We start from the raw sequence: 61,940 nt of genomic DNA on the forward strand, positions 1-61,940 counted from the left end.
GTGGACAGTTTCTCGGCACTCCTCCCTGTCATCTGGCTTATGTGGACTTTCAGCCCCCACTCCCAGGATGTTCCCTCAGCCTCGAAGGCGATGATGATGATAGAGATGTCGTATTTGAAGCTGAGCGCCCACCATCAGTGACTATTAACACTTTGACCAGCTGTGACTCTCTGCAAGTCACACCTTGCATGTGTGAGCCCTGATGAAGGCTGGGAGCGACACTAATCTATGGGCATAAATGGAAGTATTTAGAAGGCAGTTTGACAACCATCCATTTTAGCAAAACAACGGTAGTAGGTTCTGCCCTAGGGCCTGTGACCTCCCCAGCCACAGGCTCCTGACTGGATCTACAGAGCCAGGCATGAGGATTTGCACCACCAGGAATGAATTCATGCCTCTGGAGTGGTCTCATCTTCTGATAGTCCCTTGTCCATTGACAACACTTCCAGCATCTTCGTTCCTATACATTAAAGCCACGTGTGTGTGTTGCATACACTTCCTTGTAATTTCATGGCTGTTGGTCTTTCGTGTTCCACAGGCTGTAGTTAACATTGACTCTTGGTCATATGCCCTTGTTTCTTCATTTGTTTGTTTAGTTTGGTTGAAACATAACTTTAGGGCTCTTGCAGGACCTGCACTGAAATGGTTTCCCTTGGGTAGTACAGAGTATCACTAACTTAGTTTGTTTTGTCCGTGTGCATGCATGTTCATACATGTGCGGGTACACAGGTGTTTACGCGTGTTCTTTAGGAACACTACCCAACATATTTTTGACACAGTCTCTCATGGGCCGGCTGTTTGGCCAGCAAGCCATAGGGATCCACCTGTCTTTGTCTCCCTGTCACTGAAGTTACAGGCACGTTCGGCCACCCCTGGCGTCTTCACATGGGTGCCGGGCCCAAACTCAGGCCCTAGTAGTGCTTTACCCAAAGATCCAACTCCCCAGCCCTATTAATTTAGATTTTAAATTAACTCACTGTACTGGACTTTTTCAGACCACGGGAGTATTAACCTGGTTTCCTGAGTGCTCTCTTCACTCATGAGCATTAAAAAACATTCTTATCAGGCCAAGTGTGGTGGCATACACCTTTTATCTTAGCACTCAGGAGGCAGAGGTAAGTGGATCTCTGTGAGTCTGAGACCTGGGTATACGTCAAGGTTCCAGGTTAGCTGGGTCTACTCAGAGGATCCATCCCCACTAAAAGCTTCACTCTCAGAGTGCCCCCTTCAGTGGTTCTCAACCTTCTTTATGCTGTGACCCTTTAAGACAGTTCCTCATGTTAAGGTGACCCCCAGCCATAAAATTATTTTGTTGCTACTCCATAACTATACTTTTGCTACTGTTATGAACTGAAATGTAAATATCTGATTGGCAGGATGGTCTTAGGTGACACCCGTGAAAGGTAATTTGATCCCAAGGGATTGCAGCCCACAGGTTGAGGACCACTGACCCCTTCTTATTAAATCAGGCCTGTGTTTTATTGATTTGATTGATTGACTACTGAGACAGGTTGGCCTCAAACTTGAGCCTATGTTTTTGTTTGTTTGTTTATTTGGGGGGTTTTCTTTGTTTTGGGTTTTTGGAGACAGGGTTTCTCTCTGTAGCCTTGGCTGCCCTGGAACTCGGCTCTGTAAACCAAACTGGCCTTGAACTCAAAGAGATCTGCCTGCCTGTGCCTCACAAGTGCTGGAATTAAAGGTGTGTGCCACCAATTCCTGGCCAGCTCACGTTCTTTTTTTTTTTTCCTTTTTTTTTTTTTTTTTTTTGGTTTTTCGAGACAGGGTTTCTCTGCAGCTTTAGAGCCTGTCCTGGAGCTAGCTCTTGTAGACCAGGCTGGTCTCGAACTTCCAGAGATCCGCCTGCCTCTGCCTCCCGAGTGCTGGGATTAAAGGCGTGTGCCACCACCGCCCGGCTCCAGCTCACGTTCTTAAAAGGCTTCTTAAAAATTTTATTTTGGGGAAAATTGTTCATTTCTTTGTTTGTTTATTGTTATTGTTTCAGTTTGGTTTAGGGAGACTAGATCACATGTAGCCCACCCTCAGGGTCCCTATGAAACCAAGGATGACATTGAATTTCTGGTCTTCCAACCTCTACCTTCTGAGTGCCAGGACTGCAGGCATGTCCTATCACATCCAGGTTATGTGGTCCTAGGACTAGAGCTCTGGGCTCGCACATGCTGGGCAAGCACACTTCCAACTGAGCTACAGCCGCAGGCCTGCAAGTTCCTTTTGAACTCAAATAGTCTTTCCGGGACTAGAGAGACCCCTCAGTGGATGCAGCGAGTGCCCGTCACTCCAGCACACAGTGCATGCCTGCCAGTCACCGCCCCCCTCCACCTCAGCAGCGCCTGTAGCCCAATACAGCAGTGTGTGCCTGTCCTCCCAGCACTGGGAAGGCAGAGACAGGTAGATGCTCACTCAGAGCTTGCTGGCAGTCAGAGGACCTGAAACAGTGACCTCCAGGTTCAGTAAAAGACTTGGCTCAAAAAATAAGCTGGAGAAATAATGAGGAATGACATCCCCTCATCCCAAACCCTCACACATGTTTTGATTAAAAGTTTTCCTGTGTTCGCTGTGTTCAGTTTGATAAATTCTAGGCATCCTTTGAACATGCAGTATTTTTTTCTCCTAAAAGTTAATAACTGTAAGTGGTTTGTTTTGAAAGTTCTCTTTGTTTTCCTTTTATCATACTTGCTCCTGAGTTATCATTTCTCATTTGTAACTTCGAGCCTGCCCGTCAGGCAGGATTGACTGTAGTATAAGGTGATCTTTAGATTCTGTTTATTTTCAAGGGGAAGCCTCAATATTTAGAGATGTTATCTGTGGCCGGGACCATTGTATGATAGGCTTCCTTTATGAGGGGTTTGCAGATCTACGCATCTCAAGGTCTAGTTATAGGATCCTTCAGCTTCCTTAGAAAACAGAACAATTATAGCTGACTGCACAATTTCCAGAACTCAATGGAACACGAAGGTGGTGGGTCCCTTGTTCAAAAGTAGGGAAACATTCAGTTAAAAATACAAAAATTTAGCTGGGCAGGGGTGGCACACACCTTTAATGCCAGCACTTGGGAGGGGGATGCAGGCAGATTTCTGTGAGTTCGAGGCCAGCCTGATCTACAGAGAGTGCTAGGACAGGTTCAAAAGCTACAAAAAAACTAAAATGGATCTTTTAAAAACATCTTCTACTTATAATATATAATAGAGATAATGACACTGTTCATATAACAGCATAAACTTACAACTGAAGGAAATGATATCACATCATCATTTTATGTACTGCAGTAGGTTATTAAAACGTTTTAATAACATTTCTTTTTAATTTTATTTTAACTACCTGTGAAGCAGTTTTCCATATGAACATTATTTCTTTTTTACAGATTTATTTAATTTTTAATGATGTGTATGTGTTTGATCATGTGAGTGTAGGTGACCATGGAGGCCAGAAGAGGGCACCAGAGCGTCTGGAACGGGAGTTACAGGCTCTTGTGAGTTGCTAGTGCAGGTGCTGGGAATTGAACTGGAAGCGTAGCGAGTGCTCTTAACTGCTGAGCCACCTCTCCAGCCCCCTGAGCACTACTTCTTGATTCAGATTTTCTGGCTTTCTTCTCTGCAAGCTTACCTACTGGGTTATGAAATCTTATGTTCTTGGATTATTTGTTTCAAATATTCACAACTGAGAATGATGCCAGTTGTTCCTGGCAAATGCAAGATTTTAAATTTTAAAAATTAAAATTAAAAATGCAAGATTTTAAATTTTAAAAAAAACAAGAAAAAATTGAAGAAAAGAGAAACATGAACAAAAGCAATGAGATGGGCAGGGGGCATCATGAAGCAGGATGGCAAGCTAGCAAGATGACAGCAGGAGAAATCTTACAGGGCAAGCCCAAAATGGTGAGCCACACAGTGGCAAAATGTGGGATGGACAAGGCACAAACAGACGAGAAAGGGAACATCCAGATGTGGAGGGGTCCTCAGACAGCAGCTGTCTAAAACTCAGTCTGACTGAAGTAATCAGTAACTAGTGGAACCAAGAGGTATAAAAGATAAATGTAAGGAACAATGGTAGAGCAGGCACTGTGACCCAGTACTCCAGAGGCTGGGACAGAGGACCACAAGTTCAAAGTTAGCCTAGGCAACATAGTGAGACCCTGTCAGAAGGAAGAAGGGAAGGGGAAAGAAGGAGGAGGGAAGGGGAGGGGAGAGGAAGGAGAGGAGAAGGGAAGTGAAGGAAAGGAAGGGGAAGGGAAAGGGAAAGGGGAGGGGAGGGGAAAGAAGAGAAGGAAGTGGGAAGGAAAGGGAAGGGAAGGGGGAGCAAAGGGAAGGGAAGGAAAGGAAAGGAAGGGGAGGGAAGGGAATGGGAAGGCTGTATTGGGGGTGTGCAGTGAATCATGATAAACCTGAAGTCTCTAAAATAATAGAACCAAAATTCAGGAAGGAATAGGAGGTGAAAAGTAAAGGAGGCAAGTACAGAAATATTCTAAGGAGATAACGATATATAAAAATACTAGAAACCTACAGACAGAAAGGGAACAAGAGGCTGTAAACTAGGTCCTTCATTTACAGCTGAAGAAATTAAGGGCCACAAATCACAATCCCAGAGAACCTAGACAACAATGAGGATTGTAAGAGAGACATACATGGATCTAATCTACATGGGTAATAGAAAAAGACAAGATCTCCTGAGTAAATTGGGAGCATGGGGACCTTGGGAGAGGGTTGAAGGGGAGGGGAGAGGCAGGGAGGGGAGCAGAGAAAAATGTAGAGCTCAATAAAAATCAATAAAAATGTAATAGGAAGAGAAAGGAAGGAAGGAAGGAAGGAAGGAAGGAAGGAAGGAAGGAAGGAAGGAAGGAAATTAGGGGCCATGGAGACTAATAGATTTCCCCTTATGACCTGCCTAGCAACACGACTCAGGCAAAAACCTGTTCAGATTAAATGGTAATTCAGGAAGGATAAAAGATCAAGGGAAAACTTTCTGTTTCCAAAAAAAAGGACCTTTTTTTTTTTCATTTAAAACTCAGCTTCCTTCCTCTAGAATCCAAGGTTCTTGGTCTTGAAATTATTTTCAGGGTCTCTGATAGAGAACAAGGCAAATGGTGAATTGTTTGCCAGAGACATGCAGGTGTTGTAGGGCAAGGAAAAGAGGATTGTATTTGCCACATTGCTTTTTAATTCTTTAAGGAATTGTATACTCCTGGAGCCTAGGAGGCAGGAAGGGTTGCTCACCTTAAATTGAAAGGCATCACTATAATAACTTTGATAATACTCCACCCTGCTCCCTCCCAAAGACAACAAACATCAAGGTAACTATCCACCTACGGAAGTGGCCACGGCAGAGTAAAGACATTCATTAGGGGAAAATGTCACCCACTTACGGATAATTCTCAATGAGCTAGCAAACACCATTTTGCTAGGAGAGGCAGAGTTTCCCCTAGAGACACCCTAACGTTGCATATATAAAGCAGTCCTCACCCAGTAGGACATTCACCCTCGGAGCAACACTCCAGCGTAAGCACAATGTCCGTTCGCTTCTCCTCCGCATCCAGACGGCTGGGCTCCGTGAGGCTTTCCAGCACCGGAGCAGCCTTGGGGGCTGGAAATACATGCGGAGTGCCCGGCATCGGAAGTGGTTTCTCCTGCGCCTTTGGAGGCAGTTCCTCGGCAGGAGGGCTCAGTATGGGCAGTGCATCTTGTGGGGCCTTTACGACCAACGAGCATGGCCTCCTGTCGGGCAATGAGAAGGTGACCATGCAGAACCTCAACGACCGCCTGGCCTCCTACCTGGAGAATGTACAGGCACTAGAGGAGGCCAACGCTGACCTGGAGCAGAAGATCAAGGACTGGTATGAAAAATTTGGACCTGGTTCGTGCCGTGGTCTCGATAATGACTACAGTAGATACTTCCCGATCATTGATGACCTCAGATCCCAGGTAAGAAGTACAGGGACATGGGACATATAGACAAGAAAAATAGAAGAGGTCACAGCAGGACATGGAGCACAGTTTCTAGAACTTCATTGCTAATATTCCAAATAATTTCTGGGCTGGGGAGAGGGCTCGGCAGTTAAGAACACTGGCTGCTGCTCTTCCAGAAGACCCGGGGTTAATTCCCAGCATCTACATGGTGGCTCACAACCTAACTCTAGTTCCAGGGGATCTGAAGCCTTCTCTGCCTTCTCCCAGACTCTGAGGGCACCAGGCGTCCACATGGAGCACAAACATACATGCAGTCAAGACACCGATATACATAAAATAAGTGAATTTAAAAAAAAACAACAATAACCATTTATATTCCAATTATAATCTTTGAGCATGACCCACCCATCTGAAATCAGGCATGCAAGCATGTTTTTAGTAAAACGAAAATATAAAAAAAAAAAAAAAACGGCCCAGTGTCTCCAACTATATATTTATAAACGTAAGAGGAAAAATTTTAAAGGTGAAGTGGAAATTAAAATATAAAGTAAAACTGACCGTATCTCGAGTTCCCGTTTTCACAACACCTGATCATCAGCTCGAGGTGCGAGAAGCATTCCTGTGATTCCCACATGCTCCTGGGCTGCGAGGAAACGCGCGCGTTTTCTCTGCTGCCCTCACTCTCACCCATCTCTCCGTTCCTCAGATCATCTCCGCGACCGCAAACAACGCCAACATCGTCCTGCAAAACGACAATGCCAGACTGACGGCTGACGACTTCAGAATGAAGTGAGTAGAGCCAGAGGAAAGCGGACCAGAAGTTATCCCGGGACTTCCCTCTTTTCCTGGCCTTGTTGGGAGTCTTCTCTGCTCTGTCGTCTGTCCCTTTGTTCATTTTTAAAGCAGTAATTAACTCACCCAATTAACTTAGAGAATTCGGAGCTAACACGAGTGATTGTCAAGGTCAGAAGGGAAGAGAACTTTGACTATCCCCCATTATCTAGCTTCATTGAAGTGTGTCCATTCCCTCGTAGGTAATCTCGCTGAAGCTTGCTGTGCTAGGTTAAGTTTTAGGATGACCTGGAAAGTGGGGGAGACTCAAATCTGGTGGGAGAGAATGAACCCCTTCCAACCCATCTCTAAGGTACGAAAGTGAACTGGCCCTTCACCAGAGCGTGGATGCGGACATCAACGGCTTGCGCAGGGTCCTGGATGAGCTGACCCTGTGCAGAACTGACCTCGAGGTCCAGCTGGAAACACTCACAGAGGAGCTGGCGTACCTCAAGAAGAACCACGCGGAGGTAGGCTCTCAACCTTCCCTGTCTTCATAGCCTGCCTCCTTCCCGAAATAGCTTCATATCAAGACGGTTTTAATTTCCCCCTATGCCTTTGGAATGTTTCTGTTATTCCTTCTCAAATGAAACAAACCAGTCCAGGATGGTAGCTCACAGCTACCATCCCAGATCTCAGGCAGGAGGATGGCTGAGTTCAGGGCAGCCTGGGCTCCAGAGTAAGACTGTCTCAAACGAGAAAAAGCAACAAACTTCAGAAAAAGCTTTGAGCCGTGTGGATCCTGTCCACTTGGCTCCCTCACAAACAGTCAGAACCTGATGTGGCTGAAAACCGTTCCAGGAAATGCAGGCTCTGCAGTGCGCAGCGGGAGGCAACGTGAATGTGGAGATGAACGCGGCCCCGGGTGTGGACCTCACTGTGCTGCTGAACAACATGCGAGCTGAGTACGAGGCCCTGGCTGAGCAGAACCGCAGGGACGCCGAGGCCTGGTTCCAGGAAAAGGTAAAGGCAGGCTCACGGGCACACACCTGGCACCAGGCGTGGATGCCGCTGTCCCCACCCTGATACCATCTCCTGCCTTTGCAGAGTGCCACCCTGCAGCAGCAGATTTCAGATGATGCTGGAGCCACCACCTCAGCCCGGAACGAACTTACTGAGATGAAACGAACCCTCCAAACCCTGGAGATAGAGCTGCAGTCCCTCTTGGCCATGGTAAGTATGAAGGACCAGGCAGCTTTGCTTTGGAAGTTGAAAACAAAAAAAAGCTCCTAAGAATTTTCATCCTTGTAGTGTTACTCACTTGGGATTTTAGCCATTGATGACTATGTTAACATCTGCTTGAAAGTCATGCCTAGATGTCAGTAAGCCCTGGGAACCTGCAAATACAATTATTTTGACGTGCTCCGGAAGAAATTCATTTTACCTGTATCAAAAAATCTCTGCAGAGCAGAAATATCTTCCCTGGTTTCCCCACCGGGCCTTCCTGTTGGTCAGTTAATTAAGAGCACTTAAGTTCCTTTTAAGTGGCATAAATAAGAAGCAAAGTAGAGGTGTGAAGGTTGAGTCTAAAGCGAAACACGCCTAATGACAGTAATAATCACCCTTTTCATTAAGGGTTTGCCCAGTCGCTCACCCACAGGTTAGTCCGCAATGCCCCCTGAGGCATAGGCAGGCCGTCTTCACAGCTTACCTCAGTATCTCCTGAAGAAGAATCAGATTCAAAGAGGGGCAGTGACTCCCAGAGTTGCACAAATGGAGACAAATAATGGGACTTCCTCTCCCACTTGCCTAACCAGAGTCTGTACCTTTCCTCCTGTGGCTAGGAGACAGCCAGCGCTGACCCACAAAAGAATGCATGCGCTGTATGTAAATGTGTTAAAACCGGGGCTCATAGGAAAATACCTGGCTTCAAAAGGGTCAGTAAATACTGTCACCTCGCCAGGCATGGTGGCGCACACCTTTGATCCCAGCACTGGGGAAGCAGAAACAGTTGGATCTCTGTGAGTTCAAGGCCAATCCAGTCTAAATAACTTGTTCCAGGATTGCCAGGGCTATAGAGAGAGATCCTGCCTCAGAAAGAAAGAAAAGAAAAGAGAGAGAGAGACAGAGACAGAGAGAGACAGAGACAGAGAGAGACAGACAGAGACAGACACAGAGAGAGAGAGAGGAAAGATACTGAGATACTGCCGTCTCCATTTGTCAACAGGTTAAGGAGCTGGTGCTTTTCTTTGGATCATCCCTTATATACACTGTTTATAGAACTGGCTCTAGAAAAGCAATGACCGGCAGGAGACAGACTTCATGTGATTGACAATGAGGAAGCAAAATGTAGGGGGGCCTTCGTTACTGAGAACACTGGAAACTGCCACACCCCATAAGTGCAGCATACATGGGGGGTGTATATGGTAGGGATCTTTTGGCTGAACCCTAGAGAGAAACAGTTTCACCGTTCTGGATTGACAAGGACCATTTGCCACCATCTGTATCATTATCAAACAGACTAGTATGGCGTGCACCATGAATATTGAGCAAATGGAATCTTCTAGATGAAAATGGCTGTTGGTGTATATGTGCAGTGTGTGTTCATGTGTATGGTGCCCATGTGGGTATGAGTGTGTGCTCATCTGTAAGAAGGCCAGAGGTCAACCTCAGGTGCCATTCCTCTGGAGCTCTCCACAATGTTTTTTTGAGACAGGGTCTCTCACCTGTCTCAACCTGGGGCTCACAGGTTCAGCCAGGCTGGCTGATCATCAAGTCATAGAAATCCTACCTCCATTTCCCCAGCCCTGGGACTACAAGCACATAGCCGTACCTAACTTTTTGTGTAGGTGTTGGGGATAGCTCCCAGGTTCACATGCTTGCAGGGCAAGCACTTCCCCGACAGCTGTCTCCATGGGGATGACTCTCTCCTAAGAGGTTTCTTCTGAGTCGGGACAGTGATGTCTTCTAATACCATCTTTCCAAACCACAGAAACACTCGCTGGAGTGCTCCCTGACCGAGACCGAGGGCAACTACTGCTCTCAGCTGGCTCAGATCCAGGCTCAGATCAGCGCCCTGGAGGAGCAGCTGCACCAGGTCAGGACCGAGACTGAGGGCCAGAAGCTGGAATACGAGCAGCTGCTAAACGTCAAGGCTCACCTGGAGAAGGAGATCGAGACCTACTGCCGCCTCATAGACGGAGACGAGGGGTAGGCACTGTGCCTCTAAGGGCTCTCTTTAAGGTTTCTAAAAGTCACCTGAAGCTCCAGCAGGTCTCTGATTCCAGATCACGGGGGAATGGATGCGCAGTCCCCAGCATTATTTCAGCAGCCAGTAAACTCCTGTGAATCTCTGCTTCTCAGTTGCTTTAGCACAACACAGAGATGTAAATAATGAAAAAATCTATTTTTTTTACAGCTCTTGTGTTAAGTCAAAAGGCCAAGGAGGACCCGGAAATCAGATAAAGGGTAAATTAAAAGCTCTACAAAACCTTCAGTGGTTTCTTCTCTCCTCTCTTTGCTTCTTTCCCTCCTCCTCTATCCCTGGACCCTCTCTTCCTCTTGTGTGCATGTGTGCAGGTGCACCTGTAGGTGGACACCAGAGGACAAACTCAAGTAGTGCTCCTCATCCAAGGCCCATCTTTTTGTTTGAGACAGGGTCTCTTATGGACCTAAAGCTCGCCAAGTAGGTGAGGCTGACCAGTCAGTGGCACCCAAGGATCCTCCTGTCTCTACCTCCCCAGACCTAGGATTACACGTGACTTGCTTTATGTGGGGGTCTGGGGATGGAGCTCAGGTCCTCATCACTACAAAGCAAACACTTCATGGGTTGAGCCGTCTCTGAAGTCTTCTTTTCTCTTATTTTCTGTCTTTTTTGTTATATATGTTTCTTTTGTTTTGGGGGGCAGGGTTTTGTGTGTGTGTGTGTGTGTGTGTGTGTGTGTGTGTGTAGCACTGGCTATTCTGGAACTTTCTATGTACACTAAGCTGGCCTCGAACTCAGAGATCCACCTGCCTTGACTTCCTGAGTGCTGGGACCACCACCACCCAGCATAGTCTATATTTTTCAAACGCTGAATTATTTCCCATCTGTGAACTTCACAGAATGTTCATGGTTTGTCTGTGTCATTTCAGAGCCGTCTAAAACCGCCATTGTTAAAACTGTTGTTGAAGAAGTAGATCCCCGTGGCAAGGTTCTCTCCTCCAGAATTCACACCCTGGAAGAAAAGTCTACCAAAGTTAACAAGAACGAGCAAAGAAAGGATGCCTTCTTGAACTCCACTGCCTAAAATGAAGAGCCCTACTTTAAAATACCAAATCTAAACGGTTTTCCAAAATAGGGCCCTCTTATGTTTCTGCTTCTCTCCCAGTGAGTGAAGACAACCCTTTTAGACTAGTGACATTTCTTTGGCTTTCTCTCTGGTGGTGTTTCAATAAATGTCTTCCTGTTGCAAGCTATCCTGCCTGGTTCTGGTTCATCACTGCATTTGAAGTACACCCTCCCACTGAAGCTAAGCTCCGCCTTTAATTTCCTCTGTTCAGTCCATAGCTTTTTGCAAGTTAGGAACTTGTTGAATATGTAAGGGTTGTAGTCTTTTCGTGTGTCTACAAAATTTTATCTCCCAACCTTCCACACATACTGGGTGTATATATGTTGAGTGCTAGGCGGTGAAAATAAAACAGCTACTAAAAAATTAAAAATAAAAACCAGTTCCTGGAGCCTGAGAGATGACCCAGGTTCAGTTTCCAGCACCCACATGGAGACTCATAACACCCTGTATCTCCAGTTTCAGGGGATCCAACACCCCCTTCTGGGCCTCCTTGGGCACTGTACAAATACAGTAAACACATAAATAGGATGGCAAAACACTCATAAAATAATGATCTTGAGTATATATAGTAGACTCAGAGAAGTGAAAATAGAAAATTGAAGAGTCAAAAACATCCTAAGGAAAGATGATACATGTAGATTTTTTTAAGAGAAGAGAGAGAGAGATTGCATAAGGGGGAGGGTAAAGATTGCAAGAGCCAGAGGAAGTGGAAGAGTGCTGAAAACCAGTGTTTTCTGGACATGACCGGGCTGTAATATTCATGGCAGCTTTGACTCTGTGCACAAGACCCACACAATACCAAGCTAATCAATTTCCAGCATCAGTAGTCTGGAGAGTCTAACCAAGCATGCACAAAGTGCTTGTTTCTATTCCAGGACCACATAAGCCCTGGGTGTGGTGGCACACCCCTGTATCTGCACTCTGGGAGGTGCATGGAGGAGGACCAGAAGCTCAAGGTCATTCTTAGCTACAGACAGAAGGCAGCCTGGGCTACCTGAGACCTAGCCTCAAAAATACAACTAAGACAACCTACCCAGGTAGCCTAAGACAAACACGCTCACTTCACTTTCTGAAAAACTGACTTTTACATCCTCTACTTTTATATCAAAACAGGGGCAGAGAGGATCTCTTGCATATAGTTCTACAGTCAGAAATACTTAGCCACTGTGGAAGACAGTTCATTGGGCTCTTCCTTACAAAGCTAAACACTTTGTAACACTCTCTGACCCGTTGATACAGCAATTACTGGAAACCAGTGGATCCTTTACTCCTCTATCCAAAGGAGGTGACAACATCGCCACACAAAAACCTGCACAGGAGGGGCTGGAGAGATGGCTCTGTGGTTAAGAGCACTTGCTGCTCTTCCAGAGGACCAAATAAATGAAGACAGATCCATACGATGGGGCATTAGCCAGAGCTAGCATGCCATGAAGAGACAGAGAGAAAACTTTGATGTGCATTATTAAGTGAAAGAAGCCAATCTAGAAAGACTACATCATGTAGGAGGCCAACTCTTTGACATCCTGGGAAACACAAAACTGTGGAAACAGTAGCGTTGATCAGTGGTTGCCAAGGACTGAGAAGGGAGGATAAATGGGGAGTCAAGGGATTCATATAACAAGGAAAGTAGTCTATATACTACCATGATGGCAGGCATGGGTCAGCATACAATTGTCCAGCCAACAGTGTTCACCAAGAGTGAACTCTAACATGAACCATGGACTCTGGTGAGTATGGCATGTCTGTCTGTGATCTGCGGAACACAGGCACTGCTCCAGAGAGGGCTGCTCACATGGACCAGTGGGGAGGCAATGCATGATGGTGGGGAGTCTGTGGGAAACCTTTGCACCTTCCTCTGAATTTTGTTGTGAGTTAAAAACAACTCTCAGGGCTGGAGAGCTGGCTCAGTGGTTAAGAGCACTGACTGCTCTTCTGGAGGTACTGAGTTCAATTCCCAGCAACCACCTGATGGCTCACAGCCATCTGTAATGGGATCTAATGCCCTGATGACCTCTTCTGACGTGCAGGGATTCATGCAGATGGAGCATTCATTCCAAAAACAAACAACAAGAAAAATCATACAAAAAACAACTCTCAAAAAAATCTTTTTTGATGACTCAATAGTTAGCTCAGATTTCCTTCGCCGTTTTGGATGTCTGATCATCAAACCATCTAAACTAAGGGAATAAACTCTTTCTACTGGAACCAGGCTGAAAGGAGGATATAGTCTAGAAACCACTTGGTCCCCACAACCACCCTATAAGGTGGATGCTGTGGTCATCATCGTTTTACGAGTAAGGAAACTGAGTCAGAGAGCAGTGGAGTCATTTTCTCAGAATCACACAACTAATAACTGGAGGTGCTGGAGTTCAGACAGACTGACTCACGGTCTGTGCTAAGCCACAACCTAATGCCCTGTTGCTGAGAACCAGGAACTCTGTGGCCCCACCCTCCCCAGGATCTACGTACATGGTGGAAGGAAAAAACCGACACCTGGAAGTTATCCTGTGATCTTCACATGCATACTGCAGCATGCAGGCACTGTGTGTGTGTGTGTGTGTGTGTGTGTGTGTGTGTGTGTGTATACACACATATATATACATATATATATTTACATACATAAAAAGTTTTTTGAATAAAATGCTTTTGTAAAATACCCAAGAGAGATATAAAATACCCATCTTTACAGTTTTTACATTGTTTTTTTATTTATGTTGTGTGTGTGTAGATGTGGGCATGTAGACATAGCATGCCATGCACACATGTGAAAGTCAGAGGACTGTTTGCTTCCGTAAGTCCTCTCCTTCCACCACGTGGGTCCTGGAATCGAACTCAAGTCCTCAGGCTTGGCATCAAGTAAGACAGCAATGAAAAGCTTCAGGCTGAAGTGAGGCTCTAAAACATCATAAAAGTTAAAGTTCAATTCAGTTCAATTTCTTTGGATACCAGCAACATAGATAGAATGTGACACTTTAGTACCTTGTAGAGATTCTCGAGAAATGACGAAAGATACCACTGCACGCTGCTTTCTGACCATGAGTATATAACCTGAAGACGCAAAGACACTGATAGAAGCGACCTGGGGAATTTGCTCAAGTCATCTTCTACTTCCAGAAAACACTAAAGTATATTTATACTCTTAAAGTTTTAGTTCAGAGGGCTAGGGAGATGGCTCAGCAGTTAAGAGCACTGGCTCTAAAGGACCTGGGTTCAATTCCCAGAACCCACAGGGTGGATCACAACCATCTATATCTCCAGTTCCAGGGGACCCAACGCCCTCTTCTGACCTCCACCAGACCAGGCAAGCAAGTGGTACACAGACATACATGCAGACAAAACATTCATATATACACACAAAAAAATAAACTTTAAAAAAAAAAACTTTAGTTTACAGGAAATCTGTAAAGAGATGTAAAGAGACATCCTATGTGTAAACACCGGCTGTGTTTCCGGAAGTTAAGCATTGTACGGCCTGCTTTGACGGAGAAGTCTGTGATCTGTGTGGACATGTTATTTCCAGAGCCAGCTCATCTCCAAAATGGTTCTAATAATATATGCTTAACGTATTCTATAAGAGATAAGTTAATTAGTATTTATAAGCTACCTGGAGATAAATAGATTGGGTTAATAATACTCTGCAGTTTCATTAACACTCTTATCTAAAAAAAAAAAAAATCCAGTCTTACAAACTATTACTCTGCCAACACACTGTTTGGTTCTTTCATGCGTGGGAAACACTGGCAAAAATGTAAAAATTTGGCCAAGCCACAACAAAATCACTAATAATTCTCTGGATATAATTTAGAAATCTTATAGAACACTGGTATGGTCTGAATTACAGTTTTGTGTTAATTATTTTTAAACATTTGTGCTTTTCAAATGCAGACATTATAGTCCACTGAATAGCTCTTGTACTGTAGTGACAAACATCTGCTATTTCTCAAAATTCAGTATCTACAACACTGAAAAATCTCACTGGGGAAAGAATTCATGTTTTCAGAACTAAACCTGTTAGCAGTCGACCAATCGGTTTTTACCCATAGTAAGTGACAGCATCCCGGCCCTGTCTGATGTGTCCACCTTATTATAGTAATACAAATAATTAACATTTATAAAGTGTCTGTGTCCTTCAGACTGTCTTCTAGCCATTCATTATTGGAGCTGCTCATTGAAGCCTTTGACTGGCACCATCAGATGTGATTCTATTCATCTGTTCCTAGAGAAGCGAAGCAGGAAGAGACAGGCTCATTTCCCAAGGGCTCCATGGAAAAGCAGAAAGCATCTGTTCCCCCATGACAACCAGGCGCCTGGGTACCACATTGTGGATGTCCTAGGGAGTGATGGAAACAGCCTCCTCTTCCATGTATTTCATTCCCCACTGATCAACGTGAAACTCGTGTCTCAGAGTCACATACATAGATGAAAACTAGAGACCCATGAAGGCGTGGGGTGGTGCATGCCTGAAATCTCAGCATTTGGGGAGCCAGAGGCATCAGAGGATAAGACAAGTTCAAGGTCAGTTTGTTCTATATGGTGAGCTCCAGGCCAACCCAGGCTATATTGTGAGAATCTATCTCAAAATGTACTTTTTTGAGGATAAAAAGCAAACAATTTGGAGTCTCGGTAGCCAGTTGAACTGATTGCTCCTAGACCGAATAAACTCTCGCCAGGCTCAGCGGCATGTGTCTGCAATCCCAGCACTCAGATGGCTGAGAGAGGAAAACTGGATTCCAAAGCCTTGGCTACATGAGACCCATCCCGAAAGTAACTATAGAGCTTGTCACTCATTTTCAGCTTATTACAAACAAGCACAAGGGGCTGGAGAGAGAGCTCAGTAAATAAAGTGTTTGCCGTGCAAGCATGGACGACATGAGTTCGATCCCAAGGGACCGTGCAAAAAAACAGGGTCTTGGATTTCCGCTTACCGTCCCAACACTGGGGAGGCAGAGACATATGCAGATCCTGGGGCTTCCTGGCCAGCAAGCCTCACCTACATCACAAGTTACAAACCAATGAGACCCCCCCATCTCAAAAAAACAAGCAAGGTAAATGGCAGAACAGCAGCTGAGGTTGTCCTATGGTTGCCCCACCTGTGTGTACATACATGCACACACACACGTGCATCAGCACATGTAGATACCCACGAATATGCATATACGTGCATGTGCAAAAATAGATCAAGTCAAGAATTCTCATCGGCAAGAGATCGCTAAATATGGAGAGCTTCCGTCTCGGTAGGAAGGAGAATGCCCAGCCAAGTCAACTGAGATACTTGAGTGCATTTCTTCCTCACAGGGAGCAAGTATTTCTTTGTTCTTGGTGGGAAGCAGGGTCTCTGCTCTTTTCCAGGGGTCAAGAAGATGTAAGCTCTCATCTTTGTAACACAAATGATGGCTTCCTCGCTGCGATCTACGGGGCTATGATTTAGCCTTACTAAGACTGCGAGGCTATGAATTAGGATCATCGTACCTGGCACTTTCTTCATATATAAAAAATATCCTCGGGGCACTTTGCCACCTACTGGACACTATTAAAAATCACCCAATTATGAAAAATAGCAATTAGGATACGACTAATGTTTTATTACAGATCAGCATAGCAAAGATTGAATCCTATAAAAGCCAGTGGGGTTGTCACCCCGTGGAAGATAGACTTTGACTCTGCACCTCTCTCAGGAAGAAGGTCGCTGGGTTGTCCTGTCACCATGTCTTTTCGATTTTCTGGGGGTTCCAGGGTCTGTTCTCGAGCTGGGTCTGTCAGGCTGTCCAGGGGAGGGGCAGGCTTTGTGGCTGGAAATGTGTGTGTTGGTCCTGGAACAGAGAGCAGTTTTTCTTGCACCCTTGGGGGCATCTCTTCTGGAGGAAGCTTTGGCAATGGCAACGAGGTGTCAGGAAGAGCGAACAGCATTGGCTTCCTTAACAACGAGTCTGGGCTTCTCTCTGGGAATGAGAAGGTGACCATGCAGAACCTCAACGACCGCCTGGCATTGTACCTGAACCACGTGAGTGCCCTGGAGGAGTCCAACACTGACCTGGAGAAGAAGATCGAGGACTGGTATGAGAAATTTGGGCCCGGCAGTGGTCGTAGACTCGACTATGACTACAGCAAGTATTTCTCAGTCATCGAGGATCTGAAAAGACAGGTAAGAACGGCCGATTCCCATACTGTAGCTATAGGCAGGGGGCGGGCACAACTAAAAGCAAAGGAAACCTAGAAAGTATTTAGCAGTGGGGTGTGGTGGGTCACATCACCCATCCTAGCTACTGAAGAGGCTGTGACAGAGAACCACAAGGCTGAGGCTGGCCTGGGAACTCAGAGACCCTAGATCAATTTAAAAGAAAAAGCTAGAAATACAGTAGATATAATAGTAGAGCTTTTGCCCAGCATGCCTGTGACTCTCATCATAATCAAGCTTAATTCTTTCATTCATTACAAATGTGCTTACCAATTGTATGGGGTGTGGAATTTGCCCACTCTTTGTTCCCAGAGTTAAGGATGGTATTTAATAATTTTTCAAAAATGTAGAATCAAATAGTCAAAGAGAAATAGCTTCAACGTCAATATAATTGAACCAGGCCTGGAGATAAGGTCCTGAAATCCCAGACACCCTAGAGGATGAAGCAGAAGGATCACAAGTGTGAAGCTAGCCTGGGTAATTTAATGAGATCCTATCTCGAAATCAAAACTAAAACAAGAACTGGGGACATAGTCAGTAGCAGAGTGTTCGCCTAGCATGTAGAACCACAAGGATGCTGCATTAATTTTTTTAATTTTTGATATTTAATTCATACTTTTAGATGAGTAACAATGAAATTATCTGTGGGGCTCCTTATTATCTGAATTCTATCCAAAGTTTTTGTTATTGTTGCTGTCATCTAATACGCTAGGTAAGAGCTCTACCACTGAGTTACACCCCAAATCAAGTTTCTTTGAGTAGCCAAAGAAAGACACCAATAGAAATATCTGAGAGAGATTCACACTGATGTTGGAATGTCCTTTGATCTGTCCCATTCAGATTGCTTCTATGACCGCCTGTAACGCCAACCTTATTCTTCAAAATGACAATGCCAGGCTTACAGCTGATGACTTCAAGATGAAGTAGGTGAAAGAGGAGAGATTATTATTAATAATGGCTAAAGGACTACAGTCGCACTAGAGAGTGTATCTTTTGCTTTTAAAACCTGTTTTTTATGTGTTTTATTTTATGTATATGGGTGCTTTGCATGTATGTCTGCGCATGACTTGTGTGTCTGGTACCTTTGGAGGCCAGAAGGGAACATTGGATCCACTGAAATCAGAGTTACAGACAGTTGTTAGCGCCATATGGGTGCTGGGAGCCAGCTGTGGGTCCTCTGGAAAAGCAGTCAGTGCTCTTAACCACTGAGCCACCTCTCTAACCTCCCAAAAGGAACGATTTTAATGAAGCCATTCTAGATCAACAAAGAAGTAGAATTTAATGCATCCTTTTAAAGAGATCTATCATAATTTTTTTCAAAATCTGACATTATTTTATTCTGATATGTTATTGGACAACCAAGATCAACTGGAAAGAAGTAACACTTCTAAAATAATGTGGTTTTAGAGGCTGGGATGTGGGTAAAGGGTCTGCCACAAAATCGTGAGGGTCTACCTAAGTTCACATCCCCTAGCAGCCACATAAAAAGAAGGGAATAGCAACATGCATGTATAACTCCATGCTGGTGCAGTGGAGACAGGAGGGGCTTGAGGGCCAGTCAGTGTGGACAAACTGGTGAGCTCCAGGTTCACTGAGAGATCCCGTCTCACAAAAGAAGGTGGCAAGTTATTGAGAAAGACACCGATATTGACCTCTGACCTCCACATGCACAAGCATGTGCAAACACATTCACATACAAAAAAATGCACTTATAAACTAATAGGTATCTCAAACAATCTTAATAGTTTGACATGGCCCGAAGCCTCAGAAATACACACAGAATCAGAACACCTACCCCTCAGCATTCTAAGTGTCTTTATACGTGATACCCACTGGTAATCACAATCCTAAAACACCTTTGCACCCTTCAAGGTATGAAAATGAGCTTGCTCTACACCAGAGTGTTGAGGCCGACACCAACGGTCTTCGCAGAGTGTTGGACGAGCTGACGCTTTCTACGACCGATTTGGAAATCCAGTGTGAGGCTCTGAGCGAGGAGCTGACTTATCTCCAAAAGAACCACGAGGAGGTAAGGAAGCCTGCAGAACAGCCTCACACACCGGTTCCTTTTTCACGCCCACTATCCGGTCCATACCAGGGAGTGGGTGTCAATCAAAATCCTCCCCTGGGTATTAATGATTACCTCTTTCCAGGAAATGGGAGTCCTGCAAAATGCATCAGGGGGGACCATCAATGTGGAGATGAACGCGGCCCCCGGCGTGGATTTAACCGCCATGTTGAACAACATGAGGGCTGAATACGAAGATCTGGCTGAGCAGAACCGCAAAGATGCAGAGGCCTGCTTTAAAGAGAAGGTATATCCGCGGCCGGGACACGGAAGGGTCTCTTTGGGTAAACAGCCGAGCGGGTTACTAACCCTTGTGTCCATTCCTCTTCAGAGCGCGACGCTGCAGCGACAGATTTCAGATGATGCAGGAGCAACCACGGCGGCCAGAAATGAGCTGATGGAGCTGAAACGCAACCTGCAGACTCTGGAAATAGAACTTCAGTCCATCTCAGCGATAGTACGTAGGAACGGAACGGGAGCCGTCCATCTCCCGGCTTTCTACTGCCGCAGCAAAACACCCCAAGCAGGATATTTTGTTTAAAAAAAGGGGGGAGGTTAGGTTTGTTTACTCACGGTTTTGGAAGCTGCAAATCCAAGTAGCATGGCCCCGACTCCCCGACTGTGGCAAGGCCACATCACATCACATCATCGTGAGTGGCATCATTACAAAAGTTTGAGCATAAGACACAAAGCTAGAACTGTTTTTAAAATAACTCTCGCTGGAGAGCTAACTAGCTTCTGACTAGAACCAAACTTACTCCAAGAGCAGAGCCCTTAGTGATTTAACACCACCACCACCTCCTCCGCTAGCCCCACCTCTTAAAGGTCCCCACATAGCTTAATATCACCATACTGGGACCAAGTTTCGGATACATAAATTCTTAAGGGGCCATACTCAAACCACATCCAAAACCTAACATTTTATGTGCATAGGTAAGTAAATATATGTGTACGATGGATATTTTTAGTATTTTATTTTATGTCTATTAGTTTTGGCTGCGTGTATGTATGCATATTGTGTGTGTGCCTGGTGCCTGTGGGCTCAGAAGAGGATGTCAGATCCGCTGGAGCTGGAGTTACAGATGGTTGAGAGCCACCATGAAGGTGCTGGGAACACAAGTCGTCTGCAAGAGCAACAAGTATTCTTAACTGCTGAGCCATTTCTCCAGCCCCTATAAGACGAATGTTTAAAACATTAAATGTAATGTATATAAATGACCAGAATATGTCATATTAAGTAATATGAATCCCATAATTAAGTGACTACCATATATTAAGTGACAGGAATTGCATCCACAAGCATTACTTCTGACACACCAATCCCAGATGTCAACGTTCTTTTTCTACACGAATCCCGCCAGTTTTGACTTCCGGTTGAAAACACGTACACCTCGTACACATGCGGACATGTCGCCCTCTCCAGCACGTCATTCTGCTGTTCTTTCAGAAAGAGTCCTACGAGAGTTCATTGGCCGAGACCGAAGGGAATTACTATGCTCAACTCCACCAAATCCAGGAGCAGATAAGGGTGCGGGAGGAGCAGCTGCAGCAGATCCGAACAGAGACAGAGGGGCAGAAGCTGGAGCACGAGCAACTGCTGGGCATCAAAACGTGTTTAGAGAAGGAGATTGGCATGTACTGCAACTTACTAGACGGAGAGGAACGGTGAGTGCTGACGTGCAAAACAACCAAGTGCGAAGTAGGCTTTTGTATGCAATTATTATACATGTTACATATTGTCTAAGTGTATTATGTGCTTAATACAAAAGTATAGCATCTATTACACACTTAGTATATGTTCTGCTTATTTTATGATATATAGCATATTGCATCCCATAACTTCTTAAAATCATGTGTGTGTGTGTGTGTGTGTGTGTGTGTGTATACAATACTGTATTCAATGAAACAAAAACAGACAGAAATTTGAAATCAAAACTTACAGTGTTCTTTGGCTTGAGTGTTGTGGTTATTGTTGATGATGACTTTTAGAGACAGAGTCTCATTACGTAGTCCAGACCCCGAACTCTGTGATCTTCCTGCCTCAGCCTCCTGAGTACTAGGATTACAGGCATGGGGGGGCCACACACCTAGCCTAGAAATCAACAATCTGAGTATGGAAGCCATTTGCGTGCTTAAGTATATGAAGAACAATTAAATATAAAATCCTTGGTCATTCCAGTACTCTGGTCCAAGAAAAAATTGGCTTTCTTTTATGCTTGTGTTTACATACATTTTTTCATAACTCAACCTGTTGTGTTTCTTCACTAGTTACTACACCCACACACACATTCTGTCCTAGTTTAGAATGATTAAGAGGATTCCACTGCACTGGTGGTATTGTGGTGAGCACATTACCTCCTGAGATGGCACAGAGAGACATCAGAGTTTGTTAGCCAAGACCCCAAAAGCCCCAGAATCGCAGTCCTGGGTGTGGATCTCACCCTGGGTGAATCTGAACACATGGTTAAACCCCTTTGAAGCACAGTTACCTCTCTGGTAAAGCTGGAAATACAGGGAAACCGCTGTTCTCGGCGGCAGCACCTCACCGTGACGCTGCAGGGCCTTGAGACAGGCTGACTCTCAAATCCTACTCGGTCATCAGCGGCTGCTACTAAACGGTTGCCCATTTCACCCTGGATAAGCTGCCTTCTTTGCAGTCTCTGAGGTCGGGGTGAGGGGCCTTTTCAGACTATTCTTTGTTTGTTTGTTTTTTGTTGATGTTGGCCTTTATTTTCAATACATCCCAACCTCAGTTTCCCCTCCCTCTCCGCTGCTCCCAATACCCTGTAACCTTCCATCTCCCAAAGATCCACTCCTCCTCCTCTCCCTCCTCCTCCTCCATTTCCCTTCAGAAGAGAGCAGGCCGCTCAGAGATGTCCACCAAACACAGCATAACAAGATATAATAAGACAAGGCACAAACCCTCACGTCAGGGCTGGACAAGGAAACACAGTAGGTGTTGGTAGCATAGCAGTGACAGCTCTCCCTCTTCAGTGTTTGGAAACCATTCGGTCTTCACTTAACTTACAGTACCTTTTAAGCAATGTTAAAAACATAACTTTTTTGCCGGGCAGTGGTGGCGCACATCTTTAATCCCAGCCCTTGGGAGGCAGGGGCACACAGATATCTGAGTTTGAGGCCAGCCTGGTCTACAGAGTGAGTCACAGGACAGGTAAGGCTACACAAAGAAACCTTGTCTTGAAAAAAATAAAAATAAAGCATAACTTTTCACATGAATGTGTTGTCTTTCTAACATTAAATACTATTCTGGTTTTTTGTTTGTTTTGTTTTTTGGGTTTTCTTTTTTTTCTTTTTTTTTCTTTTTTTTTTTTTGCTTGTTGGTTTTGGTTTGGTTTTTGGTTTTTCAAGAAGGGTGTCTCTGTGTAACTAATTCCTGGCTTTCCTGACACTAGCTCTGTAGACCAGGCTGGCCTCAAACTCACAGAGCTCTTCTGCCTCTGCCTCCCAAGTGCTGGAGTTAAAGGCGTGCACCACTGTGCCTGACTAGATCTCTGTTTTCTACAGTACCTAGTCCAGCTCCTTCTACAAGCAGGCACTGAACTGTTGAGTGCTGCCCATGTTTTTAGATGGAAAAGAGGATGTCTGGCCATAAACAGCCATTTAATTTCTTTTCACGATGCTGAAGTCGCAAACAGCTTATTAATGTCCCTTTAAAATAGAACAATTTAAAACTTACTGAAACTAGAACTCCAAAATTATTATTTCTGGGGCTGGAGAGATGAGTCAGCAGTTAAAAGTGAGTTTAATTCCCAGCACTCATGTCGAATAGCTCACAATTGCCTGTAACTCCAGATCCAGGGAATCTAATGCCCACTTCTGGCCTCCACAGGCACCTGCATATATGTTGATGACACACATGCACATATATAACGGGAGCAAAGTGCAGCTTCTTACTAGCTACATAGTTTCAAATAGACTCTGCTGGCGGCAAGCAATAAATTACTTTTAACTTTTTAAAAACCATTATTTCCAATTCACAATCATTTATGAGCTTCTACTTGGGAGAAAAAGACAATAATCTACTCTTCTCTTCACAGAAGAAGTGAGTCCACATGCTACAAAGCAAAGGACAGCAAGACTACAAATGAAGTCAATGGTATGGACAGGATTTCAGTTTAATTCTGTCTGGGTACGCGTGTGAGTGTGTGTGTGTGTGTGTGTGTGTGTGTGTGTGTGTGTGTGTGTGCCTGCTCTCCACCTTGCCCTTTGAGAGAGTGGCTCTCAATTGTCTGGAACTTGTCAGTTTGGTCAGGCTGGCCCGCCACTGAGTGCCCCTGTCTCTGCCTCCCCCATGCTGAGATTACAAGCCTGCACACCACCCTGGCTTTTGTATCCGCCAGCTAGGGATTGGACTCAGTCCTTCATACAGCAAGAGCATCTCTCCCTGAGCCATCCCCGCAGCCTTGGGTGATTCTTCATAAACCTCTCAGTGTTATCAAATGAGCTCCTTCTTTGTTAACTAAATTTGCTTTCCAGTTTAGATCTAGTGAACTAACCAGTGAGGTTATTGTGGCTTTATCTATCTATCTATCTATCTATCTATCTATCTATCTATCTACCTATCTACCTACCTATCTATCTATTTCTTATTTGTCTATTTATTTTTCCTCAAGTTTTGCTTTGTAGCTCAAACTGGCCTGGAATGCATAGTTTTTGTTTGTTTTGTTTTTTATTTTGCCCTTTGCCTATCACGTGCTAGGATTGCAGATCTGCACCACCATACCCACCTGACAATCCTTAATGTTCATATCTTATATCCCTGTAGAACAGATATGATGAAATTATAAAATCGCTGTCATAAAGAATAAGCCCTCCGATATCTTTAGTGCCTAGAATGCATTATTTTTCAGTTTTACTGTGTAATAAAAGAGCTTCTTTAAGTTGCTAAGCTAAGACAAGCTGGTATTTAATAAAGAAGGAGATAGCCAGGCCTGGCCAAGCAGACCTACAGTCCCAAGTAGCTGGAAGGTTGCAGTAGGAGGTCTGTAAATTCTTCCCTTCTCTGGGTCACAGAGGGAGGCAGAAGCCGGTTTGAGCGATTTAATGGAACGCTGTCTCAAAATAAAGCATGAAATGAGGGCTGGGCATACAGGTGAGAAATGGAGCCCTGGCCTATATGCTTTGAGTTCCTGAGTTCAACCTCTAGTTCTAAAAGGGAAACGGGGGGGGGGGGGTGGGAGAGAGGGAGGAAGGAAAGAAGGGAAGGAGAGAGAGAGGGAGAGAGGAAGAGAGGGAGGGGAGGGCATTGATTGTTCCGGACCTGATGTTTTAATAGACTGTTTTAATGCATACTTTCTTTGTGCTTTCAAGTACCACTGCAGAGAGAGAAAGAGAAAGACAGAGGAGAGAGAGACAGACAGACAGACAGAAGGAGGGGGAGAGAGAGAGAGAGAGAGAGAGAGAGAGAGAGAGAGAGGAGAGGAGAGAGCAAGAGAGAGCAAGAGAGAGCAGAAAAAGAGAGTTCAAACAATCAATATGGATCTTGTTAAACGCTGACTTTAAACATAGCATTGTATCTCAATTGTCTTCAAATTTACAAAAACCAGTTTTTAAAAACAGACCTGCCATGACTAAGTGCCTTTCCCCTATTAAGACTGAGCACTGACCTTTCCCTGATTTCATTGTAGACTCAACAGAAGAGACGTTTGTCAGAACAGTGACTGAGGAGCTAGATCAACTCGGCAGCCTTCTTTCCCTGAGAGTGCACTCGGTAGAAGAAAAATCTTCTAAAATCAGCAACATTACCATGGAGCAGCGGGTGCCTTCCAAAGCCCTGTAGTGACTGAAAGATCGTTCTTAAAACAAAAGGCTGTCTCTGCAAAATTCCAGTGATCAAGTAACATAAGAAAATTATTCATGCCTGTTCTTAAAACTCCTCAAAGGACTAGACTCAGGTTTCCTTTCCCTCCTCTTCTCACACTGTCATGGGTAACTCAGACGGAGGTGCTGGGACCCTTCTTGGACAGAGAAAAGAAATCTGTGGAAAGCCATTATGAAGCCGATATGAAGCAGAGTTGGGGTTTACTAAAAGACATTTTTAACTTGAATCTGAAACATGGGTCCATAGAGAAGTGTTCAGGGCAGGGATGAGGTGTACCCTAGCATGGGCTTTTTTTTTTTTTTTTTTTTTTTTTTGTAGGTTTTCAAGACAGGGTTTCTCTGTGCTAACAGCTCTGGAAATTTATTGACCAGGCTGGCCTTGAACTCACAGAGATCTGCTTGCCTCTGCCTCCCCTCCCAAGTGCTAGGATTAAAGCCCTGTGCCATCACCCGCCCCGCAAACACTCAGGCCTCTTTATCACAGGTATATGTAGGAGTGTGCGCTTTCTCAAGTTATCTCTCCAAAGGTTACAAGAAATGCCCCCTCTTGTTTCTTTAACATTGCTCGAAGGGCACAGCTTGTAACACAGTTAAAAGTTAGAAGAATTTCCTTCTGTAAGGAAGGGTAGAAGATGGATCAATGGGGATGTTGTTTAGATTTAGGCATGAGAAGGGGATGGAGGTTCTAAGTACATACAGTTTAGCTAGACAAGGTGTCTTTGGGGAAAGTCGTGTACTGTCTCTCGGGCCATTTGGGCTTCACCAGGGATTTCTGAAGTTTCTGACCTTTCTCAGGAGAAAAGGCAGGTTATACTCTGGGCTTTTCCTTCCATGTCACCTTAAAGTTCCTATCTGTCAAACCTGCCCCAACACTTTTGTAAGCCTTTCCAGGAAATGAGACAATCTTGGTAGTTTTTGTTTTTATTTTGTGAACCTTTAGCCATCTCTTGAAGAGTTCTTCTACTGCAAATTTTGTTTGTTGGTTTGTTTGTTATTTGTCTGTTTGTTTTTCACAGAGACAGGGTTTCTCTGCGTAGCTCTGTCCTGGAACTCACGCTGTAGATAAGGCTGGCCTTGAACTCACAGAGGTATGCCTGCCTCTGCCTCCCTGAATACTGGAATAAAAGGCATGCACCACCACCTCCTGGAACAAATTATTTTATATATCTTTTTTATTTTTAATTTCCACAGCTGCTTCCCATACGACCAGACCCAGGGTGGACTAAGGAAATGCTGTCCTTCACTTCACGGTCACAATTGCCTCAATAAACGTAAAAAGCAGAAAGGACACCAGCCCTGACCTTGAATCCCAAATCCCAGTTAACTGTTCAGTGACTTATTTGGCCTTCTAGGGGGTACAGAAGTTAATATATCCTATGATCGTTAGGGTCTATTCACTCTTCTGATGCTTAGATGAATGATCCAGGAAAGTTCTCAAATGTAAACCTAACTAGCTTTTTCCACTTTATAATGTATGTATCTTTTTCCCCAACCCCATGGTGATGACTAAGCAAGCCTAGAACTGCCCCCATTCAAGCAAGACAGAGCTTCTAAATCTTACTGGCATCCTCTGAGTACAAAACCATGCCTGACCCTGTGCAGTAGACAACCATTAGCAAAGAAACTCACAACTCAACCAAAGGGCAGAAAATAAACACTCATGCCAGGCAGTCCTCAGTCATAAACGGAATATCTATAGCACATCCCCTCCCTCAAAGCTCAGGAAACATCTCAGGAAAGGGGAAAAGACTCTAAGAGTTAAAGCAATGGAGGACCAGATTGAAACCATGTCTTGTGGACATGACGGGGTCACAACACTCATGAGCTCTTGGCCACTGCCATTGCCCACACAAGATGAACACAACATTGGGCCAATCAACAAACACCAATGAAACAGGGAGGGGCTCACAAGCCCCACCCCTAGCTGAGGCACTACTGACAGTTGATGGCTTCCAGGAAGGAGTAGGAGAGTCAGTTTTCTTTTGGGAGTGTGGCCCCTATTAGGTAGATCATTCTCCAGTGGGTGGCTCCACACCCATGTGTATATGAGAAGCACAAATCAGACAGAGTCAATGGATTATAAAAATGGGAGGGATGTGAAGTTGGGAGGGGGCTGGAGCATGGATCTGGGGGGAGTTATGGGAAGACTAGGGGGTGAATATGATCAAAATACAGTGAGTACATAAATTCCCAAAGAATTAAAAGCAATGAAAACAATATAATAAAAAATAATATTGTGCCTGAAAATCTGACACAACCTTCTTCTTGGGAAGTGCAGCCAGGGTTGAAAAATCACTAGAACATTTAGTTTAAAAAGTTTTTCCACTGTGGCCAAGTAAGGCAGGCAGCAATGCAATAACCCTGGTTCTCCAACATGCATGGCTGGCATCGCTGAAGGCCTTCAACGAACTGGGGTATAGACCACATGGAATTCAAGACATCAGCGCTCACTCTTCTGAGGGTGCATCTCTGTCTTGATCACTGTTTCTTCCAACTCCCATACAGTGTAATTGACTACGACCCAGAGACAATTGCTAAAGACGCTGACATAGCTTGAAGGGGGATGAACCTACAGATCCAAGATGTTGACGTTGCTGATTGTTCCCTTGGCAGGGTCTGTTGTCATGAAATGTCCCCAGCTGTGATGCCCGAAGCCATCATTCCAGGGTGTGAGTTGGATTAAATCAGGTTAGAAGTGCTCCTGAGGCAGACTATAGTGGCAATCGCTTATATTTATCGAGTGTGCTTAAATATACTTTAAATGCATTTGCTGCGCACAACGCCTGTCTGTGCTCTATGCGCTACCATACAGTTCGCAAGCTTCGGGCAAGGGGCTGGAGGTTGAAACACACAGAGACACACAGACAGACAGAGACATGACCTCTAGTCACTGGTAAGAAGCCCTTTATTCAATAGCACCACGGAGGCTCATATACCCAACAGTCAGGTGGGCCAACAGGTGAAAACCTTATCCTCTGATCCTCAAGGCAAGGCAACACGTGCTCGTGAAGCAGAGCCGGTAAACAACTTTGACACAGCCTTTAGTAACTCAAATCAGAAGGAAAGTAAAGATCTCTAGCAGGGAAGAGCAGCTGGAGGCCAGGACTCCAAATGGTCCCAACAGGCATTAACCAATTTCATCTTCTTTTTTTAAAGTTCCATGTTTTATCTTCAGTTTATATATGAGAGTTTATATATATATTATACATGTATATATGTATAATATGTATATATATATTAATATATATATTCAAAGAGCTTAAGGAATTTCCCAAAGGCTGCACAGCTGATATATAGTGGGACGTAGATTCAAATGCAAATCTCCTCCTCACCCAGGGTGAGCAGAGGCATTGCACTTATCTCTAGAGGGGAAGAACTGATAGAATGAGCATATATTCAAAGAGAATTCGTTCATCATCTCACACAGTGCAGTCAGGGTGGTCCAGCTATGGCAGTCTTCACGCTGAAGAGGGTAAGAACTCAGTAACTACTTAGTCCAAGAGACTGGATGTCTCAGCAGTCCCAATCGGCTGCTGACAGTGCAGGAATCCCAGAGGGCCACTGGTCTTCAACGGAGCTGGGTTCTGATCTCAGCAAAGGATGATGACAGCAGGAGGAGCAAAAGCTGCAGGAGCAACAGGAGAGATGCACAGGCGAGCAAGAGGCAAAGGCGAGCAGGCAAAACAGCAACAGCTTTCCCCCTCAGACACTCTTCTACCTAGACTACTGCTGGGATGAGTTGGAAGGATTTCCCCTCTCAAGTAATCCTTCCAGGAAATACCCTTGCAGACTCGCTCAGAGGCAGGTCTCTTGGTCGACTCCAATTGAGTTGACAAGCCAAGATTAAATATCACAGTCCTAATGTGCAAAATAGAATCAGCATAGGAATTTCACGTTCTATTTTCTCAGTAAGAATCTTCTGCCACCAAGGGAGACCACAAACAGGCAGGTTCTTCCATGCTTAAGCAAAAGAGACCTCGAGTCCCACCCCCACAGTGACACACTTCCTCCAGCAAGGCCATACCTACTCCAGCAGAGCTATTCCTCCGGATAGCACCACTCCAGTTTGTTGGGTCCAGGGAGGTCACGCAAAGATGAGAACACCACCAAGTCTTATAAACCAGAAGCAAACTTTATTCCAGAAACCGGATCCTAGGAAAACCAAAAGCAAACTTAAAAATAAAAAAATAAAAATAAAAGTAAAAAACACCGCGGGGCACAGAAGCTTATCAGCTAGCTGAGACCACAGCCAGAGATGGTGTTTGTTAGGCTGTGGCAAAAGGCCAGTTTCTGAACCCACTTTTTATAGTAGGGGCACCAAGCATTAGCTCTGAACAAAGGAATTTCTACGATCTTGCCCCAACCCGTGGGTCAGTCAGCGGAGACCCTGAAGAGGGGAGTAAGTTCTAATGTCAATGGCAGCCATCATGAAATATGTTTTAGGGGAGATTACAGTGAAAGTCACTAATTGCAAGAAAACAGATGTCTTTAGCAATTAGTCAGAAAAAGGGACTGCCAGTAATACTAGAAGGTTAATAAATTAGGATTAACTGGTTCTTAGGCTGTGAATTTATAAAATAGTGGAAAGCTTTTCACACTATCTCAAGGTAAAACTCAGATACTGACTGCTATACTTAACAACCACCATTATCAGAGCTCATTAATTAAACCATTGTATTTGTCCACTGTCTCCTGGTACCTCCAGGCAATGGATACTAAAGCCCCATGCCTCTCCTTAATGGTGCCAGTTTTCCATAACAGAGACAGTGCCTAACCCAGAGGTCAGTATCTCTGTCTCCTAAAGGTTAACTCAGGTCACACCTGTCATTTATCAGGGATGGCCAGGACACTACTCTCAATTTACAGGGAGAAGCTCTGCCAGCTGTAAAATGAAATGACCTAAACTTCCCAAGCTTCCCAAGCATCCGAGAAAATAGCTCACTGTGAATGAGTGATCCTTGATCTGCTGAGAAAGCTGCTGATAGTCTGTTCTCATTCTCCTACACTTACAACTTTATATATTTTTATTTCTACATTCTTATTTTTGGAATCTACATTTTTATTTTCTTATTCTTGGACTCTTCACAGTTAGGGGCCATTTTCTTTCAAACGACCACACTGTCAACAATACAGACTATTGCCATCACACTTGGTTGTCCACCAGAACTTGATGATAAGGACCTTGTAATATTGAGTTGCAAGTGTCATTTCCAGCCTGCCAAGGGCTTTGAGCTTGGACTCCAACTCCCAGCCTGCCAAGCACTGACCCCAAGAGAGTATTTAAGCTCACACAGAAAAGAGGTTTTGGGTTTGCCTATGTGCTCCCTCTGTCTTTTCCTCGCCATGCCCTCCCAGCCATCCAGGAGTGTGCCATCTATTAAACACGGGCATTTAATATGGTTTAATCTGCTCTGATTGGAGTTCTTTTGTGTTGGTGGAGTGGCTCATCTTAAGATTTTTCCTAACAGACCTATGGCTAAAGACAACACACACGTTGGCTCTATGATATGGAGAAGTCACAGTAATGATCGCTCAGAACGTGCCCTCCCTCCTGACTAGCTCTCGGCACTGGAAAATGCTATGCAGGCTTCTGGGGCAAAATAATGATAATAAATAATAACAATAATAGCAATAATAGCAACGATGATAATCAGTCATCTTACTTAGCGGTGAACCCTGTGAAACACTCATTGTGAGTGCGGGAATTGAGAAGTACATGTTCTTAATCACTAAGCCCTCACATATGCCCATTACTGCTATTCTTTTATAAACCCTCCATAGGGTTAGGGATGGCTCTGGGGGTGAATTGCTTGCTGTGCAAACATGAGGACCAAAGTTTAAATTCCCAGCTCCCAGGTAAAAGTAAGACTTGGCAACTAGTCTGCCATCCCAGGGCTGGGGTAGAGAGATGGGAGAATCCTAAGGACCTGATGAACAGTCAGTCTAGATAAAATGGTGAACTCCAGGTTCAGTGAGTGATCCTATCTCAAAAGCTAAAGTGGGGTGGGTGGCAAGACAGCTCAGTGGTTAAAGCACTTGCCACGCCAGTCTGAGGACCCGAGCTCAGTCCTTAGAATCCAAATAAAGGTAGGAGGAGAAAAGCTACGCTCCATAGTTGCCCGTGACTCCATACACATCCTGTGGAATACACACATATCATAAATACATTAAAATGTATTTATGCACATGATACAGGTAGGAACAATAGAAGAAGTTGGCCTCTGGCATGTACACATACATGTGGTCCTATAATACCTTATCAAAACCTGTTGGAACTAATACATGAATTCAGTAAAGTTGTAGAAAACAATATCCACAAGTGAGAATCAGCGGCATTTCTATCTCAGGAATCATAAAGCATCACAGAACAAAGCAATCCGTCTACCACAGAACAAAAATACCTAAGGGAAAAGCGTAGTGCGGGAAGTAAAGGATCATTACACTAATAACTCCCCAAATGAGGAGTGGCTGCAGACCCTTGGCAGCTTGGGGGAGGGCAGGAGTTCGGGGAGGGGGAGGCAGGAGTTTGGAGGGGCTGCAGACCCTTGGCGGCTTCCAGGGAGAGAGAGTTCATCTTCTTTTGAGGGTGTGACTCCTGGTAGGTTATACAATAGGCAATCTATTCACAGACATGCTCCTGGGAGTATATGAGCAGTGTAAATTGTAGCCAAGGGGTTATTTTTTTAAAGAGAATACAAAATTGGGAAAGTAGGGTGTGAGGTGAGGTTGTGGGGTTAAATATCAAAATACATTATATAAAATTCCCAAAATAATAAATAAATACATTTTAAAACATTACAGAAGAAATTAAAAAATTAAATGTAAATGTATCTCATGTTCATGGATAAGAATTGAAATGACTAAAATATTTATATACAGAGTCAATAAAAACCTCTATTAAAACTAAGTACACCTTTTCACAGAGTTAGAAAAAAACAGTCTTAAACTTCATGTGGAACCACAGATTGTCTTGAACAGTTAGAAGAGAGAATGACATGGCAGGCATCAATCCACTTGATCTCAAAACTCATACCAATGTCAGTAATTTAAAATATCATGTACCAACACAAAAGCACACCAGCAACATGGTGGAAGAAGAGAGACCAGAAGTAAACCCACACATTTACAATCAATTTATTCTTTTAAAATCCCCAAACTACACACTGGGCAGTGTCTTCAGTTGATAATGTGGGGGAAATGGAGAGAAAATGAAGACTTCGGGCCCTCACCTTACCTATATACAAAAATCAACATGAAATGGATTTAACTGCTAAAAATATGGCCTGAAAATTAAGGTTACTAGAGAAAAACATAAGAAAAAACATCCTAACATGTCTGGGTAAACTTTTTAAAGATATATTTTATTTTTAATTTATATGTGCATGTGTATATATGTGTGTGTGTATAAGTGTGTGTGTATGTGTGTGTGCCACATATGTGTGTGTATGTGAATGCCCATGGATGCCAAAAGAAGGCATCAGATCCCCTGAAGTTGGAGTTGTAGGTGGTTGTGAGTTGCCTGATGTGGGTACTGGAAACTAAACTTAAGTCCTCTAGAAATATGGCAAATGCTAAAAGGGGAGGGGGGAGAGGGTAGGAAGAAAAGAAAAAAAACTAAATACAGTCATCAAATGCAACATTAGAAACATGGAACTATAAAATCCTAAAAAGCTTCCTCAGAACAAAAAACAAAAAGCAACAACAACAAAAAAGAGTAAAAAACTGACCAGCACACTGAGGGAACGTTGCGAACCCAGTCTCTAATAAGATTGTTAGTATTCAAAGTATATAAAGAACTTGGCTAAATAACAAGAAAACAGCCTGGTTTAAAAGACATTCCTTTAAAGAAACTGTCAGTGGGTCTTTGAAGAGATATTCAGCCTCAATAATCACATGGAAGGACAGGGGGAAATGTTGGTCAGGGGCATAAAATTTCAGTTAGGAGAAATAAGTTCAGAAGAGGCATTACACAATTAGGTGACTACATTAATAACAACGCATGCTCTGCTTGAAAATTGCTGAGTCTATTCTAAGTGTCTCACTGCAGAAATATGTGAGAGAATGAATATGTTAATTAGCTAGACTCAGTCATTCCACCGTGTGTGCGTAACGAAACATCATACCCTATACATGCGCCTAGGTATGTGTCATTCAAACTTCATTTGCATGTGGGCTTTTCATACTTAGGGTTTTCAACTAATATATATGAACCCACACCCAATGAATAGTTACCATCCATGGCTTTTACCTGAGCTAAATAAATCACGTAAAAATGAAACTCTTCCTTCGAAGTTGGCTCCAAATTTTGTGGGGTTAGGAAATTAATTGATGTCCTTCCAAGCTCCCACAAAACATAACAGCAATTAGAGGTGTGTTCCTAATTACCAAAATGGGTGAGCAGAGGAGACAACTGTGCTCACTCATAAGTGTCAACAAAGCATGTTGCACGTGTCAGCAGAATGGCAGCTAATTTCCCATCAGACACCGTGACAAGAGGACTTCGGAACAAATGGGTGAACCACAGCCTCATGGTTGAAGGGGCGAGGAGGGGAATCGTGCCCACCGCTCTTCTCAAGCAATGTAGAAAGGATTGGAACGAAGAAGTGGAGTCTCAGACACATCAAAAGCTGCCTTGGTGAGATAACCCAGAACCCCCATGCCAGATTCCTGTTCCGTGACGGAGCCCCAAGCGTTATCTACTCAGGCTAGAAGAGAACTATGACTCACTGGTAATTTTAAATTGTAATAATGAACCTGACATTACTCCACCCGGATCCATTTCTCAGATAAACACCAACCTAGGGGCAACTGTCCTTCTACGGAGACGAGTCCGGCAAAGTTAGTTATTAATTAGAAAAAATCATCCAATTATGTTAACTTGCTGAGGCTGGCAAGCCAAAGCTTTACTCTATGTAGGCAGAATTTCGTAGAACACCCTTGAGAAATTGTCTATAAAAAGGCAAACAAAGCCATCAGGGTCAGAAGGCACTCCATTCTGACTTTGAAGAACGCAGCTCTGTGACCCGCTTGCCCCAGGATCATGTCTCTCCGTCTTTCCAGTGGATCCAGGAGGTCCTATGCCCGTCCCAGCACAGGATCAATCAGGGGAACCAGCTTTGGGGCTGGGAATGCTTGTGGCATAGGAGGCATTGGAAGTGGCTTCTCCTGCGCCTTTGGGAGCAGTTCTACAGGAGGAAACACGGGGGTGGCCAACTCCTGTGCTGGCTTCACCGTGAATGAGGGGGGCCTTCTCTCTGGCAATGAGAAGGTGACCATGCAGAACCTCAACGACCGCCTGGCCTCCTACCTGGAGAATGTACAAGCACTGCAAGAGGCCAACGCTGACCTGGAGCAGAAGATCAAGAGCTGGTATGAAAAATTTGGACCAGGCTCCTGTCGGGGTCTCGATCATGACTATAGTAGATATTTCCCGATCATTGATGACCTTAAAAACCAGGTAAGAAATTATATTTTTGCAGTCACATTATGTAGTTTACTATGTGAATTTCTCTTTACTGAAAAAGACCTGCTACATCTTTATTTGTGGTTATTCTAGTGACATATTACTTTACCAAGTAATAGTCAGGAAATAGTCAGGAAGTAGATTCGAATGTTTAACCGCCTGTTTAAAATGCCCTCGATGATAGCCCCATATTTTTTGTTTGTTTTATTTTGGTCTTTCAAGACAGGGTTTCTCTGTGTAGCCCTGGCTAGCCTGGAATTCTCTCTGTAGACCAGGCTAGCCTTAAACTTACGGAGCTCCGCGTGCCTCTGCCTCCCCAGTATTGGGGTTAAAGGCGTGCGCTACCTACTTAATTTTTATCACTGGCATTTTCTAACACTAAAATAAAAATAATAATAATAATAACCCCTTGCCTTTTTAACTATTTGATAAATTTTTTTAAAAAATCACACCCCTGGTTTCCAGATCATCACTTCGACCACCAGCAACGCCAATGCTGTTCTGCAGATTGACAACGCCCGGCTGACAGCTGATGACTTCAGACTCAAGTAAGTTGTCCCAGAGTGAAGGGAATTCGTGCGGCCTTAATTCAAACTTCTTTTTAATCGCTCCATCAGAAACTAGCCTCTCTCATTCCAACATAGAACACTTATTCCTATCCTCAGTGAAGCTATGGTTACCTGAACAAAGTCAAGCCAATAAGATCAGTCAGCATCCCAGCAGGCAGCGCTGACTGGACTCTAGGATAAAAAAAAAAAGAGAGAGCCAGGCGGTGGTGGCCCACGCCTTTAATCCCAGCACTCGGGAGGCAGAGGCAGATGGATCTCTGTGAGTTCGAGGCCAGCCTGGTCTACAAGAGCTAGTTCCAGGTCAGGCTCCAAAGCCACAGAGAAACTCTGTCTCGAAAAACCAAAAAAAAAAAAAAAAAAAAAAAAAAAAAAAAAAACTGGAAATGGGAGGGGCCATGTTGGGAGTTACCCAAGGGGAGTGGAAGTAGGGAGCTCAGGACAGGGTGGGTATGACCAAGACACATCTTAAATTCTTTTAGAAAAGAAAAGAAAGTGAATGCTATCACTTTTCTATACCTTGGCTAGTTTTAGTGATTGTTTATAAAACTAGTGCCCAATAACCTACTTCTTTTTTTTGTCAAACATCTCTCACATGTTTAAAAAAAAATGGTAAGTGTACAATAAACTTCGAGAAAGTCACAAAAGTGATCAAATTTGCCACTTCAGAAGTCCCGAGTTTGGAGTGTACCCATGATTGGTGACCGTCTCCAACTGTGTGACTAACTGGAAAACATCACTGGCACTTTTGAAGGTACGAAAATGAGCTGGCTCTCCACCAGAGCGTAGAGGCTGATGTCAACGGGCTGCGCAGAGTTCTGGATGAAATAACCCTGTGCAGAACTGACCTGGAGATTCAGTATGAAACCCTGAGTGAGGAGCTCACTTACCTCAAGAAGAACCACAAAGAGGTAAGAGCGGGCAGGCGGGCTCTGCTTCTCCACACTGCCCGCAGCAGATAATGCCCCCACTGGCCCTCACAGGCAGGCAATGGGTCTGAGGCTCTTTGTCAAACCCACAGGAAGCCAGCTCGTCTTTGCAGGTGTTGAGTGGCCTGTATATAGTCACTCTTAGTCTTGTGCCCACTTTCCCATGGCTGGGCGGAAAAACCCTGCTTTCCAGACTGCTTCTAAGATCAGTGGCTGACTATCATTATAGCTGTTAAGTGGTCTACTTAGACAATTATACCTAATTAGACAAAATGAATGTGCTTTGAAAGCCATTCTACAAAAACTGGATCTTAATTTCTATGTAACAGTAGCGCACATTAACTTCTGACAGACAGTATATAGTCATAATATTAAGACCCTTTTAAATAATATTTGCATTAATTCTTTCTTTGAAACTTTCAAGTAATAGATGTTGATCATAATCACCCTTCCTCCCCCAACTCCTCCTATAGTCATCCTCTCCACCCCTCACCTCCCTACCCACCCAACTTTGAACTTTCTTCACCTCTCCCCACATCGAGTCCAGTTTGCATGGCTTAACTACTCTTGGAAATGGGGCCCGCCCTGGAGTGAGGTCACTCCCAGGGGTCACATTGTTAGAGAAAACTGACTCCCCCACTCCCAGCAGCTATCAAATGCCAATTGTGTGGAGGATTTTATGCCCAACTCCCCCGTTCCTTGCTTGGATTTTGTCTGGCTTGAACCTGTGCGGGTCTGGCAGATGCTGTCACAACCGCCATGAATTTGTACATGCAGCTGCCCTATTGTGTCCAGAAATCACGGCTTCCTTGGCACTGTGCACCACCTCCGAGTCTTCCAATCTTTCCACCCCCTCTTCCACAATGATCCCTAAGCCTTGAGGGGAGGTGTGTGGTATACAGCTCCCATTTAACACTTCAAAGATATTCTTACTAGACACCGTGATAGATATGAACCAGCACGTAGTATCCTGAAGTGCTCACTTGATCACGAAGCCACTGTTTTTACACTCCATATTTTCTGTTCTAATAAAAGGGGATGGGGTGCCTTTAAGTTATTTTGGTATTTTTTTAAATGGTCGAAGATATCCACAGTTAAGACAAATGCTTAAATCAGGAGCTAGTCGCGAGGCTAGCTCGTGAACAAACTGCTGGCATTACAGCATTCATTTGGCACGGTGAGTTCACGTGTGGTTATTATAATCCACGGCAGTTACTCAAAAAACTGTTCCTAAGTCAGGAGCAATTGGCTTTTTAAAAATACTCTGCTTAAGGATGGGCCCACAGATACACAAGTTTTCCTTTGTTTTTAATCTTTTTTTTTTTAAGCTGGGGAAGTTTTCACTCAGCTCTGCGGTCTTTAAAGCCACCTGCAGAGACAGAGATGGTACAGTGAATTCACAGCAGGAAGGAACTAATCTAAGGACCAACCCGGGATTGGCTTCCTGGAGGAAAGAAAGCTGCCCTGATCTAGGAGCGAGGAGGAAAGTCTTGGCAGCAGACAGCGGGCCTGTGCTGTTTTAGTTTGTACTGGCTTGGCAGGGACACCTGCTGTCCATGTACTTAGAATGGAGTTAGACAATAGCACCCCGTTCAAACAGAAGACTGTGTCGTCTTTGACAGCAGCCCAGATTCCTGCTGTCACGATGACAGGAATCATGAGAACCAGCACTCACATGTCAAACAATATTGCAAAGCCACGGTGTTATTATCAATCCTTCCTCTGCTCTTAACACCACCCAGAGAAGGGTTTTTTTTTTAATTACTTTCAGTTTTCAGATTAATCGCAGTTTCCCCAAATTAACACAGCTACGACCCACCAGAACCAGAAATCACACAGGGATATGTGTGACTCAAACGTCCAAAAGAGCACTGTAACCACTGTGTAAACTTAACAGCTGGATCTTTCCTTGCCTACACACACACACACACACACACACACACACACACACACATGCGTGAGCGTACACATTTATTTATCTATATCATCAATTAACTCAACCATTTGACTACACTCAGGCTGTGTTCAGGGTGTAGTTGAGTTGAGAAAGCATTCAAGGTGATCTCTTACTGCTTGAAGAAGACAGACAAAAGGGTGCATATTTAAACAATCCAAGTAAGAGTCAGAGGACTGTTCTTTTAAGGGGTTTAAGGACTTGTATTTGTGAAGGAACCAAGATTTATTCTGAGTACCAGAGCTAAACAGAGGCCCTCAGCCCAAGGAGCAGGGTTAGACGCACAACAATAAAGGGCTCTGGAGCCTTTAAGATTTCTTCCTGAATGAAGCAGGCTACTCTGTGATGGATATCTTCACCAGTCTTGAGAGGTAAGCCAAGTGGATGGGAGCTATACAATATGGAAGGGTGGTCACTGCAGAGGCAAGGACGGACACCAGGATGAGAACTCTCCCAAAGTTAAGCTTCTAGACTCCCTGAAAGTTCCACTGGACTTCAGCTCAATGCCTCTCTGCCACCAGGAAATGCAGGCTCTGCAGTGCGCAGCGGGAGGCAACGTGAACGTGGAGATGAACGCAGCCCCGGGTGTGGATCTCACTGTCTTACTGAACAACATGCGAGCCGAGTACGAGGCCCTGGCTGAGCAGAACCGCAGGGACGCAGAGGCCTGGTTCCAGGAAAAGGTAACTCTCGCCTGACCCAGTCCCTATGGTCCCTATGCGTTTTAGTACTGTTGCCAAGCTAAGATCTGTCTGTCCCTCTTGGTTGACATTTCAGAGCGCTTCGCTGCAGCAGCAGATCACCGAGGATGTGGGCGCCACCACCTCAGCCAGGAACGAGCTGACTGAAATGAAGCGCACGCTCCAAACCCTGGAAATTGAACTTCAGTCTCTCCTAGCCACGGTATATATGGAAAGAGTTTGTTTTAAATTTCCACCCACTGGCTTAAAAACCTCACTTGCTGCAGAAAAGATGTTCACATATGCTTTCGTTTTGTTTTTTGACCTTTTTTGTTTGGTTTGGTTTTGTTTTTTGAGATAGGATTTCATGTGTGACTCTGCCTGTCCTGAGACTCACTTTGTAGACTAGGTTAGCCTGGAACTGGGGGGGATCTACTACCTGCCTCTGCCTCCCGACTGCTGGCATTAAAGGCACGCACGTAACCGGCACTTGGCTGACGAGCACGTCTGTGCATCTTTTTCAATGGCTCTGTATTCTTCTCGATAGAAACACTCGCTGGAGTGCTCCCTGACCGAGACCGAGGGCAACTACTGCACACAGCTGGCTCAGATCCAGGCTCAGATCAGCGCCCTGGAGGAGCAGCTGCACCAGGTCAGGACCGAGACTGAGGGCCAGAAGCTGGAATATGAGCAGCTGCTGAACGTCAAGGCCCACCTGGAGAAGGAGATCGAGACCTACTGCCTCCTCATAGGAGGAGATGAAGGGTAGGTGAAGGGATTTACGTGGGAAAAGCCATATGCAAACCACCCTCCATGTCCGCTTTTTCCATGGCAGTGGGTTCCAACATCCACACAGGAAAACCGCACAAAGGAAGTACTGCATTGGTGCTGGGCACGCCCAGGCTCCCTCTTGCTTGTGCCCTGAACCTTAAAGAACAGCAGATACTTGTACACCATTTGCACTAGAGTCAGCATGGCAAATGACCCTGAGATCCAAGACAGAGGAGACCGTGTGTAGGTTCTCTGTAAATACAATGCCATCCATTGACTCTGAATCCATTGCAGTCATAGAACCTAGCTCCCCTGGTTGCTGGGAGATGGCCATCCCGAAATGCACTTAATTAGATCTGCGCTGAAACTGTGCCCATGAACAAACGCGACTGCCATGGGCAATGTCAAAGGACAGTGGTTTCCACTGTCACCCACTGAATACGTTCTCCAAAGAGCAAAAGAAGTTCTCATACTGGGGTGGGCCTACAACAGAACAGATCTCTCCATGTCACTCTCTTGTGATGTTTTCACAGGGCTTGTAAGTCTGCCAGTTACAAGTCGAAAGATTATGGATCTGGAAATGCCGGCAATCAAATCAAAGGTAACGAAGCTAAAATTCCTTTGTTATGTCAGCCTACCTTATGTCCAGTGCCCAGATCATTGCTTTTGGGCTGCCGTAGGACTTAGAGTTAATATCATTGCACGCTAGGTGTCTAACTTTAGACCCGTGTGCTTATTTTAAAGTCAAATGTCACCATGATTTGGCCCTAACCAAGTGGTCAAAAGTCACCAAAACTGAATCGTGTCTGTGCTTTCTACCTACTCCGGTCTACATTGCGGGGACAGGGGAGGGAATCTTATTCCTTTCTGTAACTTCTTGTTCGTTTCCTTCTGGCTGTCTAAAGTCCTCTTTTAACTTGGATTTTTCAGATTCAGCCAAAGCCATTGTGGTTAAGAAAGTTCTAGAGGAGGTGGACCAGCGCAGCAAAATCCTTACCACCAGGCTCCACTCCCTGGAAGAGAAATCTCAAAGCAATTAACAAAGAACATAAGCAAAGGAGAAAAAAAGAAAACCTCGGAGGAGATGAGGTGTGAACTACGTCTGGGAAGTGAGCAAGCCTATGAAGAATGTCTGTCCTACTGCCTTCTGTCCCTTTCTCTTTCTGAGCCATCAGCAGCTGAACTCCCCATCCATCTGGAGAGAGGTTGTGTGCAAACGTGAGGGCTCACCCGAGTACCCCACCAAGTATCTCACCGCTGTCTGTTAGCAGCTTTTTACTGTCAATAAACCTCCCTTGAGCAAACTGATCCCTAGTGCTGGTGTTGTCTTATCTTTGAAAGGTTCTTGGCCAAGAATGTGAACACTTAGCGGCTTTGGATTCACGTACAAAGTTTATAAACTAATTAAAAGGTCTTCCCTCTAGGTTTTCACAAGGCTCTCTAGACAAGGTCAGAGAGAATAAACGTACGTCCACTGACAATTAGTCGGCCCCACTTTGACCTGAGAAGCCTACTTCCTGTCAGAACAGGAAAAAGTATTCATGACGCAGTCTTCATTCGATAGCTAGGAATAAAGAAGGTGTTTGTTTAAAATTATTGTAGAGATGAAACAAATCATCATAAAGTGTACTTTAAAGTGACAGAGACTATCAAGAAGTGTAATTTAGCTCAATTTCAATATCATTGTCTTTGTGAGTATAGTAAAACAATATTCCAAATATAAGAGAGATTAGAGCAAAAGTTGGCTTAGAACTCAAATTATACTAATAGAACCTTCCATTTGTGGTTTTGCCATTGTTCTTTATTAGCCTAAATCGATATTATTTTATAATGTGCTGAGTGATGACATTCTCATGCTTGTGTGTGGTGTATTTTGGTCATATCCATCTCCCAGTACACTCTCTTGTTCCCTCCACTCCTTGAATCCCAATGAGTCCTCCTTCTATTTTCATGAAGTGCGTGCATGTGTGTGTGTGTGGTTGTGTGGTTGTGTGTGTGTGTGTGTGTGTGTGTGTGTGTGTTCCAATGAGTTTCATCATTAAGGTTGCTTACAAGCAAGTCATTATCTTACCAATAAATACCACACTGAAGAAAATACCTCTCTCTCCCCCAGCAACTATTAACTGCTTAAAATCCTCAGGAGTAGATGGGGCCTCTCATCCATTTGTCTCTTAAGGTTATATCATAGCAAATACTTATAACTCTTCACCCCCTAAAAATAGAAGCATGTTAGTCGGAGGTGTTGACTGTTTGAACATTGCAGCACAATGCTGTCATCTGCAAGTGTGTTGGGCTGTATTCAAACTATCCTCAGACACATGGGGCATGGGCCACAGGCTAGTCACGCCTGTTAGACGAACTGTAAACTTGATAGCCTTGCATCAGATCTAGTCCCTTATACTTAGCTGAACCCGGTATCTCTGTAGCCGAATTATCTATGTTGTAATCCATGTGGGAAATTTTACTTTGGAGCGCTATGTGGAACATCAAACAGAAAAGATGATGACATCTTTTAAGAGCGCTGTAATTACCCCTGAATTGCTTTTGTGATCATCTGATGCGATCTTAGCTAGAGGCCACTAAAGCCAGAATACCGGGTTACGTGAAAAGAAAACATTGTGATCGCAGAGAAAATCCCACTTCAAAAAATATCTCATGATAGTCAAAAAATGCTGAAAGCAACCCGCGTCCCTTTTCCCTGCCCTCCCACGTCCCTCTTCTCACCCTCCATCCAATCTTCTATCACTGGCTACACCAATGCCCCAAACACAAACCTGCACTCAACTATATATTTATTGTTACAAATCTATGTACCCCAAAATGGAAATATTTAATATACGTAAATAAATTATGCATGGCAGCCTGCTGAAAAAGCTTTACCATCTCCTGAGAGATTTCTGAATGTCTCTTTCCATCTCCTTTGGTGCCATTGCTCTCTAGCTTGATATCAGCCCTTGAAAAGTATTTATACCATAGAAATTGGCAAACACGACAAATAGGACTTCTGTCTCCCTTTAACACACATGTGCACACAAATCTCAGCCTTCTTGACACTCTCCAGTGGGTTTCTACAGCACACGACACAAGCCTTAAACATCTTTCAGGTCTTCTTATTTGACAGTTAGTGATTGCTTACCTTGAGAACACAGTGTGATAGGTTTTATCTTCCTGGCTATATAAAAAGGCACGCTTGCTTCAGGGCCAGCAAGACAGTTCAGTGAGTAAAGGGGCTTGCCGCTAAGCCTAATAACCTGAGTTCAATTCCTGAGTGCCACATGGCAGGAGAGAACCAAATTGAACCTGTGGCACATGAGGGCAAATACACGCACTTATGAGCATACACACAAAATAAAATTGAAAAAATAGAATTTAAAAGAATTTAGAGTAGTTTTTTTGGTTTTGTTTTTTTGGGGGGGGGGGGTGGTTTTTTGAGACAGGGTTTCTCTGTAGCTTTGGAGCCTGTCCTGGAACTTTGTAGGCCAGACTGGTCCAGAACTCAGAGACCCTCCTATCTCTGCCTCCCGAGTGCTGGGTAGAGTTAGAATTTTTATGTGCTTGCAATCTCCTAGAAGATTGTATATGACGTGTGACACATGACTGTTTAATGTTTATTGGCTAATAAAACTGTTGTCTTGGGCTAGAGAGATTGCTCAGTGGGTAGGGACACTGGTTGCTCTTCCAGAACTGGGGTTCAGTTCCCAGCCCCTACTTGGTAACTCACAATTGCCTATAACTCCAGTCCAAGGAAATCCAACTCCTTCTCCTGGCCTCCAAGGGCACCATCCCTGCAGTCAAAAAAGCCATACACATAAAATGATAAAAAAAAATTCAAAAAGAAATTTTAAAACCAAAGTGAAATGTCACTTAAATGCACACTTCATTGTCACTGAATGCAATCACAGCATCCTGTGACCAACTTTACAGCCTAGTTCCAAACCATTTTCTTCACCATAAGGGAAGCAAGCCTCTGCCACTAATCAGTTCACACTTCAGTCCCCAGCCGTACCTCAGCCCTAGAAGGAAGCAGTCTGCTTTTGGTTCCTGTGGAGGTCGGGGGTATTCACAATAACTAAGAGTTGAAAACAACCCGAGCTGCCGTAGTGAATGAATGACAATACCAGATAAAGTGGGGTGTTATTCTGCCATGACGTCTATGAGGAATGTAACCAAAAACAGTGTGTGTGCGCTGCTAATTGTTTTGGCAGAATTTCTCCTTGTCAAAGATCATGGATGTCGCTTTGGGGACTGAAGATTTTATACATCCAGCTCTTGTAGAGAGACATCCACACATGTGTCGGATGCAAATGCGCTGCCACACTGTGGTCTTCAAAGCAATCAAGGGCCCTGCGTGACTGGGAGGTGCTCTGATGCTTCAAAACTACCTGAGAAGATGAAAGCAAGGCCCAGAGAGGCGAAAGGGACAGATGTGGCTGAGAACAGCTGTCAGGGAGCAAGGCTCAGCCCAGAGAGCTGGAGAGCTTTCTATTGGCAGGAAGAAATGAAAGCAGCAGCTGGATATGTGGCTCAGACCTGGAGGTCCAATGATGTGGGAGAGTCTTCTGTTTGAGTTGATTTCATTGGTTAATGAAGAAACTGCCTGGCCCATTTGATTAGCCAGCCCTTAGATGGGTGGAGTAGACAGAACAGAATGCTGGGACTGTCCAGGGAGGCCCAAAGATGATGGCTTTCAGAGAGTTAAAAATTACAACCCTTTTTTATTATTATTATTTTAAAGGTAAACACCCCTAGTGGCTAACTTCCCTAATTATTTTTAAGTGAGAAAGGACCAAATGGTTACCGTATCTCCAGTATATCATTAAAACAAAGGCCCAGGCAGGGCAAGACGGCTCAGCTTGTGAGGGTGTGTGCTGCTTAGCCTGGTGACTCAAGTTTGATCCCTTGAAACCTCTTGGTGGAGAGAATCAACTCTGCAGAGTTGTCCTCTAACCTCCACCTATGCTATATGGCATGCACACTTGCACACACACGCACACATACACACACACATACACACACACACACACACACACACACACACCCGTTTTTAAAAAGTCCTCAGTTTAGCTGGGAAGTGGTGACACAGTCCTTTAATTCCAGCACTTGGGAGGCAGAGGCAGGAGGATCTCTGTGAGTTCGAGGCCAGCCTGGTCTACAGAGCTAGTTCCAGGACAGGCTCCAAAGCCACAGAGAAACCTTGTCTTGAAAAACCAAAAAATTAAAAAAATTTTAAAAAGTCCTCAGTTTAAGGGAGAGTCATATTGTCCAAGAGTAGCTTGATGATGATGATGATGATGATGATATTGTTGAGGCAGGATCTTACTATGTGGCTCTGGCTGACCTGGAGGACCAGGCCAGTCTCTAGTCCACAGGCCTGCCTCTGCCTCCTGAGCGCTGGATTAAAGGCATGCGCCACCACACCTTGATTTGTAAATGTTTTTATTTTCCACACTTCACACTTCCTGTATGTCAGCCATTGCTCCTGTCCTTACAGATTAAATGTATGGATGCCTTATGGTAGCCCTACAAAGCTGGGACTGGTGTATTTTATAGACACCAGTCCAGAAACATTAAGACACTTCCTCATGGTCACAAAGCTAGCCAAAAGCTAAGTAATTTAGGAAACAGAGAAGCAAAAATACAGCTCCAGGATTTTCAGGGGTCACACCGTGATCACCTTTTGGAAACTGAAGATATTTCCCACGGACACAATTATATAAAGTTATGATGTTCCATAACAGCCTACTTAAACCACATGGTGCTGAGCTGAAATTCTATAGCGCCGTGGAAGTGCTGTTTATGCCCACATTGGGTACCTGTCTCAGAAGTGCTCGGTGATGTTCGTTGAGTTTGCCACAGAACAGACCCCCATTAGGAGTTAGCTCTCTAGAACGGTTTGGAGCACACAGAAACAGGGATGCAAACCTACATAGCCTCCTCTTCCCCATTCCCCACACTGGTCTCAGCAGTTGGTAGTGAACGGAATTTCAACAGGACGGCAAATGTCATTCACAGCGAGTGACAGAGTGGGTCTTGGGTTCAGCAGCAGGAGAAGAGCAGGAAAGCTTGGCAGTGGAGACCTGTGACTTGCTGCTGGGTCAGGGGATAGGGCAGCAAGTGTGGGGCAGCAGGTGTGGAGTTAGGAAGTAGGGTGGCAAGGGGAGCCTCTGGGGCCAGCCCTGCAGAAACTGGGTCTCTAACTAGGGCAGTTGTTGGTCAGCAAGAGCAGATAGCAAACTGGCCATCTGCATCCAAGAAACAACATCTAGGTTAACGCGGTGAGTCACCTTTTCTTATGTGGGGGAAGGGGTGGGTTGCTTTTCTGACACTTTCTCAATATTGTGAAAATACAAGCAAGAAGTCTTCCTGTGAGTGTATAAAACACTACAAAAAATGCACACTCACCTTTTAAGAGTGGGGCTCTACGGCAGGCAAGTACGGAGACAGTTTAGTGCTCTGAGCACTAACTTGGTTCAGGGTAACAGTAGCGTAAGTTCCCCAGCCTGAGCAACAATCAAATTTAGATAGTTTCCCTTCTAGCCATTTCTGAGAAACATCTCTCCAGGAAGGCTACGTGACAGGGACTGAGAAGGGGGGTGGGGCTGAAGAGGGAATTAATGTTATTTCCGGTCACACCGAGATGACAGAAATGCGAGAAAGCAAACTTTCAAATACCTCAGTTCTTTAAAACGAGAATATTTACACAGGAACTGGGGAGACAGCTCAGTCAGTGAATTGCTTGGCACACACGTGTGCAAAGACCTGGGCTCAGATCTGCTAGGCCCACATAAAAGGCAGGGCATGGCAGCACAATTGCAATCCCAGCATGGGTGGTGTGGGAAGTCCTTCTGTATATGTGTTGCTTGTATTGGCTAATGAATAAAGAAGCTGCTTTCAGCCAATGGCTTAAACAGAATATAGCAAGGCTGGAAGAGGAGAGAGAGAGAGAGAGAGAGAGAGAGAGAGAAAGAGAGAGAGAGAGAGAGAGAGAGAGAGAGAGAGAGCAGGCGGAGTCAAGGAGATGCCATGTAGCCACCGGAGGGGAAAGATGCAAGCTGTCAGCTAGAACCTTGCAGGCAGGCCGCAAGCCTCATGGTAAAATATAAAATAATGGAAATGGGTTAATACTAGATGTAAGAGCTAGCTAGCAATACGCTTAAGCTATTGGCCAAGCAGTGATTTAAATAATAAGGTTTCTGAGTGATTATTTCTGGTCTGGGCAGCTGGGAACGAACAAGCAGCCTTTTACAACTGGGGAAGTAGAAACTAGAGGCCCTGGCCTTGCTGACCACCTCGAGAGCACCAGGTTCCATGAGAAAATCTGTCTCAAAAAAATAAGGGGGGTGACCAGATGGTGGTGGCACACACCTTTAATCCAGGCACTCAGGAGGCAGAGGCAGGTGGACATATGTGAGTATGAGGCCAGCCTGGTCTATAAGCAAGTTCCAAGACATCCAGGGCTACACAGAGAAACCCTGTCTCAAAAAAGCAAGAACCAAAAATTAATTAATTAAGAGTAAGGTGGAGAGAGATCAAGGAAAACACTTCTGGTCCCCACACACCCACCTTCGTGTGTGTTTATCCATACACACAAACATATACATTCATATACCACACATACATACAAGCACACACATGAAGAGAATGTTTATGTTTTAGGGATGATGGGGCATGAAGGGCAAGAAGATAGACTTGTATCAACAGAAGGTAGTGATATTTCATTTGTTTTTAATAAATAAAGCTGGCCTGAAGATCAGAGAGTGAAACAGCTGCCCTGGTCAGCCTTACAGGCCAGGCAGCGGTGACACACATCTTTAATCCCAGTAGGCACACTAGTTTGCCATAGAAACCGGGTAGTAGTGATGCACGCCTTTAATCCCAGCTCTCGAGAGGACTATAAGACGGGAGGAAACAGCTCTCACAGTCTCATTCTGAAGATTCCTGGAGGCAGGATCACCATTTTCAAACTAAGGAAGAGCTAAGAGCCATGGCTGGCTGCTTTGCTTTTCTGGCTTTCAGGCTGAACCCCAGAATCTGTCTCTGGGTTTTTATTAATCATGCTACAACAGAATATGTAACAGGAGAACAAAATTAAAAGGAAACATTTAAACCTTCAGGGAAAAATAGTAGCAAGTAGTCCAACACCAAGGAAACTCTATCTCGCCAGAAAACAAAGTCCAGATTAGGGATGCAGTGTTAAACCATCTTGATAAGATCTAGCTGGACCACTCCTGGGCACAGGCTCAAATGACTGTGACTGCCTATGGCAGAGAAACCCACACAGGCATGTTTATTGTGACACACTTTACAATAGCAAGGTCATGGTGATAGAGTCTAGATCAGCGGCTCTCAACCTTCCTAATGCTAATGCTGTGAAGCTATAACACAGCTCCTGGTGCTGTGCTGACCCCCAACCATAAAGTGATTTTCATTGCTACCTCATAACTGCAATTTTGCTACTGTTACAAATCATAATGTAAGTATCTGTGTTTTCCAATGGCCTAAGGCAAACCCTGTGAAAGAGTCAGCCAAAGAGACTCACATGTTGAGAACCTCTGGTCTGGGGCGGGGGGGGGGGGGTTGATTGGGTTTGTTTTCTCTTCCAGTTAAAGAACTAAAAGACAAGAAAAATCTGAACAGCAACAACAAAACCTCAAACACCACAGACAGCAGCAGACAGAATCAACAGTTAAGAAAGGTGTTTATTGGCGATGAGGAAACACACACAGCAGGCATACAGAGAAAAAAAACAAAGCAGAGAGGAGCCTTGGAAAGCCAAAACTCCAGGGCTCTTCTGGAGGACTGGGGGGGTGGGGGGTCTCTAAAGTCACTGTGGAGGTTTCCTCCCCTAATTTAGGGTTGGTCAGTGTGAAGAAAGCAAGCATGGTTGAGTGGCCCAGAACTGTTTGTGTGACAAGGGCTCAGCAGGCCTTGAACTTGTTGCGCCTGTCCATCATCAGAGAGCCTGCTGGTGGGAGACAAAAGCAGCCTACATTTTTAAGCCGACAGGCTTTTGTCTCAAGTCAGGAGGGTGAGGAAGGAAATTCATCTTCTTTATGGTGGCCCCTCTCCCTGTCTGTCTGCCTACCAGTGTGTCTGTCTAACTCCTAGGCTATCAATGGAATCAGCACAGATGCCCAGCAATGGAAGGATTGACAGTGAAGTGTGCCATCTACATACAGTACAGCATTATTTGGCCATAAAGGTTGCTACTGTGTCCTTTGCAGGAGAATGGATGGAATCACACATCGACACCAAGCCACGTCAGCTCGACTCATTGAAGACAAGCATCGAGTGTTTTCTTTCATTGGTGGAATCAAAAAGTAGGGAGAAGGGCTGAGAGGATGGCTCAATATAGGTAAAAATGCTTGTCACAGAAGCCTGAGGGTGTAAGTTCAAATCTCCAGAACCCACATGAAGCAGAAGGTGGTGGCACACATTTGTAATCTTGGCACTCCTGTCTGAAAGAAAACAGGATGGAAGGTGAACACCAACACCCAAGGTCTGATTGCCACATATACTGTGAGCACTGGAACCCACACTTGTTGATGCTGACACATACACACACACACACACACACACACACACACACACACACCACTAACAAAGGTAAGCTGTTAAGACATGAAAGTATGCTGGGCGGTGGTGGTGCACACTTTTAATCCCAGTTCTCAGGAGGCAGAGGCAGGCGGATCTCTGTGAGTTCGAGCCCAGCCTGGTCTACAGTGCAAGTTCCAGGACAGGCTCCAAAGCTACACAGAGAAACCAAACAAAACCAAACAACAACAAAAAAAACCCATAAAAGTAGAAGAGAACCAGCAGGAGAGGAAAGGGAGAAAGAGTAAAAGTTGGGAATTGAGGGTATTAAATGAAAGTAAACATATATTAGTTTAATATATAGTATATATATACACACACAAAATGGAAATGCCATCATGAAATCCACTATTTTAAATGATTAATAGACATTAATTTTTAACAAAAAAAAAGTCTTAGTTGCAGCTTGGCCCCACCTGCTGTCTGAAAAATATAATTACATTAACGAGTCATCTCTAGGGTTGAGTGCAGAATGAAAACCAAGAAATTATCTCTGCAGGTCTAAATTTCTTACAGTACCCTAAGACATGAAGGGTTCTCATTGCTCTTGTCATATGTGGCCAATAGACAAACTGAACTCCTCAGTAAGTGAGCTGGAGAACAGATCTATAAGCCAGTGGTATCAGGATCAGAGAGGGATGCTCAGGAACAATTCATGGACTAGGAATGACCATGAGGCACTACACATTACTGCACACCCAGCATGGCTAAGAAACGAAGCAAGACAAGTTAAAATAAGAGATGCCATTTTCAGTATCAAACAATCCCTATGTGTTTAATAACAGTAAATACCCATTTTATCAAGAGAATATAGAGAAGACCCCAACACCTTGCCTCATGGAGGGTGAACTGGCAACATCATCAGGAGAACAACCTAGCAACAGGCTCCACATATTTCCCTAGAGCCAACGGTTGCCCTTCTAGGAATCTGTCCTTACCCAATCAATTATTAATGGCTACCTATTCTTCCCAGCTGCTTTATCATACGGAAACCTGAGCCACAATATATCTATTGACCAACAGCGAGTAGGTACACTCAGAAAACACCAGTCAAATTCCATCTCAGGACCATCATGCAGCCACTGAGAATATCCAAGCTCATTCATCAACGTGAGAAAGATAGTAGCCATTCACTGAGAAATGAAAAGCAGGGACCCAGTATGACCCTGCTTTGTAAGAAAACAGTTATATACATGTTACACACATGCTCATAAAAATCAAAAACATTACGCAGCAATGTCTTCCCAACAGTGAGTCTTTTTATGTACTGAAAATAGGAGGAAGACGAGCTGGGTGAGCTGCTTGCCAGTCAGCCTCTCTGGGAAGCAGGATTCTACCTCAACCTTTGAACCTTGTGTTCTTTAGCAGGACAGAGATTTAGATAAGTTCTCTTAGTAGCTTTGAGGGAACAGAATTTCCTCAGGCTGCAGCTGGTAGCGGCGGAGCTGGAGTTGCTGACTGGGAGAGCCAGAGTTTAAATGGCAGCAACCATTGAAAAAGAAGACAATTTTAAATGAGTCATACCATATTTGTCTTTTTTGGGTCTGGGTTTCATCTCTCATTATGATTCTTTTCTAGTTGTATCCATTTGCTTGTAAATTTCATGATGTTATTTTTTTAAGCAGCTGAGTAATACTCCATTGTGTAAATGTACCACATTTTCTTTATCCATTCTTCTCTTGCGGGCCATCTAGGTCGTTTCCAGTTTCTGGCTATTATGAATAAAGCTGCAGTAATCATGGTTGAGCAAGTAGCCAAGCGGTAGGATGGAGCGTCCTTTGGGTATATGTCTAAGAGTGGTGTAGCTGGGTAAATCGATTCCCAGCTTCCTGAGGAACTGCCATACTGATTTCCATAGTGACCGTAGAGGTCTGATGCTGTGGAATCTTAGTGTAAGATGTGTTACATCCGTTTCTGCTGTGGAATATTTCTTTAACGCTGCAAAGATGTGCTGCACGCTTTGTGTTGCATTTGTTTAACTGTGAAGCTGTGTTACTTTGCCTGCCTAAAACACCTGATTGGTCTCATAAAGAGTTAAATGGCCAATAGCTAGGCAGGAGAAAGGATAGGCGGGGCTGACGTGCAGAGAGAAGAAATAGAAGGAGAAATCTAAGGAGCAAGAGCAAGGAGGTGAAAAAAGGAGAGGAGGATGCCAAGGGCTGATGTGGGACTCCTCTCTGTATGCTGTGAATATGTTTTATTACCACTGGTTAATAAAGAAGCTGCTTTGAGCCTATGGCAGAGCAGAATAAAGCCAGGCATGAAATCCAGAGATATAGAGAGAAAGTAGGCAGAGTCAGGGAGATGCCATGTAGCCACCGAAAGAGACAGATGCTGGAACCTTACTGGTAAACCACGAGACTTGTGGCAATACATAAAATAATAGAAATGGGTTGGTTTAAGATCTAAGAGTTAATAAGAAGCTTAAGCTAATAGGTCAAGCAGTATCGCAATTAATATAGTTTCTGAGTGATTATTTCGGGTCTGGGAAGCTGGGAAACAAACAAGCAGCCTGGGATTACAAGCGGCCAGCCACACAGTCACCCGGCCAGCCAGGGAGTAAAAAGGAAAGAAAGATATAGACTAAAGAAAGGTAAAACGCCCAGAGGCAAAATGTAGTTAAAAAGAAACAGAATAATTTAAGTTAAAAAAGCTGGCTAGGCAGAACCTGGAAATACCTAAATGCCCCTTGACCAAAGACTAGATAAGGAAAATGTGGTACATTTACACAATGGAGTACTACACAGCAGAAAAAAATAACGACAGCTTGAATTTTGCAGGCAAATGGATGGAGCTAGAAAACATCATTTTGAGTGAGGTAACCCAGACCCAGACAGACAATTAACACTTGTACTCACTCATAAGTGGTTTTTAAACATAAATCAAAGAAAACCAGCCTACAAACCACAATCCCAGAGAACCTAGACAACAATGAGGACCCTAAGAGAGTCATACATAGATCTAATCTACATGGAAAGTAGAAAAAGACAAGATCTCCTGAGTAAATTGGAGCATGGGACTTTGGGAGAGGGTTGAAGGGGAGGGGGAGACAGGGAAGGGAGCAGAGAAAAATGTAGAGCTCAATAAAAATCAATTAAAAAAGAAAAGCTGGCTAGAAATAAGCCAAGCTAAGGTCGTGCATTCATAAGTAAGAATAAGTCTCGGTTTATTTATTTAGGAGCTGGGTGGAAGGTGCCTAAGAATAAAAAAAATTAATTCCAGTTTGCACTCCTATCAGCAGTGGAGGAGTGTTTGTTCCCTTTGCTGCACATCCTCTCCAACATGATCATTCTGACAGGTGTAAGATGGAATCTCAAAGTTTTGATTCGCATTTCCCTGATGCTTAAGGATGTTGAGTGTTTCTTAACTATTTCTTAGCCACTTTAACTTCCTCTATTGAGAATTCTCAGTTTAAATCTGTATCTCATTTTTTAGTTTTATTAATTGTATTTTTGGTTTCTAGTTTATTGAGTTCTTTATATATTTTGGGTATTAATCCTCTATCGGAGGTGGAGTTGATAAAAAAAAAGCTTTTCCTATTCTGTAGGCTACCACTTTGTTCAATTAATGCTGTTCTTTGTCTTATGAAAGATTTTCAGTATCATGAGGCCCCATTTACTAATTGTTGATCTTAGTGCCTGCACTATTGTGTTCTGTTCAGAAGGCCTTCTCCTGAGCCAATGCATTCAAGGCTATCCCCCACTTTCTCTTCTATCAGGTTCAGCAGAACTGGTTTTATGTTGAGGTCTTTGACCCACATGGACTTGAGTTTTGTGCAGTAGGGATCTATTTGCATCCTTCTACAGGCAGACATCCAGTTTGATCAGCAATAATTGTTGAAGGTGTTGTCTTTTTCTCCAGTGTGTATTTCCAGGTTCTTTATCAAAAGTTAGATGCATATATATATATATATATATATATATATGCATATAATATATATATGGATTTATGTTTGGGTCTTTAATTCATTTCCATTCATCAATATGTCTGTTTTTATGTCCATATCATGCAATTGTTTTTTTTAAAGATTTATTTGTTTATTAAGTATACAGCACCAGATCTCATTATAGATGGTTATGAACCACCATGTGGTTGCTGGGAATTGAACTCAGGACCTTTGGAAGAGCAGGCAGTGCTCTTAACCACTGAGCCATCTCTCCAGCCCCATATCATGGGGTTTTTTAAACTGTAGCTCTATTCTGCAACTTGAAATCAGGGATGCCGAGTCCTCCAGCAGTTCTTTTATTGTTCAGGGTTGTTTTGGTTACCCTGGGTTTCTTTGGTTTTTCCATATGAAGTTGAGAATTGTCCTTTCCAGGTCTGTAAAAAATTGTGTTGGCATTTCGGTGGGGACTTCTTTTGTTTCCAAAGCAAACTACAAGAATAACCAAGTGATAAGTAATGAAGTTTAAAGTAGCTATAAGAACAGCAAGATTGCTGGGCGGTGGTGGCGCACGCCTTTAATCCCAGCACTCGGGAGGCAGAGGTAGGCAGATCTCTGTGAGTTCGAGACCAGCCTGGTCTACAAGAACTAGTTCCAGGACAGGTTCTAAAGCTGCAGAGAAACCCTGTCTCGAAAAACAAAACAAAACAAAACAAAAAGAACAGTAAGATTTAAAACCATAAGGGTGGGGAAACTGGTAAACTGGAAATTGAACTGGGAACAAGAAACATGTTCTGAAAGAGCCAGTCCTGGGGAGGTGGCCAGGTCTGGGTTCATGGAAGGAAGAGTAGGGTGTGTGTTGGCCCTTGCCCTAGAACTCCTCCTGTCAAGCACTTGCAGAGACATTTTGTAACAATGACAAGCTAGCACAGATCATCCAAAGAAACATTTACATCTTCTCTGTAGGAGTGTGAACCTTGTTGGGGCCCAGTCTTGACAACTTAGTATGTTCCCAGTTAGGGGCATGTGGATTAGAAGTGTTGGGCAAAATAGATAGAGATACAAAAGAAATACACAGACACAGGAGAGTACCGGGAGGGCAACTCACTGAATACTGAATTTGCCCGTGTTTATTTTTTATACGCTTTTATACCCCAATACAAAAGGGGGGAAAGAAGGTTAAAGACGGCTTTAACATGACACAAAGGACAACCAGAATAGTCACTTACTTCAATACTTGAGATATCAAGCCGTTGTTTCCTGAGTAAGGCATTTTGATATTTTGGACAGGATATGCAGCAAATACACCCTAGACCAAGTATCCTGTAGGCAGCTACTCCTTAGGTCAAACCTCCTATTTTAAAATGAAGGAGCAGAAATAGGCTTGAATTCTCTAACCTTTGGTCAGGGTGGAGCAGATCCATCTCTATGGGCCCTCTTAATGTCCAAAACCTAGGTCACAGTTTCTTGTTTGTAGCCAACTTTGAAAGAGGAAAAATAAGCTCAAAGTATCTGATCTTTAGTCAAGGTGAACAGGCTCATACCTGTGGGCCTCCAAAAACCTTCAGACTTGCTGCTGATCGTGGCTACAGGAAAGGCACAAGGTTCATCTGGAATGCTCCAATCAAGATTTTCTAGATTATTCTAGAGACAGGCACTAAAGGAGAACAGTTGCTTGTTGGGCCCTGCTCCTCCCTGGATTGGGTAGAGGCTGAGTCTTGTTCCTTTTCCCTCTTCCTGGGGGGCTCTGTTTTCACAGCCAATGTTCTTTCTGGTTCCCTTCACAGAATGTGACCCTCAGGTGGGCCTGGCATCCTAACCTGAGAGCCAGCTCCCAACCCCGGCTGAAGGCTTGGCTGAAGCAGCAGCCTCTCTATTCAGCCTTCTTGGAGTGAGTATGGCCTTGGTAACACTACCTCAAAAACGTTAATTGATTAAATTTTTTAAAAGATAAATGAAATTAGCAGCTCCATTTCTCTTTGCTATTCTTCCCTCATATATTACATCCCAACATCAGTTTTCCCTCCCTGCCCTCCACACCTCCCCTCTCCCCAAGATCCATCCTCCCTCTGTCTCCCCACAGAAAAGAGCAGGCCTCCCAGGGAACATCAACCAAACACAGTATAATATTACAATATGCTGCTATAAGACCAGGCACATACCTCATCTCAAGGCTGGATGAGACAACCCAGTAGGAGGAAAAGGGTCTCCTAAGGAGGCAAAAGAGTCAGCAACTTCCCCTGCTCCCACTGTTAGGAGTCCCACAAGAACACCAAGCTACTCAGTCATAGCATATATGCAGAGGACGTAGGTCAGACCCCTACAAGCTCCCTGATCTCTGTGAGCGCCCATGAGTCCTGGTCAATCGATTCTGTGGCCGGTGTTCTCTTGGTGTCCCTGCCTCCTTTTGGTTCCTCCTGTCCTTCCTCTCCTTCCTCCCCAGGACTCCCCAATCTCTGCCTAGTGTTTGGCTGTGAGGCTGTGCACCAGCTCCCGTCAGTTGCTGGATGAAGTCTCTCTGGTCTCTTTGCTAATGATTCTGCTAGGCTCTGGTCCCAGAACACTCCGCAGGCAGGACCAGCTGTATGGTGAAGGTTTTGTGATTGGGTTGGTGTCCCAATCTCTCCACTTGCCTGATTACAGAAGATGGCCAGTTCAGGCTCTGTGTCCCCTATTGCTTGAAGTCTTTGCTAGGGTTACTCTCGTACATTCCAAGGAGTTTCCCTTGCACTAAGCTTCCAACTAGCTCCCCAAATGCTCCCCCAATTTCAGTCATTTCTCCCAGCATTTACTTCCTACCCCATTTGATCCCTCCTGTTCCTAACCCATCCTATTGGAAGATCCTGCTGCTGAAGGTCAAAGTTCACCATGTCCAAATAGCTCTCTAAGCTCAGTGTAGCATGGAGGACTCCCTTCACACAGAACTCCCTCTCTACCCTATGTGGATTGTGTCTTTAGGCCCCTGTGCCTGACCTTATTTGGAAATTGACCTTGAGCTTGGGTGCCTGACTCATCTTAAGTGTGACCTTTGAAACAGTTCCCTGAAAATGCTCCCCCTCACCCCCTGCCACCCACGTGGTAACTAGGTGCTGTGCTTCAGCTGTGGAATAAAACCATACCGCCAAATGCAAATGAGGTGATGCCTCAGCCGTTGTACCATCCTATATATTCCTCTCACCCGGAAATAGAGTTGAGCTGTCTCACTGAAGCTGACTTCCGGGAGGCTATTTCCGTCATACTCACAGAGTCCTCTGAACTCTGCTTGCCACTTCTCCTCCCTCCTCCCTCGCAGACCAGGGGGCCAACCATCCCCAAGGAGGAAAGAGACCCACACAGTCCACCCACAAACTCTATCCTATTTCCCTTTCCTGGGGAGATATTTGCACTCCCCTCTTAAGCCCTCCTTGTAACTTAAGCCTCTCTGGGTCTGTGGATTAGAAAGTGGGGGAAAGCCTTGAACACATTGGCACAGGAGACAAATTCCTGAACAGAAGACCAAATTCATAGCCACTAAAATCAGCAATTAATAAATGGGACCTCGTAAAATTGAAAAGCTTCTGTAAGGCAAAGGACATCATCATCAGGATGAACAGGGAAAGATTTTCACCAACCCCACATCTGACAGAAGGCTAATATCCAAAATATAAAAAGAACTCAAGAAACTAGATGTCAACAAATAATCCAATTTTTAAATAATCCAAACCAAATAATGCAATTTTTAAAATGAGGTGTAGACGTAAACAGAGACTTCTCAACAGAGGAAACTCAAATGGCCAAGAAACACTTAAAGCAATGTTCAACACCCTTAGCCATCAGGGAAATGCAAATTAAAACTATTTTGAGATTCCATCTTACACCTTACACAAGTGACAGCTCCTTCTGGCAAGGACATGGAGCAATGGGAACACTCCCCCACTGCTGGTGAGAGTACAAACTTGTTAAGCCATTCTGGATATCAATGTGGTGGTTTCTCAGAAAATTGAGAACTTATCTACCTCAAAGCCCCAGCTATAGCATTCCTGGGCATATACCAAAGAACACTCCATTCTACCCAAGGATACTCACACAATTATGTTCATAGCAGCTTTATTCATAATGGCCAGAAAATTGGGACCAACCTAACCGCCCCTCAACCTAAGAACGGATATTTACACAATCGAGTATTACTCAGCTATTTAAAACAATGACATCAGGAAATTTGCGGGCAGATGGATGGAACTTGAAAAGAATCATCCTGAGTGAGGTAACCAGACCCAGCAAGACAAACACGGTATGTACTCACTTATAAGTGAATATTATAATTTCTGTAATTTCTTGAAGAACAAAATCACAAGTAAATAGACAAACTAAGAAAAATTTTAAAAGACTCAAGTAACGAGAAAGAAGGAAAAGAGAATGTAAGAAAGCAAAGACGTGAAAGAGGAGAAACAGTCACGAGATATAATGTCTGTTTCTTTATGTATATTAGCGCTTGGTCTACATAGACATCTGTACACCACAGGCTTGCATTGCCCATAGAGGCCAGCAGAGGGCACCAGATCCCTTGGAACTACAGTTTACAGAGGCAGCGAGCGATCCTATAGATGCCGGGAATTAAACCCAGGTGCTCTGGAAGAGCAGCCGGTGCTCTTAACTGCTGAGCCCTCTCACTGGCCCCGTTTGCTCTCCTTTTATTGGTAGTCTGTAACTCCTCTGGTGCCCACAGAAGCACTGGACTGAAGTTAACTGACGGACACTGCTAGGTCCCCTGAGTGGCTTCTAAGCACACAGACTGTGACAAAACTTTTTTTGTCAAATAGTTGAACGTGGAGACACCAACCAAAAACGATTCTAAACAGTGACTCCGCACAGGAGTGGTCTAGTGACCTTGCTCATCCTCTCCTGTCCCGTTTGCGTCCCCCTCCACCGTATTATTTGCCACCAAAAGCTCTAGCAACAGTCAATAAATACTCCCTGTACCTAGCTTGATCATGAAAAATACGCAATAGAATATTTTCTGGGACAGGCAGGACATAGAAGTTGAGTTCCATTCTCAACAATGCGAAGATTCATCATGAGCAATAAACCATGCCTATCCAGAGGTGGAATTCTTGTTCATCTAAAAACATGCACCATGACGAATGGTGGTGGTGGCCTTTAATCCCTGCGCTCGGGAGGCAGAGACAAGTGGATCTCTGTGAGTTCGAGGCCAGCCTGAGTTCCAGGACAGCCAGGGCTGTTACACAGAGAAACCCTGTCTCAGAAGAAAAAAAAAAAATGCAACATGAATATCTGAAATTTAAAAATGAAGATACCTGGCATCTATTTGCCAACAATAAGAAAGGATGGTTGGTACTTGCAAGTCATTCTGCAAAGAGCACACCCTATAAGAAGTGTCATTTGTTCAATTCTTTACTGGTCAAAATAGCACATAACTTAGTCATAGCACTGGCCTGACAACACTAGCCTTTGCAGTTTGGTCCTTTGTTTTGAGCTCTCGTGGATCAGACAACTCCTGGCTTGCTGCCAGACACCCAAACTCTCACTTCTGAATGTTCTAGTCCACTGAAAACTCAGTCGGTCCTTGATGCTTCCGATTGCAGTTGAAGGGAATGCTGAAAACTAATCGGTTATCTTTGGCATGTCCTTACTGCAGATCCAGGGAGCGCTCCATGTGAGGGAGCACCATTTACTAACAAATTCTAACACCTCAGTCTGGAACAGGGTGGTGTTTAAACGTGTGATTAAAGGCCTTTAATCCACTAAATACACTAGACAGTTTGCAAGTCACAGAGTCCAGATGCGTCTCCAGAATAGATGCCATAGGCAGAAGAAAAGCCACACAGATGCAACTGAAAGAAAGTGCAAACGCGCATCTAAGGGAGACAAACATAGAGAAGGAAACCCTGCAGATTGTCTGTGTGTTCGTTTCTACACTGACTCATTGCCCAAAGCATTTGGAGGCAGCAATGGCTGTTTTAATCAGTAACTGCCTGCCCCATTGGTCCATTCTGAAAAGACCCAGGGACCTTATCTCCTAAAAACTTAATTTGAGATGTGGGGATATGGCTCTACGGATAAAGAGCTTCCTACGTACATGAGGACCTTAGTTCAGATGCCCTAAACTCACATAAACACCAGGCATACTTGTGCACACTTGTAACCCCAGCACTGAGGGGACAGAGAAAAGTGGACCCCAGGGACTCACAGGACAGCTGATGCAGCTGAAATGGTGAACTCCAGGTTCAGTGAGGGACGCTGTCTCGATGATGATGATGATGATGATGATGATGATGATGTAGAGACGCGATAGAAAAAGACTTTCTGAAGTCAACCTCTGACCTCTACACTCTTCTGCACAACTGGTTGCATACACACACACACATACACACGTACAAAAAAAGAAAAACTCAGTTTTGAAATTTTGATTGTCAATGTAAAGAACAAATTTAAAAAATTTAGGGATGTTGATCACTGGTGTAACACTGCCTGCATTTGCAAGTCCCCGGGTCCCCAGGCTTGAGCCACAGAATTACAAATAAGTAAAGCTAAAAGAAGGAAGGAAGGAAAGAAGGAAGGAAGGAAGGAGTTGGAAGGCCTTCTTGCTGGTCAGAGGGTGCAGTTTCTCATGGCCTGACATCTTTCTCCAAAGTTCGACAACTTGAGAACGCCCCTCCCTACCCCCCACCAATCAAGACTTCCAGCTTTCTACCTGCCATTATCTAGGGAAGGTCTCTGGGCCCAGAGGAGTGACCTTATCAGAAAGCTGTCTCGGAGCCTGGAGGCCTGATTTATCTCTAGGTGACCCTGCTAGAAGCCTCTCCCCTGCTGCACACGTACACTAGGAGCTTTGCTGTAGGACCCTGCTGCCACATGCAAAGCCTTGTGATAAGAGCATGTCACTTAATGCAAATTAGGATTTGCCCAGGCTCCACAATACTGTATATTCCCTATCCTCTGGAATAAAGCTGAGCTAACTCACTGGAGTCATCTCCCAGAGGGCTGTCTCCATTGTACCCACAGCCTTCAGAACCCTGTTCCTCGCTTCTGCGCCCTCCACCCTCGTGGACCAATGTGCCAAAGATCCCAAGGAAGGGGACCCGCATGAAGGAAGGGAAGAAGGAAAGAGGGAAGGAGAGAAGGGGAGGGAGGGGTACCGGCATTATAAAACATACCAAGAGAAAAACCATAACAGATTAAAAAGAACACCTCCACCATCCCATACTTCCTCAGTTAAGACCCGAAAGTTCAGATATCCCCAAACACATTACAAACGAAGCCATCAAACACCTCCAGCTACAGAAACTGCCACACACACAGCGGAGAAATTCGACCCCTTTGAACGCTGTCTCTCCTGGCCTTTCACATAAAGCTCCCTGTCCCTAGGCTCTTTGGCTTCTCAGTTCTATCAGATTTCCTCTACTTTACCTTTGTTCCGTTCTTAAAACCGCCTTAGCCCAATTTATCAGGGTGGAAAGATTCCACTTCATAACTTCCAAAGGAAGAAAAACTCGCTCACTTGCCAGCCACTGCATTTGATTCCCATGTAAAAGAGGAAGGCACAGGGAGGGGAGGCAGAGCAGGCAGATCCCTGAGGCTTTTTGACCAACAAATCTGGCCCATGTGCATGCATGTGTGTGTGTGTGTGCGCACACACACACACATACAAATAATAAAGATAATTATCACCTAATTTAATAATGAACACACAATAAAGTCAGCTTAAGGAAAAGCTAATGAAGGAAGAAGGTTGGATTAAAATTAAAGCATACCCAAGGCTTAAAAGACCATCAAGCGAGAACATTTCAAATATGAAAACCCAGTCACTTGAGTATATAGCCATAGTCAAGCATGTAAACCTTTGCAAACAACACCTTTTCAAAATCATGATAAAATACACACATCAAGCTTACCGTCGTAATCACTTGACATATACAGTTCAACAGTGTGGCGCGCATTCACATCGTCGGTGCACGTGACCTACTAAAGCCTTCCCACCCTGCAAGGCTCACACGCTACCAACTCAACAGCTCCCCGCCCAGCCCTGGCAACACTACTCCAGTTTACGTCTGTGATTTGACTCCTCCAGGCACTTAATGCAAGTGGAGTCGAACATCGGTGATCTTTTACGTTTTTAATTTGCACGTTTGTTTTGTATTTGTGCGTGCCCTCCAGTGTGCACATGCTGTGGGGAACTCTGAAGGTCAGGTGACAACTTGCAGCAATCAAGTCTCTCCTTCCGTGTGGGTTCAAATATCAGATTTGGGTGGTCAGACTTGACAGCAAGCACCTTTATCCGCTGAGCCACATCACCAGCCCCATTGCTTCTCTCTCTCTCTCTCTCTCTCTCTCTCTCTCTCTCTCTCTCTCTCTCTCTCTCTCTCTCTCTCTCTCTCTCTCTCAGCAGGGTTTCTCTGTGTAGTCCTGAAGAACAAGTTGACCTAGAACTCACAGAGATCCACCTGCCTCTGCCTCCCAAATGCTGGGATTAAAGGTGTGCGCCAACACTGCCCAGAACTGCTAGTCTTTTAAAGTGACACTTTTAAACCCAAGGAACTAGTAGCCAGGATAAAAGGAACCATCTATACCACAAAGGGACAGAACAACTCAAAGCTGAAAGTAAATGGGAAGGTCCCAGAATGAAGACCCTAAGACATGATGATCCTGATCATAGCATGAGGAATCAGAAATCAAAGTCCTCAGCCGGGCAGTGGTGGCGCATGCCTTTAATCCAAGCACGTGGGAGACAGAGGCAGGAGGATCTCTGTGAGTTTTGTGGCCAGCCTGGTCTACAAGAGCCAGTTCCCGGACAGAGATCAAATCTACACAGAAACCCTGTCTCAAAAAACAGAGAGGGGGGGGGGGAAGAAATCAAGGTCCTCTTTTCTAAATATCCTTTAGACAGAAACAGAAACCTAAATTAAGACTGGACAAATTGGAAGAATTCCAGGTCTCCCCAGGTGTAAATTACTCCTCTGCGTATTAACAGCGGTTTCAGATTCCTCTTCCCAGTGGCC

At 44.4% G+C, this 61,940-nt stretch overlaps 3 protein-coding genes across 3 annotated transcripts; all 3 read left to right on the forward strand.

Moving 5' to 3' along the window:
- The first annotated feature begins 5,519 nt into the window (after nt 1-5,519).
- Nucleotides 5,520-10,964, forward strand: Krt27 (keratin 27). The gene is given in 9 exon segments (XM_038326940.1): nt 5,520-5,933; nt 6,625-6,707; nt 7,063-7,219; nt 7,551-7,712; nt 7,797-7,922; nt 9,682-9,899; nt 10,108-10,157; nt 10,824-10,935; nt 10,937-10,964. Coding segments are annotated over 9 exon segments (1,350 nt in total).
- Nucleotides 10,965-16,724: 5,760 nt separating this feature from the next.
- On the forward strand, nt 16,725-25,063 carry Krt26 (keratin 26). Its single transcript, XM_038325352.1, has 8 exons — nt 16,725-17,162; nt 18,036-18,118; nt 19,068-19,224; nt 19,349-19,510; nt 19,595-19,720; nt 20,711-20,928; nt 23,322-23,380; nt 24,912-25,063. The coding sequence occupies exons 1-8, from the start codon at nt 16,725-16,727 to the stop codon at nt 25,061-25,063; spliced, it is 1,395 nt and encodes a 464-aa protein (XP_038181280.1).
- A 9,081-nt stretch (nt 25,064-34,144) lies between these two features.
- On the forward strand, nt 34,145-40,507 carry Krt25 (keratin 25). Its single transcript, XM_038327202.1, has 8 exons — nt 34,145-34,561; nt 35,033-35,115; nt 35,888-36,044; nt 38,538-38,699; nt 38,794-38,919; nt 39,244-39,461; nt 40,001-40,068; nt 40,398-40,507. The coding sequence occupies exons 1-8, from the start codon at nt 34,145-34,147 to the stop codon at nt 40,505-40,507; spliced, it is 1,341 nt and encodes a 446-aa protein (XP_038183130.1).
- The last annotated feature ends 21,433 nt before the right edge of the window (nt 40,508-61,940 follow it).

This window comes from Arvicola amphibius, chromosome 4, assembly GCF_903992535.2.
Source record: "Arvicola amphibius chromosome 4, mArvAmp1.2, whole genome shotgun sequence".
NCBI classification, from domain to species: domain Eukaryota; kingdom Metazoa; phylum Chordata; class Mammalia; order Rodentia; family Cricetidae; genus Arvicola; species Arvicola amphibius.

Excerpts from the sequence above, each read along its gene's own strand:
- Krt25 (XM_038327202.1), top strand. The coding sequence starts at position 34,145 with ATGTCTCTCCGTCTTTCCAGTGGATCCAGGAGGTCCTATGCCCGTCCC. Across the intron at positions 35,116-35,887 it reads GCTGATGACTTCAGACTCAA|GTACGAAAATGAGCTGGCTC; the intron begins GTAAGTTGTCCC and ends GCACTTTTGAAG. Across the intron at positions 38,700-38,793 it reads AGGCCTGGTTCCAGGAAAAG|AGCGCTTCGCTGCAGCAGCA; the intron begins GTAACTCTCGCC and ends TTGACATTTCAG.
- Krt26 (XM_038325352.1), top strand. The coding sequence starts at position 16,725 with ATGTCTTTTCGATTTTCTGGGGGTTCCAGGGTCTGTTCTCGAGCTGGG. Across the intron at positions 18,119-19,067 it reads GCTGATGACTTCAAGATGAA|GTATGAAAATGAGCTTGCTC; the intron begins GTAGGTGAAAGA and ends GCACCCTTCAAG. Across the intron at positions 19,511-19,594 it reads AGGCCTGCTTTAAAGAGAAG|AGCGCGACGCTGCAGCGACA; the intron begins GTATATCCGCGG and ends ATTCCTCTTCAG.